This window comes from Chelonia mydas, chromosome 6, assembly GCF_015237465.2.
Source record: "Chelonia mydas isolate rCheMyd1 chromosome 6, rCheMyd1.pri.v2, whole genome shotgun sequence".
Taxonomy (NCBI): Eukaryota; Metazoa; Chordata; order Testudines; family Cheloniidae; genus Chelonia; species Chelonia mydas.
This window is the reverse complement of record NC_051246.2, coordinates 106,167,336-106,239,424: the sequence shown is the minus strand read 5'-3', so window position 1 is coordinate 106,239,424 and position 72,089 is coordinate 106,167,336. Positions and strand designations below refer to the sequence as shown.

Sequence of the window (72,089 nt, the reverse complement as noted above, 5' to 3'; positions counted from 1 at the left end):
ACAAGGGATTAACCAGAGCTAAAACCATGAGCTACTACAGCTTGAGTTAAAGAATCAAGCTTCTACAGTTTTGTGCTGTAGCAATTCATATCCTCTGTAGATTATCACAGACAGGGGCTTATAATACACCTCCGCCAATGAGCTACACATAACCGATATTTTTGCACATACATGACAAATCATGGAGCTTTCTTTATATTATTTTGATACTTTGGAGACTTTCTTTCTTTTTTGGGGTTACAAGTAGTAGGCATTGCTTCCAAAGCGGCAGCATCTTGAGTATGAGTTGGAGGATTGAGAGGCAGAAATACTGCAGGCAAAAAAATCATAAAAACATCAAACCCTTGAGGCTCTAAGTTACTTTAAAACAAAGAAGAGATTGATTAACAGAGAGTAGTTTTATGCCAGAAAAGATTACAGATGGGGCATTTTAAAAAGTTGCCGACATAATTAATGAAAAAATGCACAAGGACGACCTGCATTCTGGGAAAATGAAAGGTTATAATCAAGGTTCCAAAACAGGAGATAAGAACAGCAGAAGGGAAGCCTGGAACAAGGCCAATGGCTAAACAAATCCAAAGCAGAAAAGATGTGGCAAGCAGCATGGCCACGCAAGCTGTTTTGTTCGGGCAAACATGCTGGAAAAGAAACAAGAATCAAAACACCGAACCTGACTTTCCTTTCACGTAGGCTAACTTCACACCATCGGGACTCCACTGTGTTCAACTGAGTTGCTCCAGGGTGAGGGGATAATCAGGCTCAGCTTGTACATTGGACAAAGCTGATCGCTGGGGCCCGATTCTCTAGTGTAATGCCATTGGCTTAAATGGATTTAGACTAGTGTAATCAGGCCCTTGAAATGTAGAGAAACAAGACCATGACAATTCTTAATTGCAGGCATTATGCAGAAAAGGATATTGTTAGAATGGCATGTTAAATTAACTATGAGTTGTCATGAGACATGGGTGCTTAAGTCAACAAGCCAAACGCAGCCCTACTGTTGTTCCACTTCAGTGAAATTACAGCAAGGATGAATTTGGCCCACAAATGGAAATAGGTTCTGCACCTGCCATCTATATCACATGCATAAGGTCATGGTCACAGGAACCTGGCATGCCAGATGCCCATTTGTTATCTCTCATGCACCACTGAATGCATCCGATGAAGTGAGCTGTAGCTCACAAAAGCTTATGCTCAAATAAATTTGTTAGGCTGTAAGGTGCCACAAGTCCTCCTTTTCTTCATGCAGACAAAATATCCCCATTTTCATACATGAGCCTGCCTTTACTAACAGCTGTGATTCAAGGCAGAAAGGAATCATGTGAATTACCCCAAGGGGCACAGGTATTTACTCACTTCACCCGGAGCATCAGGTTCTTAACGCTCCATTGCTGGGTGCGGTCATGCAGCTGTTTCCCCTCTGGTCTGCAGCATCCCTCTTCTGTACAGCCACTTCATGTGGTTTGAGTAGTCTGCTTTCTAGCTAAAGCAAAAGACTTCTCATTACAGAGTAAACAAAAAAAGTCCAGACACAAAATAACACATCTTTGGCCCTCCCTGGTTAACCCCATTCACCCTGTAGACACAGGGCTGACACTAATAGTCATTTACCTTTTCTGGGCTAAACACTTCCTTTGGTCTCCCCAGTCTGAACAGTTCTATAGTCCTTTCCACTAGGGCCCATCCTGGTCTTTTCCCTGTGGAGGCAGGGGACTTAAGCAGCACTTTTTCCTCACCCTTTCTGGTAGCTCTGGCTGGGGGATGCTAGCACTCAATTCCCATCCCTAGCCTTCTATGCGCCCTTTATCCACAGCCTCTTCCTTCACTCACTTCACTCCTCTCCAGTATTCTTCTATAGCTTGTCTTTCTCTAGACTGCTTTCCTACAACCTTCCCCCCTGGATTATTTTCCCAGCCCTCTTGACTAAGAGCCCCACTCCAAGTCTTGCCTCACATCTGATCTCTCCAGACTGAGCAGGTAACTTGCTATAAGAAGTCTTGTCTTTCCCAGCATTCCTTGCTGACCCACATGGCATTGCCCCGAATTCACTTTTCCTGGCAGAACTGGGGCCATGCCTGGCTGGAAGCCACTTTTAAAAGGGCTCAAGGTCCCATTGCACCTAGTCTCACTTTAAAGTTGATTCAGATGGATCAGGAACCTCTTATAAACACTTCAGGAATTGGCCCTCGGTGAGGCAGGATACAAGAGTTTGACAATAGTTTTGTCTGATTCCGAATGTAAGTATCTGAAAATGAATCATTTGGCATCTTCAGTGCAATAGATCTGCAGTATCTTTACAGTGGAAACCTTGCATTTCACTGGCAGTCAAGCAGGGCTGGCCCTAGGGTTGAGTGATCGGAGCGTCCACCCAGGGCACCGTAGTCAGGGGGCGCCGTGGTGCAGAGACAAGGAGCTCAGGCTCCCTCTACTGTCTGCACGGTGTGGCCCAATGTGGCATGAGCGCCCGCCTCCCTGGTCTTGAGCAGAGGCCCCCGATCATCACCCCATCTGGTTTCCCAGTCCAGATCCTAGTTCCGCATCTGCATTCTGCAAGCCTGTGGGCTCTTTCCCCTCACCCTCTGAGACTGTCCAAGCTTGGGCTGTTCCTCCTTCCATTGGTGGCCTGAATGAAAGTGATGCTGCCCACTGGGAGTCAACCTTCCACCATCACCACTCACCCTAGGTACCTCCAGTGCACTGGAGCATTTGCATTTTAACCTTCCCCAATAACACACCTTGGGACTGGGGAGGGGCACTTGAACATTGGTGATGCTCAGTATTGGGGTGTGGGGAGAGATCTGCCCTTCTGGAGCCCCCACATCACCGCCCCCCTTTGCATCCCCACTCCAGTGTGACTCTATCTGCACTCCTCTGGTTCCCTCCCCGCTTTCTGGGGCTCTCAGGTCACCATGCTCCCCTGCCACCACAGCCCTCCGGTGTCCTCCTGTTGCTGCATCTTCCCTTGTGCTGCTGACCCTCTGGGGCTCTGGCAGAGGAGCTGGATGCTGTGCTGAGTGGGAGAGGTTGGTAGGTGGGGGAGAGGTATGACTCTGCCCCAGAGCCCGCTCACCCAGTCAGACTGTGGAAGACTGCCTGCCATATCATCTTGGCTGTCCTGCTCAATGACCAGATGAGGGGGGTCCCTGTAGCATTGGTTGGGGGCGTCAAAGTGACTGCTGTGGGATTTCATATGATGCCCATCATCTTACCATCCAGATGTGAGTCCCTGCAGGTCAGGGTCAGCCCTACAGGTAGGTGCCATGGTCTAGAGGCAGGGAGCGGGAGTGGGCCTGGAGTGCAAGGATATGGAAGGGAGCTCAGGGCAACGGAGGGATGAGTCGGGAGGCAGCGGAGGCCAGTGGCGCTAAAATACAAGTTCTCCCAAGGTGCTATTATCCCTAAGGCCAGCCCTAAGAGAGCAAAGGATACTGATGAAATATATCACCCCACCATTATGTGAGTGGAAAAGTAATGGCCAAAAACATTGGCAGATGGGCCAGTGCTGTTAATTCCAAAGTGGAGCACCTCTCTCTCTCTCTCTTCAAGTTTACATTTGTGATTGCCACTGGAGAACACCACTGAGCATGAGTGACCAAAGGCTATTTAAAAATATGAGCCACTGATCATTGAACAGAAGGCAGGCATGTTAGAGAAGATGTTCTTTTCAACATGCATTAAACCATTCTCCTTGGAGCATATTTAAAACCCCCAGATTTTAGTCCATCTCCAATCCACACTACTTTGCAGGAGTTCTTCAGAGGCTCTCTTTCTAAAAAAAGTTATTGATTCTATAACAGGGCTCTACATACAGCAAGGAGAATGAAACAAATATTGCCCTAAATTAACTGAAAACCCCCTCAGAGAACTTAAACAAATGCACATGTAAAAATAATCAAGCACTGCATGAGACTTGGCATTTCACTAAAGAGTCTTTATTTTGCTCATTCTTGTTTCCAAGATTGCTTTGCAGCCCAGTTCTGCAACTCTTATTCATGCTAAGTAGCACTTATTGGGAACATAAAACGGGAAGGGACCTCCTGGATTATAGAGTCCAGTCCCCTTCTATCACAGGCAATTCAGTCATATAATCCTGTTCATAAGATTGTCAAGATCCATCTTAAAACTAGTCAGGTTGTTTACCCCCATCAATCCTATTAGGAAGCTGTTCGTCACTCCTTTGATGGTTAGAAACCTTCTTCTAGTTTCCAGCCTGAATTTATTCATGATCAGTTTATACTCATTTGTTCTTGTGCCAGAACTGTTCATCTTAAATAGTTCTTTCTCTCTGGTGTTCATCCCCTTTGCCCTCCCCCTCATGTGTCTTGACAGAGCAATCATATCCCCTCTCAGACTTCCTTTTCCTAGGCCAAACAAAGCAACCTTTTTCAGTCTCCTCTTGTGAGATTATTTACACAGATAGTTCCTCTGACTTCATAAGGAGGGCTTCCATGAATGAAGTACTAGTCATCATGGCTGAGGATGGCAGCATCCCTTGTGATTAGGTACTTAAGAGTCCCAGACACTCCAACTGGATTTGATCCTAAGTTTTTCTGAGCCTTTCTTGATCAACTGAAATGAAAATAGTTCTTAAGAAAAAGAAAAGAAAGAAAGAAAGAAAGAAAGAAACCAACCCCCGCAGGAATCACAAGTAGGCAGCTTTATTGGACAGCATCTTCTTTATAAATTGCTACAAATGTTAGATTAGATTAGTCCTGGACCCGTTAAGCATGAAATCAACTTGATCAGCCGTCACTAGTTTAATGCTGTAAAAACTAAAACTGCCATAAGAGTATGACTGTACCAGAGAGCTACAGCCAATAAAGCCCAGTTGCATCATTGTTCTAAGTAGCTTTATCAAGGACCTCAGAGACCTTATTAAAATTGATAGTGAAATATTTTGCAGTGCTTTTCCTCTTGACCAAAGTGTTCACAAAAGGGGAAAAAATGACCGGGGGACCGAACGGTTGTTTTTCTTCAAATAACATTGTGACTCAAGTACAAAATTCAAATAGGTTTGTTATTTATTTGCCAGCAATTCCAAAAGACTGTGGATGCTGATTATAAGCCACATTTTTCATAACTGTGTGTGTATTTTTCTGCCTATGTCTCACTCATGTCCTTACTGCCATTTTTACTGAGCTAGCTAGATTAAAGCTAGCATGGGTACATCCATACCAGCTGCAAATCACACCCCCAGCTGCAGTGCAGATGTGGCTTAAGAGTAGAGTTGCCACCTGTCCAGGTTTTCCCAGGGTCATCCTTTTTTTGAGGTAGCTGTCCTGGGAAATCTGTACGGGTGCTCATCACACTGTGCCAGCTGCCCAGTTTTATGAGCTCCTAGATACCCCCCCCCATTTATTTTTATTTTATTTTTGGTATCTTAGAGGTGGCAATCTTTCCTAGGACACAGATACAGAGAAGACAAACACACCTGGGAAGCCCAAACAGGTGTAAAGAACGTGGAGGGGATTATTTGGTTCTGGTTATTCATTGCATAATTATTAACTCTTGATCCATTTCTTGCAAGCAACACAGAAGAAGCGAGTCTGTAGGAAGGATGTGAATAGTAGGGCCTGCTGAACAGAGATGCAGGAGAGCAGGGAATTTCACACATACAGGGGGCAAAATGGAAGATGACACACAGACAGGATGGGAGAAAGATGACAGGGCCTTAAGGCTGGTGCCACTTGCTGACCAAAGGCATCGGTGGAGGAAATGTAGGAGGATGGGACCTAGATCAGGGTAGTTGGGCTGGACTTTGAAGGCAAATCCAAGACAGTTAGCTGCAGATGTCAAAGTGGATCTAATGGCGTGGTGCCAATGGTGAGGAAGATAATTTTAGCAGCTGTGTTTTAGATGAACTCGACAGGGATGATGTGAGGATCAGGGAAACCGAAGGGGAGGAGGTTGCAGTAATGACAAGAAGTGACTGGGACACGGATGAGTGTTTTAGGTCATCTGCTCCCTTTCTCTATATGAGAGAAGCACTCATCAAAAGGTACCAAAGTGTCTGGAAAGCACAGTAAGTGCATCTAGTGCATTAGTAAAAATGCAGGACACACCAGCCCTGATCAAGCAGAGCAGTTAAGCATTGGTTTAATGAAATCAGTGGGACCGTTCAGATGCTTCGTGTTAAGTATAAATATAAATGTTTTCCTGGATCAGGCCCTATATTGTAAATTCTACCTCCAGTTACAACCATAGAACCTCGTTGACTTCAGTGGAGCTGAGGAATTTGACCCTGTATCTATCCCATCATTGTAATTTCCCCCCTCCCCCCCCAAAAAAAATCTTTCCAAAGGAAAGTTATTTCAATGAATGAATCCATTTATCTTTTGCACAATGTATATACCTTCTCCAAAGCAGCTTTTAAACAGCCTTTGGACATACACTCTATATTCTTCTGCCACTCCTTGGGACATAATGGGTTCTAAAAAGCTGATGCTGCGACCAGGAGTCCATACAGTTTGTTCTATGCAGCTTGAGTGGATCAACACGGAATGTCACGTACTGCACTTTTACATCTGGACTATTTCATTTCTTTGTGAAACATTTATTGTTTGCAGTGACAGATTGACAATAATATTATTAAACTGGACTTGATGGGCAAAGAGAAGCACAGAAGGAAGAAACCATCTGGTCGAAAAAAAATGGCATCTTCTGTCCAGGGGACGAGGACTATAAATAAACACTTACTGATCTGAAAGGATATTTGAAAGTGCTGGTTGGACTCTGTCTTACTGTTAGTCACACATCAGTAAATATTGCACTAATCCCAGCACAGACTGATGGAGGAACAGTCCACATGTTTATTGATTTTTTTTCTTTATTTAGTTTCCCAGGCAGTGGACTCCCAGCACCATGGGTCATTGTTTTCAGGTGCCTTGTAACACTCTGGGAAGGAAGCAAAACACATGTGAGATTCCGTATGGCTTTTTAACTTCTTTGGTTTTGCAGAGATGGGTCAAAGCCAGCACCACATAGCTGAATCCCATCCCCATGAAAATGAGAATTAATGTCAGTGTTCAGATAACATGGGACCTGGATCTAAAACCTCATGATGCTCGTTTTACAAATCCCAAACCACCCCTAGTTGTGTTCATCCTGGACACTAAGGCTTTAAAACTAATCATGGGCACAAGAATTCAAATGAATAGTCATTCTTATTTTATCTTCATCCTTTGTGCTTTGTTACAGGCATACGATGATATGAACATTCCAGGCTGTATATCATGCATACAGGACATAATTCACCCCTGAGCAGAGGGCTAGCACTATGCCTGTTTACCACTGAAGGGGACTGAAGACCTATTACATCCATAGAAAGCCATATTTTATTGATACTTGGAGAAATCAGGACAGTGAGATCCATTGGCCATTGCCTTCTGTGGAATGGAGATGCTAGAGCCCAGAGACTGGGGCAGCAGCTGCAGAGTGGTCCCAAAGCCTTGGTTTCACGGGGTGCTTTACTCACCGCAGATGGCACCACCTTCTGGCTGTTCTGGGGATTAGCTGTCTTCGAGGCCTGACACCTCTTGTAGTCTCTCCCCTGTTATCCTGTCTCACTCTGCAGCAGCTCCTGGACTGAGAGAGGGGCAGCTTCCTTTTTGTGACTCAGCCCTCTGGCCAGGTCACTCTGGGGTTTCCCCTTCTGGAAAAAGAGTCTCACTGGACCTGCTGTCCAGACATTACCGCTCTGTCAGTGACTGGTAAGAAAACCCAGGCCCGCCCACTAGTCTGGTTCCAGACCGGGGGCCGTACAACATGCAGCCAAGGTCTACTCAATCCCCAATCTTGCTGACATTTTGCTTGGGCTGCTTCCTACTCTGCCTCCCACAGGCTTTCTTCCCCCCTCAGGGTACACTCTTCCATCAGGACCAGGACCAGGACCAGGACCTTGGTCTTGGTCTTGGTCTTGGTCTTGGTCTTGGGTGGGTTCCTTCCTTCCCTCCCTCTCTAATGCCGTAGCAACAGACTTCCTCACTGCAGCCATTTCTTCTGCCAGCTTCCTGGCTTTATGCTAGCCCAGGCACCACCTGCTCAGCTGAGCTCCATCTTCCCATCAGGGGTTGCTTCTCCAACCTAAACCCCTCATGTGTGGCCTATTATGCTAACTGGCCTTTTTTTCAGCTTCTTTCACCCTTTCCAGGCTGGTGTAGGGAGAACATCCCATCACACGTGGGCAAGTCATTTAATCTCTCTGGGCCTGAGTTTCCTCATCTGGAAAATTAGGCTAATAAAAGTTACCTACTTCACAGGGGCATTGTGAGGCTTAATTCACTAATGTTTATAAATCCCTGAGTGCTATGGCTGGATGGTGCTAAAGAAATTCAGAGCAGCATTATTACCATACTACATGTCATTAACAGTGACTCAAACGAAACAGATTTTTACTTTCTCCCTAATCTATTTGAGAACTCAACGCCAGTCAGAATTGGATTTTACATAAATCTTGTAATGTACTTGCCATTTGTTCACAGACACAGAGAATGACTCCTGAGTGGCAGAGACAGAGACTTTAACCCATCCTTTTGACAGAAGTCCCATCTTAAACCTTACATATTTTGTTGTAACTTTTAACACAAACCTCACACATTCAGTAGCTTTCAGTCAATTGCTTAGTGGCATACTGGTTTGTTGAACATTTTAAAATTCTTTATAAATAATGGATAATATTTTGTTTATAGCGAGAAAGTTCCAGATGGCTTTGTGGTTAGAATATCTCAAATCAGAGCCAGAAGAGATCTAGGCCAAAGTTTTCTAACATGGGTGACTGAAGTTAGGGCTCCTAAATCCATATTTATGCAACTAAATAATAGCAGCCTGTTTTTCAGCGGTATTGAGCAACCACAGATCCCATTGAAGTTAATGGGATAATACAAGAGTTAAGCACCTACGAAAAATCAGACAAAATTTTTATGTCAGTTCCTAGCTCTGAATTTAGGAGCCAACCTTTGGGCACCCAGGTTTGAAAACTTTGGCCCTAATGTAGATCACTTAGTGCATCATCCTGCCATTTCAGGAGCATTCCCTGCAATACATGGGCCAATGCTGTGTGCAGTGCTCTGAGTTGTTACACAGAAGGTTTTGATTTCATTTCTAGTCCTTGTGCTTGATGATGCATTTTTTGCACACCCAAAATTCCAAGTGAAGGTGTTGAGACTTTTGGATACACAAGAAATGCAGGAACTTGATGACCCCTCACACCCTGAGCCCAAGGAAGATAGGGAGGCAGCATGCTCAGGTGCTGGAGAATTTGAAGGTGGACATGCAACATATCACTCGCCTATGTCCCTGCTGGAGAGACAAGTAGCATGATCATAGAAATGTAGGGCTGGAAGGGACAAGAGATCATCTAATCCACCCTTCTAGATCCTGTGTTGATGCAGGATTAAATATATATGGTCCATCCCTGACAGGTGTTTGTCTAACCCGTTCTCAAAAATCTCCAAGGCCAGGGATTCCACAACCTTCCTAGGCAACCTGTTCTAATACTTAGCCATCCTTATAGTTAGAAAGTGTTTCCTAATATCCAACCAAAATCTCCCTTGCCATAAACTAAGTCAATTATTTCTTGTCCTATGCTCAGTGGATATGGAGAACAATTGCTCACCATCCTCTTCCTAACCGCCTTTTACACATTTGAAGACTTATGTCCCCCCCTCACCCTTCTATTCTCTTGACTAAACACACCCAAATTTTTCCTCAGAGGTCATGTTTTCTATACCTCATCAATTTGTTGCTCTCCTTTGGCATCTCTGTAATTTGTTTACATCTTTCTTAAAGTGTGGTGCCCAAAACTGGACACAGTACTCTAGTTGAGGACTCACCAGTGCTGAGTAGAGCAGAACAATTACCTCCATGTGTTGTATATGACACTTCTATTAATGCAACCCATTGGTATTTGCCTTTTTCACAACAGCATCACACTCATATTCAGTGTGTGATCTACGATAACCCTTAAATCTTTTTCTGCAGTACTGCTGTCTAGCCAGTTATTCCCCATTTAGTAGTTGTGTATTTGATTTATCCTTTCTAATTGTAGAACTTTGATAATGTCTTTATCTAATTTCATCTTGTTAATTGGAGAATTGGTCTGAAATCTATCAAGATCATTTTGAATTTTAATCCTGTCATCCAAAGTGTTTGCAGCCTCTCCCAAGTTGGTGTCATCTGCAAATTTTAAAAGCATACTCTCCAGAATCATCCAATTCATTAATGAAAATATTGACTAGCCCAGGGCCCAGGACAGAGCCTTGTGACATGCCACTTGATAGGTCCTCCAAGTCTGCCAGCGCACCACTGATAACTATTCTTTGAAAATGATCTTTCAAATGTTCCCACCTTATAGGAATTTCAGCAAGACCACATTTCCCTAGTTTGTTTATGAGAATGTCAGGGGACTGTCTCAAAAGCCTATACAACACTTCTACTGCTTCCCCCCGCCTCCATCCACCAGGCCAGCTACCCTATCAAAGAAGGAAATTTGATTGGTTTGGCATGATTTTTTTTTTTGACAAATCCATGTTGGCTATTATTATCATCTAAACTCGAACAAATCAATTATTTAATAATTTGTTCCCGGATCTTTCCAGCTATCAAAGTTAGGCTGCGTGATCTTTAATTCCCTTGGTATATAGGCACTAAGTTTGCCTTTCTCCAGTCCTCAGGGGCTTCACCCATCCTCTCTGAGTTCTCAAAGATACTCACTAAGGGTTCTGAGATTCCTTCAGATAGTTCCTTAAGTACCCTACAGTGAATTTTATCAGGCACTGCCACCATTTTTGGTGTAGAAATGTCATATCAGTTTGCAGAAAGCTGGGATGTTAATCTACCCCACACTACCTTGCCGCGGACGAACTATCCATGTGGACCCTGCTAATGCACATTAACCATTCTGAAGGAACTCAAATATGAAATTGCAGGACTACTAACTATGGTATGTAATCCATCGCTTAAAATCAGCCCCTGTACTAGAGGACTGGAGGATAGCTAATGTAATGCCAATTTTTAAAAAAGGCTACAGAAGCAATCCTGGCAATTACAGGCCATTAAGCTTAACTTCAGTACCATACAAATTGGTTGAAACTATAGTAAAGAACAGAATTTTCAGACACGGATGAACACAATATGTTGGGGAAGAGTCAACATGGCTTTTATAAAAGGAAATCATACCTCCTCACCAATCAATTAGAATTCTTTGAAGATGTCAACAAGCATATGGACCAGGATGATTCAGTGAATATAGTGAACTTGGTCGTTCAGAAATCTTTGACAAGGTCCCTCTCCAAAGGCTCTTAAGCAAACTAAACAGTCATGGAATAAGAACAGAGGCAATGCATGGGGAGGACATGCAGGGTCATGTGCCTTTCTGGCCCCCCACCCCCCGATTTCTGCCAGGATTTTATTGATTGATTGCAGGGAGTGGGTTCAAAATACGTGGCCTCTCCTCTTCCACTATCAACAGTTACATGTCACCTCTGCATAAGAGGGAAGGTCCTCTCATGGATAAGTAACCAGTTAAAAGATAAGAAACAAAAGGTAGGAATAAATGGTCGGTTTTCACAGTGGAGAGAGGTAAATTGCAGGGTCCCCCAATGTTTTCTACTGGGACCAGTGCTGTTCCACATATTCAGAAATGACCTGGAAAAAGGGGTAAACACTGAGGTGCCAAAATTTGCAGATGATACAAAGTTCAGTCAGCTTTGGACTTAACTGAGTAAGAGTTAGAGGGATCTCACAAAACTGGGTGACTGGACAACAAAATGGCAGCTGAAATTCAATGTTGATAAATGCAAAGTAATGCACACTGGAAAACATAATCCCAACTAGACATACAAATGATGGGGTTTAAATTAGCTGTTACCATTCAAGACAGAGATCTTTTAGTCATGGTAGATAGTTCTCTAAAACCATCTGCTCCATGTGCTGTGGCAGTCAAAAAAGGTAACAGAATGTTAGGAACCATTATGAAGGGGACAGATAATAAGACAGAAAATACCATAATGCCCCACTACATAAATCCATAGTAAATCCACATCTTGAATACTGTGCACAGTTCTGGTTGCTCCATCTCAAAAAAGATATATTAGAATTGGAAAAAGTACAGAGAAGGGCAACAAAAATGATGAGGGGTATGGAACAGCTTCCCTATGAGGAGAGATTAAAAAGACTGGAACTGTTCAGTTTAGAAAAGAGATGACTAAGGGGGGATCCGATAGAATGTCTGTAAAATCAAGAATGGTGTGGAGAAAATGAATAGGGAAGTGTTATTTACCCCTTCACATAACACAGGAACCAGGGGTCCCCCAATGAAATTAATAGGCAGCAGGTTTAAAACAAACATAAGGATGTACTTCTCCACCCAGCACACAGTCGATCTGTGTAACTCACTGGCAGGGAATGCTGGGAAGGCCAAAATTATAACATGGTTCAAAACAGAATTAGGGGTAGATCCATCAATGGCTATTGGCCAAGTTGGTCAGGGATGCAACAGCATGCTGTGGGTGTCCCTACACCTCTGACTGCCAGAATCTGGGACTGGATGATAGTGGATGGATCACCTGATAACTACCCAGTTCTGTTCACTCCCTCTGAAGCACCTGGCACCGGCCCCTGACAGAAGACAGGCTACTGGGCTATATGGGTCACTGGTCTGACCCATTATGGCTATTATGGTCTAATAGTTCATTAATGTGCTTTGATCTAGACCTCTTTGAAATGGGACTAATCAAAAGTGTATTAAACTATTAATTCACATGCACAGGGACAGTTAGTCCATGGCAGGTTAGTGTGGGATGGATTCATCCCCAGCTTGCCGTGAACTAAATGTTCATGTAGACAAGCTCTTAAATATATCTAATTTATCTAAATAGTCTTTAACCTGTTCTTCCCCCATTTTGTTAATATTAATTGTGTTAAGCATTTGGTCACAGATAATCTTTTTAGCAAAGACTGAAGCAAAAAAGGTACTAAAACCTTCAGTCTTCTCCATGTCATCTGGTCCAGAGTATATTTTTTCAGACCATCTGAACTGAAGGAATGATAGTTGTCATGGCTCATCAGATCAACAGTTAAAAAAAAATATATTTGAGGGAACTTGAATTTGTATTGGGTACATTTTAACAAGTCTCAGTGTTGAATAAGGCTATTTTACCATTTATATAATATATATACACACACACACTACACAGAGTTTTTTTAGATTCCTTTATATACTATTTTAAATCCTGACAATCAAAGACGCGATAAGTTTTCTCTTTGAAATGACATATCCCAGACAGCCTTGAAAACTGAGAGTTCTGCTACAAATGGATGATAGATAAGCGCCATGGAAACCTATGACAGTCACAGACAGATGCCTTTCCTCAGAGGCTCACAATGCTGATATCAAGACTTTCAAAACAGTGGCTATAATGGCCTTGATCCTCCTAGGCCTGGCTCCTTGTCCTCATCGTTTACACTAGAGCAAAGCAAGTATAGAATGCAACTCAGCCAGTAGGGTACAACTGTACACTGTTTAACTATAGATGGCACAAGGTGCTATGCAGTGGAAAATCCGGGCCAGGGAATGGCTCCTGGTTTGGTGATGGCTGCTCGTACATAGATTGAATTAAAGTGTATCTCTGTCGATTGGTTAAATACTCCTCTCAGTAATTGTGAGAGCCGAATAGTCATTTCTCAAAGAAATATCCATCGTCTCTATTTTGATTCTCATTGCCGATGGCTTGCACCACCACAGCATCTGAGCAACCCCATAATGTTTAAATATAGAAATAACCAGAGTGGGGCTGGCTGTAGGCCACTAATAAATGGAGGCAGCATAGCACCCACACACAAGACAGCCAGGGCCACAGGGAAATGTAAGGTGAGTATGAGAGAAGTATTGAGTGTATGAGAGAGAGAAATAAACAGATGGTTTTGGCTCCTAGAGCATGGGCTACCTAAGAGGCTGACCTGGCTTAGCCATTTCACTCCCAGGGCCGGCTCTAGGTTTTTTGCCGCCCCAAGCTCCGAGAGCGCAACTGCCCAAGCAAAAAAAACAAAACAAACCCAGGGGGGTAGCTGGAATGCTGCCCAAGCAAAAAACACACGAACAAACAAAAAGGATGGCTGGAATGCTGCCCCTGCAATTGTGCCACCCCAAGCACATGCTTGCTTTGCTGGTGCCTAGAGCCAGTCCTGCTAGCTCCAGAAGGGGTTAGGGGAGGACCCTGAGTGGAAGGAGGTGCTGCTCTTTGGCAACAGATCAGAAAATTTAGCCCCATTCCTCAGCATTTCACTGCTGGATAACTTAAGTGGCTCCCTGCTCAGCTTGCTGATTTCAGAGGTGTCGCTCTCCCCAGGCATTGTGTGGGGATCCTGGGCACCTAGCTCAAGTCTGAAGATTCCACTGGGCAGTCGCTCCATGGAGCTCAGTGCTGCACCACTGAAAGGAGCAATGCTTACATACTTTTAAGGATATAGGCCTAGGAGCCTTCCCCTGTGCACCCTCTCCCCTCTGCACAAGGATCTGGGCCTAGGAGCCTCCCCCTGGTGCACCCTCTGCACAAGGATAGGTATGTTTTGCAGAATCAGGCCCATATATTGGATTGATCCCAGTAAATTATTTTTGCAGATGTTAATTTATTTTAAAATGCCAAGTTGTAAAGTGAACAAGGCCAGAGAGTCTCCATGCCTTCCACCTGGAATGATTATTTCAGTGCACAATGATCTGGAACAGGGAGGCAGTGAGCTAGAAGTTAGCTACTGGATTCCCTGTCCATATTTAATTCTCTCTCATTCTCAAGTAAAGATTGAAAAGCAAAAATACTGATCAACCTTTATAAAAGGTTGAGAGAGGTATTATTGTACAATAATGTTCCCAAATACCACGGCCAGAGTTCTACACTCACCATCATCTAGCTGGAGTCACTCCACTGACTTTGGTGGAGTTACACCAGATTTACACCTTTCCATCAGTATAATATCAATGGTGACACTGCAGGTTCAGGGTGATGGATCTCACGTACCTACACATTTCCTTTCTGCAAGTATCAAGGTACCTGTCACAAGGAGTCTTTACCCTGCTCTGCTGTAGGAAGGTGGATGGAGCCATCCATCACTGCCAGAGCAGGGAAGACACACCCCTCTGAAAAGCCTGACAGTTGAATTCAGCTTCCGACAAACAACGTAGAGTGTAAACCCGTAAGCCTTTCATACCCAGACCTCCTATCAAAGGCGATTGGAGATGTCCAGCAGGATCAGGCCCCTATTTTGTATTTAGGGGCAATGTGGCTTTCATCTAAATAGGTAATCATTTTTGCATAATCTAATATACTGTGTGATGGTGGGAGTTGGGTGTGGGAGTTTCTCCTCTGGAGCTTTCTTGTGGATATTCATAATAGGAGATTACGTATGCGCTGGACAAAGGCTTTGTGACGTGGGCACTCTATTCACCTCTGGATGGCATCTTCTCCTGGCAGTGCTGGGGGTTAGCTCTGCAAGGCTGATGTCCCTTCCTGCTGTTGTACTCACTCTGTGGCCCGTCTCTCGCTCCAGGAGCTGCAGGCTCCAGCTTCCTCTGTGTGACTCAGCCCTCTGGCCAGCTCACTCAGTGGTTTCCCCCAGCCAGGGTGGTCTTTCAGAGTCTCTCTCCACAAGCAACGTCAGGCAGTCCTCACACCTGCAGCCCTAACTATGTCACTCCAGCAGTCTTCATATCCACTGCCCTTAGCAATACCATGCTGCAGTGGTTGATAGGGGAAGCCAGGTCCATCTTCTACTCTGGGTCCAGTCCAGGGCCCTGTAGTGAACAGTTAAGGTCTGCATCTACACCCTCTTACTGCATCTACACCCTCTTACCTTGGACTCCTTCCTACCAGGCTTCTTCTCCTCTTCCTTCTCCATTACCTCAGAAGGGGGACTGCAGGCTCCCACCCTGCTGTTCCCCCTTTGCTATTTCCAGCCTCTTGGCTTTATAAAAGCCTAGGCCTGTTCCCTCACAACTGAGCTTCTTTCTAATCAAGGCTCTTCACACCGCCTAAATCTCCCTCATTTGCCACTTAACTGGCTGATTGGGCCCACCAGCCTAATTCAGCTCTCTCGGAGCTGGTGTGTGAAGTACACTGCATCACGGGCTTATCCTTGTTTAAATGCAACAAAAAATATAAGTGGCATTAATTAGTTAATACTGCTACAGCATCCTGCAAAGTGTAACATGTAACAATAACTAGAAAGATGGCAAAACAGCAGGAGTGATTCAGAATGTGGGCCCACATAAGGAATGCAAATCTATTAAGAGATAGTTATTTAATATGTCCTAATTCTTAAATTAATGCAAGTAGTTTAGTCTCTTATGCATGTGTTGATGGGAATTTGAAAATAAATGAAAATAATATTGAATCAAAGAACCTTTTGCACCGTAGAATTTCTTTTGCCCCACATGGTTTCTTTAGGCACTAGGAATTATGGCATCCAAATATTTTAAAATATTGCTAAAAGTGTGAACTGATGTGAAAAATATGTTGAATATAAATTTTGCTGCTTGCGCCAAGAGCAAATAAGCTATTGATAATATTACCGTCATTCTTTTCACAGAGAACCCACCACCAGCATTTCAGTATTGAAGTGCTCTATTGCAGATGTGAGTGAGAGACCTTCAAAGCTAAAACAGAACTGGCCTTTGGGAAAAAAGAGGCAACACAATGAAAACTGAAAATGCATACGGGAAATTATAATACACATATTAAAAGTGACAAAGCCACCAATATTAAAAAATATGTGTTCTATTAAGATTGCAAGAACTATAGATATCAAGTCACACCTAGGCTTCAGTGTAGCAGGGTTGGCCAGGGATGGCTCTGAGGTACTCAGTCTCAATTTCCAACCTCAGGTAACCCCAGGACTCTGGGCAAGCTTATCCTTTAGGCCATCAATGTGGTTTATTACCAGAACAGAGTTCAAAACCAGAGACACCTGGTACCTCCCGAGAGTGTGGGGCAGGGCGGGGGAAGAGTGAAGGCAGCTGACTTCAGCAGTGTTACTGAGCATGCTCAGTCTGTGTGAGCATGCTCAGTAGAAGGCAAGCAGCAAACCTGGGGGCGCATGTGACCCTGCATGCCCCCCCCACATGTCAAATCTGTTCAAAACAGTCCATCTATCACCCCAATGCAAGTAGTCTTTGAAATCCCAAGATATCTCACCACTAGATGCCCCACATATCGCACACTGGTCCCTTTCACCAAACCCAGACTCTGTCAGTCCTCTTCTATCCCCCGCTGCCATGACAGCCACCCTAGCCCCTCCAACTGGAGACCAACCCTGCTCTCCCCAGCAGAAACTCCCACAGCCTCTTTGTTGGGGTCATCCTTGCCAGTGGAGCATCCCCCACTCCCTCTGGCCCTCTCACTGTTCCTCTGGGTCCAGCTGTCCAGCATGGAGTAGTCAGCAGGTAAGCTCCTCTGCTGCCCCCGTGCCTTCAGCTCTCTCTGGCCCATGGGAGCCACGAGAAGGGGAGAGAGTTCTGTGAAAGAAGCTGAGATACCATCCATGTGCAAGGTGGGACCTCCATGCACTGAGGGGATGCGCTGTATATGGTCTGGCTCCAATCTTTTACAGAAGTTATCATTAAGGGCAGGCAATTAGGGCCTGAGCCACAGCCCACTGAACTCAGTGGGCGTCTCAGTGATTTCAGTACGCTTTAGATCTGGCCTTGCGTTACCCTTTCTGTCTAGACATTCACTCTCCTTATAAAATAGATTTCTCCTCTGATCAGTATGTACATGTAACTCCCATTAGTGTAAATGGGAGCACACATGAATCTATCAAGAAGAATATGCCTAATTTTGCAAACCTGCAGAATTTCTACTGAAAATAGTTGTTTCTTCCTTCTTTGAAAGTTTTCCTCCCACCTACTCCCCAGGTGGAGGGGGCAAAAAACTAAAGGTAATAGCTGTTACTTACCTTTTCAAAGCATATTTATTGTAACTTATTTGTTTGAGCCACTGTTTCCCTATGTTTCCCTATTTATTTCAAACCTTCTGCACTTCCCACCATCCATGGGACCAGGCAAGGCTGCCAGCAACATGCCCCAGACTGTAGTAAGGGGAATATCAATTTCATGTAACATCCACCTCACATGAAAACCTGCAGAAAGCCATTTCATACTCAAAGAACATGAAAATCAAAGAGATGCAGGGGACCTATAAGGACATAATAGATCCCGTCATGTGCAAAGGCATACAGTGTTGGTTTTCAGCTAATATTAAGACGTTGTAGGCTTCAAAAATCACTGTACACCGGTTAATTTTCTTCCATCCTGATAAATGCAAAACTGAAGGCTCTTGTCATTGATGTGATGCTGCTTAACCAACAGTCAGACATAAGACTGTTATCCATCAAGTACCAGGTTCTACTTGGTAGGTAAACCATTCAACGTATAATTACCATTTTCCTGGCCAAAGGTGGATATACTGCACATTTCTTCGAGTTAGAGGTTTTAGTCTTGAATTTTTGAGTATTCGTCAACATTCTGTGCTATAAATGTTATCTAGTGAAATGCTGCATAAGGCTGCAGAAATAAAGCATATTATAGCTATATTTTTAAGATGAGATTTTCTAAGGCAATCAATGTTTGCCCAACTCTTTTTCCATTAACATCAATGGTAAAATGCTCGTTGACTTCATTGGGGCCAAAGTTAGTCCCACTCTGAGTGCTTTTGAACAGGCCACCCTTCCTGTTTACAATCCCAGTTAGGGCTTTTACAAACAAATAAGTTAAGCACAATACTGGATTTTCCCATACTGAGGGGCACCCAAATTTTGCTCCACTGAGATCCATCTTGGGAACTTGCTAATTTACGTAAGCAACTCTCTTCTTTAATAAGGAAGTGTGGTATGCAGAAACTACCGCTCCCAATATGCAGTGCTCCATCTTTATCTGTATGAATGAAGGGGCGTGAGCTGCATTTGAACACCCTGCTAGATATTAATATACTGTTATATAATCAAAGTATTGTCTGTTACACAGTAATCCAGAGCCTTTCAGTTATATCCCCATACTTATACTGTGTGCTGATAGGGGCTGAAACACATTCTGTTGCTTAAATAAATCATTAAACCCTGATTCTGACTTGGTTACTTCTGCAAACAAACATTCTTGCAAACTTTTGCTCATGTCGATGTTCGTGAAAGCAAACAACTTCAAAACAAATTCATGTTTTTTATTTGAAAGATGTAATGAATCTATTTCAGCAGCATCTCCCCAGTTCTAAAAATATTCTATCTGCTAACAAAACCCAATAAATTGAAAATATTAAGGAATATATGGGAAATAAGTGTTCATTAAAATTTTTACGTGCTGGGATGAAGTGTTCTTCCTAGCTTGATGTGGGACTAGATCATTAAAACACTATGGCAAGATGTACAACATACAGCCATGGGATTTGTGTATGGACATTGCAGATAGACGGCTGGCCATACTATATATGTTATACCTATAAGACTAATACTACATTAACAAATCAAAGCTAATATTCAACAAGTTGAAAATGATTACTATTTGTCTTAATGGATCTACTACCAGTGACAAATGTGACATTGACAACACTAGATACTGAAATCTTCTGTTAACTCAAAAAATAAGTTCAGCACAGACATTAGCAGCGTAAGCTTCCCCACACTGGCCCACTTCCAGGGAGGAAGAGTGCAGAATAGTTGAAGTTTCCATGGCTTTTTTCATCCTTGGGTTCTGCTGAGGTTGGCAAAGGTAGTTTCATTTGGGCAGTTGTTGATGTCTCCTTATGATGTGCACGCTTGTCTGGTGTCCCCAAGGAGCATATGTGCAACTAACAGCTAGCTAGTCTGATACTTGGATAGTTTTCTATGCTGTAGTAGAATACAGATATTGCATTTGGAGCATAAATAACAATGGTGTAAGCAGAACACCTTGCACTTCTATAGCACCCCCATCCAAGGTCTCCATAGCGCTTTACAAACATTTACTTGTTAGCCTCGGAACACCCCGTGAGAAGGATAAACATTATTATCTGAAGTAGAGAGAGGTTAAGTGCTTTGCTAGGGATACAGCGGAAGTATGAATCAGAGCCAGAGCTACACCCCACTCTCTTGATTCTCAGTCCTACACTTATACCACAAGACCATCCTTCCTCTCTTAGGGCCTGCTTCTGCTGCCGTTGAAATGGATGGTAAACTCCCACTGACTTGAATGGGGGCTGCCGCAGGCCCTTAACTTGGAGTATTTGTGAAACAAACTCATCTTCCCCATTCACAAAGGCTGGAAAATATCACCTTTTCATGTCATCTCCATTGCTATTCTAATGTCTAAAATTAGTTTCCTGGAATTGCTCTATGGGGTAGGCAATATTAAATGTTGTAATGCTGAGCCAGCGAAGACTGAACGATCAGCAAGACCTGGGAGCAACCCTTAAGGAGATAACAAAAGGGTATTGCTATGGTAAACAGGGCCATTGCTTGTAGATAGTCATCCAAGCCATGTTAAGTAGACTAGCATCTTTAACATGTTTTCCTCTATTGTTAGAAGAAAAGGAGTACTTGTGGCATCTTAGAGACTAACAAATTTATTTGAGCATAAGCTTTCGAAAGCTTATGCTCAAATAAATTTGTTAGTCTCTAAGATGCCACAAGTACTCCTTTTCTTTTTGCAGATAGAGACTAACACCGCTGCTACTCTGAAACCTGTACTGTTAGAGAATCAAGAGTAGATACTGTGTATTTGTCTGCGTTTAGCTATATCTTGTTAGACGTATAACAATGTAACAAGATTAGTTTGTAGATGCTATCTCCCTTTCATATCTTAATGGCCTTATATTATGCATGTGGATGGTTCAGTTAACCTTAAGATCAAAGACGTAAGATACTGCAGGAAACAAATATTATTATTTGCATTGTCTTCAGCTTAATTATCTATGTTTTAATGAACTGCCGGCTAATTGCCTTATGTGAATGAATGCAACTAGTTTACCTGTGTGTGCAGAGATGATAGAAACATTAGCTTCAAAGCAACAATCTGCGCAGCCTATTCTTCATCGGGGGGAGGTCTTGTTGTGACAGGTGCTGTGAGGAGGTTTATCAGCTTGCTAGAGGATTATAAAAGAAGGCCCCAGGCCTGATCCTGCCATCTCAGGTCCGCTTAAACTTTAACAGGGAAGGTTTAAAACAATCTGAATTACCCTGAGATTCTCATGGAAGACCTTGAACAGACTCTACACCTGAACTGCCTATTGGACTATGACCTTTTAAAATTATTCCAGAAAGACTTTTACAAATCAGGAGCATCACCATCTCTGCTATAAAACTGACGTAAGGACTTTACATACATTTGTATGTATATTGATCTTTCGACCTTTTGCAACTCTTTTCTTTCTTTTCCTGTTATGACTAAAACCTTTCCTTTTAATTACTAAAGTATTAGCAGCAGCCTGATTATTGGGTCAGATCGGAGACTCATGTTGACCTAGGGATCAGTGCCTGGTCTTTTGGGACTGGTGAACCTCACATATGGTGAATCAGATTTTCAGTAACCATTCACTATATTAGACTTGGCTATCTGGATGGAAGTCAAGGGCTGGAATGCTTAAAGGGGACTGTATTCCGATTCTTGGTGACCAGTGTGGTATTACAGACACTGTTTTGTCATTGTCTTGGTGAATCTAATTATAGAACAAACTACAAGTTTGGGGGGTTGTCTGCCCTATTCCTTGCAGTTTGCCCTGAGTATAGTATTCTCAGTGTGGCCCATCCAGGCAACCGGTCACAAGTGTATTCTACAGTGTCATCAATTCTCATTATTTTATTGTGGGGCTTATGATATTTGGTGGTTTTCTTAAAGCCCCAGCCCCTGGGGTCTTGTGATTACAAAATCATCTTGCCTTTCCTTAAAAAAAAAAAAAAGTAAGTGTCTAGCCCTCTTGATTGTAAACGTGAACCCTAACAGCTCAAAACCCAGATGGCAAATAAAAAGAACCCCAAATGTATTAATTTTTACAACATTTTCATGGGTTTTAAACCAATCTCAAGATTTGCTAGGTCCTGTCTCATGTTGTTTGCACATTTAGGGTTGGCACGACTGATTCTATCTTACTAAATCTCCAAGAAGTAGGTTCTGCAAGTTCTTAGCTTTTGATTTAAGATAAGCAATCAGTATTTAAATACTGCTGGTTCAGATTAGAGGCTCCTTTCTTTTGGGGCTGGCCCTCGGTTTGAGATGCCCTGTGTCAAATAAGATGTGTAAGCACCTCAGACTTTCAGAATCATCCCGGTACATTTTGGGGAGGCACTGGGGAAGGGGTTCAATGCTGCCATATAGAAGATAGGTGTGCTTGTCACTGATGGGAGCATCCCAACATGGGAAAGGGGGCAAACAGATTTCATGGTGGGTAACACAGCCGTGGGAGTTTATGCATGCGTTTTGGGATGGCAGTGCCAATGGAGCAGGGATATGCTGACACATAGCGAAATCAATGGCAGTTTTTGCCTGAGTAAGGACTGCAGGGCTGGGGCCGATATTGTTTATTCATTGGCTTTTGATTCAGAACAAAGAAAGAATGCCCATACATACTCTCTGAGCACCTTACCCATTCTTCAAAATGACAAAACCAGGATGCAGTACCAGCTCGATCCAGGTGATATCAAGCTGACAATAAACACATTAATAATACTTTTTTGCATTCCCAAAGATCAGCTGTTATCAAAACACTTTACAAGCATGGATGAATTATGCCTTATACTTCCCTAATTACGTAAGCCCCCTTCCTAGTCTGTCCTATTTCTATTCAGACCTCCGCTCATGTGTTCACTCTTTCAAGGCTTCATTGGCCTGTCACTTTATCATTATCACACAATTCTCTCTGCCCTTTCAAATTGTGTTGGCTTTCATTTAATTTTGTTCGCTGACCTTTTCCTTCTTCCTAATATGTTTGTCAGTTAATGCCTGACTTCACAAGATAGCGAGTACATCCCTTCCGGGAGGTATTGCTGAGTGCCTTCTGGGGCCAGGCCCTTCTGGTGCAGGGTAAAGTTCTGCCTTCTTAAGGTCAGATCGTGCATCATGAAATCAATGGCAGTTTTGTCATTTATTTCAGTGGAGCAGGATCTAGAATTAGGGTCCTAATCCAAAGTCCACTGATGTCAGTGGGAGCCTTTCCATTGACTATGGATGGCTTTGGTCTACACCCTAGATGAGCTCACATAACTCCCATTGATTTAAATGTGGGTTCCACATGTGTCTCTGACAACTCAATTTGGTCCATTATTTAGTAAGAAATTTTCTGTCCAACCAATTATGGGTCCAATTACATCCTCAGACAGACATGTATGCTGAAGTCAATGGGTGTGGTCCCTGGCTATCTGAGGATAGAAGTGGGATGTAATTTTTAATGACTCAGAGATTCATAAATATTACAGTCAGAAGAGAATGTTATGGTCATCTAGTCTGATCTCCTGCAAACCATAGGCCATAGACTTCCACCCAGTGATTCCAGCATCAAGCCCACAACTTCTGGTTAAGTTAAAGCATGTTTTAAAGAAAGATATAAAGATGTACACCTTCTTTCTAGTCTGAATTTGTCTAGCTTCAGCTTCCAGCTACTGGATCTCGTTATGCCTGTCCGCTTAATTAAAGATCTCTCCACTCTCAAATCTTCTCCCTATGTAGGTACTTATCTAATGGGACGGGGTTTAAAGAACCATATATTTGATGAGTTTTCGAATGTCATGTGAGATACCCTAATATCCTTTTCATTTGCCATTGTACTATAAATAGAGCAATGTCCCTGCAACCAGTCTATAAAGGTCACCTTATAATGTTTTCCCATCTCCTGTATTAAAGAGCAATGCTTTTCAGCTGACATTCCAACTTCAAGTCAAGCATGATGTGAGTTTGTTCCAGACTACAATGAAATGGCTGCAAACAAGATTGGTATATAATTGCTGAAGAGCATCCCATCCATAGTCAACAAAGGGCACTTCATCAAACAGAACCAGGCTGCATGAATACCAGAGTGTCTCCAAATATTTGGTTCATGCTAAAAATATAGCACATTTATTAAAAATATATATTTATAAACATTGGTATGAACAGACACAAATGTCAAGCAAATGAGAAAGAAAAAATAATCGTCACTTATTTCCCCCAACATTTTGTTGTTTTTAGGCAGATCTTGCTCAACAGAATTGTTTTCCCATGATTGCACCATATGTTCATTCTAAATAAAAAGCCTGTCAGTTTCAATGTAAATAAAATTGAAAAGTCAAGGAGAAAAAAAAATTGACCTAATGGACCCCAAATCGGTGCTATGTAGCTATCTTTAAGAGTATACGGTATACATTAGTAATTCTAAATAGTGTACAGTCTCTTTCTATTGTGTTTGTATCCAAGATTGAGTTCTTCAAAGCTGCTACTTACATAATTGCAGTCATTCCCCCAAAGCCAAACCCAAATAAAAAGGGAAAGGAGCAGGACAGAAGAGTTTAGCTTGTTACTGCGTGAAAAGGTCTTGTTAAATGAATTGTGCTTCAGCTTTCGTTGCCTGCAGGCAGAGCTTTTACGATGTGGTAATATAGTACAGAATCAATTCTGATTAAGCAACATGTCAATAGCCTACAATGTTTGTTGTCGCCGTTAGAGGCCGTTTCATCGGTTCTTGTCGTGTGCCTTCTGGCTCACAATGTTGTGTAAATGTACACAAAAATGATCACAATGAGGTTCAGAATTGTTCCAATAATCCCAAGCATTGCCAGGATGGTTTCTTCTTTGCTCTCCTTTTCTTGATTGCCTTTATCATCTTCATTCCCACTAGTGATTACCATCTTGGTGGCCAGTTTCTTTATCCTTCTCCTCAGGCTAACCTAGAATTAGAAAGTGAATTGTTAGTTACAATGACTTGTTTCTAATATTGGAGCCAGTCCTTACCCCCATCATATTTTATAATAAGGGTACATTTTAAAATAGTTTATAAAGGGGCTCACAAATGACTAACAGATGTTTTAATAAATGCTTAATCAAATGCTATAGTCCAACACTCAGAAGGTTAGTTATAACTGCCTATAACGGTTTCTACTCATGTGCTTATGACCATAACATACTACTCATGTCTGTAACATGATTATAATGTGTATTAACTTTGTAAACTGTTTATAAATGTACCTTTCATATAAAGTGTGTCTTCTGACTCAGACAAACTCCCACTGAAGTCCGTGGGAGCTTTGTCTGCATAAGAACAGCAAGGTACAGCCCATGAAGTGGTGGGGAAAGTTGGTTTATACTATAGGACTATGCAGCAAATGGGTAAGAGAAGTAAAACTGAGCAGACCTTGTTTCTTTTAAAAGGAAACACAACAACACAAAAACATTTTGTTTCCTGACGACAAGGAAGACAACAGTGACTGCAATAAATAATTCAGAACAAAAGCAGAGACAAAATAACACCCCATCTTCACTTTTTTCCTTATTCTTAATATAAGATAAAAAGTTACTTGCAGTGCAGTCAGCCGAAAAGTATCAGACCCTCCAGTGTGAAGGATTCAGACATTTTCTAAGGAGCAGCCTCAGATCCTGTGAGGCTCCTACAGAGGGGAATCTTCAGTTTGTGCCAGTTCCAGCTTTCCAGCTGATGGCTCTGGGTCTGTTGTGTAAGCCCCGAAGTCCCACAAACCTGGAAAGGGCCATTTTGTTTCCCAACACAAAATGACCCACCAAGATCTGGGTTCAGGTTACATGCTACCTGAGCTCCGAGGCTGCACTCTGCAATTCCTCCCCTGGGGGGGGGTCACAAAATGTGGTGAAAATGCCCAATCAGCATATTTTATGGGTGGGCTTTACACAGAACAGAAGGGAGAACATGCACTGTAGATCAACTGTTCCATGTCTCCTCCCCACAGCCACCCACTTAGGGTACACATCTACACTGCAATTAAACACCTGTGGCTGGCCCGTGTCAGCTGGCTTGGGCTCACGTGGATTGGCCTATGGGGCTGTTTAATTGGAGTGTAGGGCTCTGGGACCTTCAGGTGCTCCAGCCTGAGCCCAGACATCTACACTGCAATTAAACAGCTTCGTAGCCTGAGCCTGAGCCAGCTGACACGGGCCAGTCGCAGGTGTTTGATTGCCGTGTAGACGTACCCTTACCCTGATCTCAGTGAGTCTGGTGAATCACACTGAGATAATGCTGGAGTGTATACAGAGGAGGGGCGAAGGACGAACACCCAGTTAACCACCTGTTGTGGTTTTCACACAGCTCTTCCCTCCATGCAGCACAGGAGGGGAAGCATAAAGGTCACACCTTGCAAGCTGAGTGCAGCCTTGAATGACAGGAAGATCTGAGCCTGGGTGGGAGAAAAAGGTAGAAAAGATATGGTATCGAGGGGGCCTTTAAGGAACTGAGGAAGCTGGGCTGCCAAGAGAGAGAGAGAGATTGGCTAGAGAGGATGAGTCTCTACGCTTTGTGATTTCTGTGTATTTTCCATACTGTAACTACAGAGTCCATTCTTAATGAATGCCTAGAACAATATTTCAGGTTCAATGCTGGCAGGGCCGTGTGAAAGGGGGTAAGCAGTGCCAGTTCCACACACAATTACTTGGCTCTGCACACGAACTAGCATTAGCAGACACACATGATAACACAATGGGGCTTAGCATCCCCACATGGTTTGGTGGAAGATGAGAACGACTGGATCAAAATCTGGTGGGCATCTGCAGCAAGCACAAGACAGTAGCACCGTGCACCTGGACAGAGCAGCGATAGACAATGTTCCACAGTGCTGTGACCCACCTCTGCTTCTGGTAACCTGCCCTAGGGCAGCAGAGATCCCACTTAGTACCTTTTGTGAGTAACTGCTGCTATCCACACTGTGCTGGCTTAACCAGGACTTGGCCCTGAAAGTTCTCAGTAGAATCTTTACAAAAAGCTTTTAAGATAAGTTCACCTCAGAACGAATTCATATCCTCCCATCGTTGTATCATCCCAAACACGTGTCAGTCTGACACCACATCACAAACCTACACACCAGGCCATCACGTAAATATATCATCACACCTCCAAACCCATGAATCAGTTGGGTTGCCCATCTGCTCAAACACTTTGGTAGCCATGATGCTTTCCCTATAATAAAGTGATGAAATTGGTCCCAGACATAAAATCCATTGCAGGATTTGAGTCTCTGCTCAAGAAAAAAGCTCCAAACCAAATCAAATAAAAATCCCAGGCCTGGAACAAAGGGATGTTGCAAATCAATATTGGGGGATGTCAAGTTGTGTGACAAAGCCTTATACAGTAGCTACCTATAGTGGGTTCAATTCTATGAGATACTGAGCACCTCCCCCATGGTGTTGAGCACTCTCCATTCCCATTGAGTGCAATCAGTACCTTGCAGGTTCACGCCCATTCTGTCTAGGGCTAGCCAGTGCTGTCCACCCCTCATTTTTAGCAGCACTAAATGCACTAACTTTGAAACAAAAATAATCATAGAGGGTAGTGGTCTTGATCCTGCAGGCTGCAAAGCACTGCTGGCAAAATGACAGAGATCTAGAGTTTCAGAGTAGCAGCTGTGTTAGTCTGTATCTGTAAAAAGAAAAGGAGGACTTGTGGCACCTTAGAGACTAACAAATTTATTTGAGCATAAGCTTTTGTGAGCTACAGCTCATTTCATCGGATGCATGCAGTGGAAAATACAGTGGGGAGATTTATATACATAGAGAACATGAAACAACGGGTGTTACCGTACACACTGTAACCAGAGTGATCAGGTAAGGTGAGCTATTACCAGCAGGAGAGAAAAAAAACAAATCTCCCCACTGTATTTTCCACTGCATGCATCTGATGAAGTGAGCTGTAGCTCACAAAAGCTTATGCTCAAATAAATTTGTTCGTCTCTAAGGTGCCACAAGTCCTCCTCTTTTTTTTTTTAAGAGATCTAGAGTGCCATGTTTGCTCAATACGGCCCTGATTTCTGCAATGAGCTAATCATGTGCTACATGGTGTTGAGCGCCTTCAGATCCCTTCGATGTCAATGAGGTTGTCCCAGTGGTATTCAGCACTTTAATCAGGCCTCACCTGAGTGGAGTAGTTCAGCACAACGTGGAGAAATAAATATGCCACATTCAGCAACAGGAGCTGGGCACTGGGGGGGAAATGTGTGCGCAGAGAAAGGATGTGGTCAGGGCATAGGTATTTACATGTAATCCAGTGCACAGGTCTGTCAGTTACTCTTGCTGCCAGCCAGGAGCTGTTGCTCACTGGAGAGAGCTTATGAGCGGCACTTAGAAGAAAGCGAGAGCAATGGAAGTTTCAATGCTACCGTATCTCTAACAGCCAATAGCAAAACGCCCGCATTATCTGCTGCCCTCATCTTCCTTCGTTTGATTGACTCATGAGTAACAAGCACCCTGTGGCTCAGCACTGCTCTCGCACAACCTTCATGCACTCTGCAGGCTCAACCCCGGGGACTCTGAACTACACACAGTGCTCAATGGGCTTAGTATGGGGAGTGCTGAGCATTGCCAGCTCTCACTACTCTTGAAAGAAACAGAGAGTCTGAGCACCTAACAGGATTGGGTCCTAAATATGACCTTATTAGTACCTGACTTGGCCCAGTCTAGCACTATTGCAGTCAATGGAAGTTTGAACATTGATGTCAATGAGAGCTGAATCAAAATTACTTTTACAAATGTAGGGACTGATCGTGCGAGAGGCTGAGCATTCTCATCTCCCCATGTTGTCAATGGCAGTTGAGATCATTCAATATGTGGCAAGATCAGCCCCTTAATCTTCACCCCTCTAGTAGGCAGAGGTATATTTTGCTACTGCAAAACTATCTGCCCACAGTTTTAGTATAATTTGCCTCATTCCAGACAAGTCTCTCCCTCTGGCTTGCTGTGCTCCTCTTTCTTCTGTCCAACTCTTGGCAGCTTCTATAGTTCCTTTGGTGCTGTGATCTCTTTTATACCATGCTGTATTGTATTTTTGAGAGCCTTACACCACTTCATTCCCTTCAAACATTTTTTTAAAGCTGATAAGTCTTCGCTCTCATTGACCTCACAGCATTGACCAAAGAGGATTTAGAGAATAACTGACAAGGTAGACCAGGAAAGCAGAAAATTCAGACTGAAGATCAGCACGGAGAAGACAAAAATGATGGCAATTGGAAGGCAAGAGGAAGAGGTAAAGGTCAAATTTGGAGACAAAGAATTAGAACAAGTGGAAAAATGTGTGTACCTTGAAGGACTGGTATTGAAGGGTGACAATTGTGAAGATTAGCCTCCTTTGTGCAGCTACGCATTAGCCACTACTGTATTAGGAAAACTCTGTAGAAGCTGGAAGACTAAAGAAATTTAGGTAAAAACAAATATCAGCATATATGAGACAACTCTCATGCTGATACTGCTGTATGGGTCAGCAAGTTGGAATATGAGGAATGCCAAAAAATGATAGATATTGACTGCAGAAATCAACGGGTTGCGGGGAATGCTGAGTTTCAAGATGACAAAAAGAAAAAATGAAGTGATAAGAAAATGGCTAAGGCAAGAAATAATGCGGTTACAGATGATCCAAGAAAGATGGCTGCGGTGGTTTGAATGTGTGTTAAGAATGGACCCGGAAAGGATACCACAAATGGGAATACATACCAGAGCGCAAGGAACTAGAAATGAGGATGTATTGGCTAGACATGGGGAAAAATTAAAGAGGTCAAAAAGGTTTAAAGATTAACAAAGCCGTGAAGCTGGTACAAGACAGAAAACGTTGGAAAGTCTTCATTTGGCTCCATCATTGCTGCTGAACTGACGGGCGGCAACCAAAGAAGAAACCTTTACTCAAATAACAATACTGTTTCCCTATCCAAGAATTCATCTGTTGACATAGCATTCCATTGCATGTACAATAACAACTTGATTATTACATAACAGCCCGGTCATGCAAGTATTACCTCACTCAGAATTAATCTGCTCCCTGCTTCAATTTGTGAGATCCATTATCATTTTAATGTAATCTCTGGGAAAGTGTAATATTCTCTTTACTCTACTGTGAGCAGGGGAGGAAGGACGAGCCAGTGGTTAGGGCCTTAGTCTGGCACACAGGAGCCCATGGCTCAGTTCTCTGCCCTGCCACAGCTGTCCTGTGTGTTCTTAAGCAAGTCACTTTGCCTCTCTGGGTCTCAGTTTCCCATCCATAGACTAGAATAGCAGCACTTCCCCACAAGGATGTTGTGAAGATAAATATGGTGAATGCTCAGATACTACAGTAATGGGAGCCCTCAGAGTACCTAAAATGGATAGGTTACCATAGGCAGAGTCCAAATCCAGTAGTATTGTAACATGGCCGCTAGCACATCTATAGGACTTCCTGGCCACTGGGAACTTCACCGTGGCAATGAGGGTGGAGGGGGGGACACTTAGATCCTCCGATAGCACAGACCAGTCACAACTGAAGTAAAACTGCTCTGTTAACAGTAGTGATTCTATGACACAGAGTCATTAAGATTCTGAACAAGAGCAGCAGCAAGTACACGCAACCCAACTTACTGCAGTAGGTTTGCCACATCTAAGATCTGGCACACATCCCTAAAGAACTGCCTGCACTAATATGTTTGATGGACTTTGTACATGCTGGCACTTTGATTTGCTCTTGAAAAAGTTTTGGAAGTGAAATGACTCATGAGTACAAGTCATTATTTATAAGGTCCTCAATTGGATTAAAGGCTTATTCTGAGTGCCCTGAACTCCGATGGGCTCCGGCAGAGCTAAGCGTGATCGGTGACTTGTGGGAGATGCTTTGCATGCTGCTGGATCATCCCCATGCTATCATGTATTATCTGAACAACATTTTGAAAAGCCCCCTGGGCCAGATCCTCAGGTGGTATAACTGAGCAGAGCTCCACTGACTTCTATGGAGCTACATCAGTTAACACCCTCTGAGGATCTGGCCCATTATGTTCAATCTAGCTTGAAGATCAGATGCTATAAATTCTGCATGCTTAATCCATAATCACAGACAATCACCAGCAAAATTGTTTTGATATTTAAACTTGCTTACAGTCCCCAGGCTATTAGTTGTGATGACACATTAACAGATATGAGAGCTTTCATTTTCTGAAGACAGTTTCACCCTCCAGGGATGAGAAATACACAGCAAAACTGGTTTTGATTAGTAAACTGAAGAGGACACTGAAATCATGCAAAGAGTTCATAAGCTGTTGAAGTGTGACACCTTCCTTATCTCACAAAGGAGGGAAGCTCTAGCCGTGCTCAAATTACAAAGCAGGGGAAGAGAGGATTCTAGAGAGTGTAACCCACTTGAACATCAGGAGTTTGAAAAGTCAGATGGAAGTGATTTTTCTAAAGTTCTTTTAATCACATTGTCCCTTTAAGGATGAAGTTGGGAGGGAAAGTTGAGTGCCGTGCTCAGCACCAGCCAGTCATTCCCAGTAGCATTAAGAGATACTGTGCTGCCGGAGGTGCTGTTTTTGGAATGAGATGTCAAACAACATCCTTAGCTCCTGGGTTTTGCTAAAGATCCACTGGCAGTTTTTGAACAAGTTGCTATGGCAAAGTTCCCACATTCTACCTGCATAGAATCCCTATGCCATTCCCATGGACAGGATATTCTTCACTTTCTGGCCTAAACTGCTGAGTAGTGCCTTGTGTGCTCTTAAACAGTAGTCATGTTCCTCCCCAGAAGCATTTCAGCGGTGGGTGCAGAGACTCCTGCCTTTGTTCATAAAGATCCTACGGATGCTTTGGGATGAAGAGCATCGTATAAACGTGAGGCATCATTAAGACAAAGAGAAAGAAAAGAGGGGAAACACAGTGTCAGTTTATGATGGGCTTGAACCAAAATCCCATGCATTTAGGAATGTTTGGATTTGAATTTCAGGGCTCAGTCCAAATGCCAGTGAAATTGTGGGTCACCTCACAATGTTTCTGTGCCGAGATATTAGCCTCCTTTGGGCAGCTCTGGATCTTTTATGCAGTGCTAGAATGGAATGGAATTCACATCTTCTGAGATTCATAGTCCAGTGTTTCAATCACAAACTCATCCTTCCTGAGAAATAAAAACAAAGAATCTCTGCAGCAACAACAACTGGATGCTGGAAGATATAGATGTGTACCGTCCTTGTAATATAAGATGTTATCTTATAAATCAATAAACAGGAACCACAATTTATTTATCTTTGAATAATATTCCTCACTGGCATCCAAAACCATTTGGAAAAACACAAAAATAAAAAACCTTCAACATTTGTATTTTTATACTCCAGTGTGATATAGTGTTAACCAAAATACTTGAAGGAATTTGATTAGGAAAGGGGGATATGCTAAAGCAACTGCTTCCAGGTCCTCAGATCTCAGCTCATCAAACTCATTCTCTAAGGTCTTTCTGGAGTTATCTTTTACAAATAACAGACCACGAGGACTTATAAAAAAAAATGGAATCGCTGTGTCTCAGTGAGAGACAGCCCTTCAATTACCAGCAAAGAGTCACATAACCTTTGTCATAGGCAGTCTGAAGAATTGTCCTAATGTCACTATAAATTGTATTTCATACTAACCTGCCATAGAAAGACATTTTAAAAAATATTCATAGAAGAACATTTTTGTTTCTATAGAAAGAGCTAAGAAATAATATAAATTTGGAATCCAGTTCTTGACTGGTATAACTCCCCTGACTTCAAGTTACACCAGGAAACAATTTGGCCCTTAGCGTGACAAACTATTTTTAAATGAAGAAGCACTTTCCAATGGAATTATGAAGTGAGTCTTCCTTTAACAAGCATACTATAATCTGCTTTGTACAAATAGGAAGAATTGTCATCAAAATACCTAGCAACATAACACAACACTTTATAATGCAACTTCTATCTTAGGTACATAGCAATCATCTATTTAGCCTGAAGACTCAGCTTTCAGTTCCACCAGTATCTTTGCTCTGAAAACTAACTACAGCCATGGCTGGTAACACCTCATGTTATTCAGGTTGACCAACAGTTCCCATTATTAGACCCTGTTTTCAGTTGCTTAAAACTTTGCCAGATTTTAACAGTTTGGGGTGAACTTTTTCATGCAAGGTGTCTGCCTCAGGCTGATTTTTTTAAAAAAAATTTCAGCCAAAACAATTCAGCTATTTCTAAGAATGAGGCTAGGGGAACATATATTCTGCCCAGGTTAAAAAATTCTTGAGACCTCTTTGAAAAAATCTAATGCCCTCATGCTTTGGAGCAGGGACAAACTCCCCTGAAATTTGGCTGGGGAGATTGCCTTTTTCTGTCCCTGTCAAAATTTGCCCACATTTGGCCAAGTTGAAAAAAATTACAGTTTGCACATGCTCAGTGGAGACTTTGATTTTAGCAGCTAAAATCTCCAAAGATGCTATCTCCTGACTGAGCACGCTCAGGCCCCTCACAGCTTCTAGTACTGACTACACTGTACATGTGGCATCCTCAGAAAGCAACTGAGCATGCTTTACCTCCTCACAGCTCCTGACTACGCACACGCCGTCACCACAGAGTGACTGAGCATGCTGGAACAAGATAGCTAGGGAGGTTGTGAAATCTGCATCATTGGAGGTTTTTAAGAACAGGTTAGACAAATGCCCGTCAGAGATAATATTTAGTCCTGCCACAGTGCAGGGAACTGGACTAAATGACCTATGGAGGGCCCCCTCCATTCCTATATTTCTATGATTCTATGCTCCATCCCAAGGCTGTGGGGTGAAGCCAGACTTACCCTCTAATTGCTGATCCCAGCTGCTATGGGTCAGGCATTGAAAATGATAGCATTTCTCCTGTGCTTTCAGTTAGTCCCCCAGCTGGCACCCAGGCAGTGTCGGGGAGGAAGCTATGTGATTTGTATGAAAAGGAGACAAAAGCAGGACCAGGGAGGACTGGGCGCTGGGAGGACACCAAAACAAAACACGCCGCTGCACAAGCTTCTCCACCTGGGAGAGGGAGAGTGAACAAGCAATACCTGACAGACATATAGTTACGTCATTTTAATGCACTACTGGAAGGCACTCAGATACTACAGCCATGAGCATAAAGTATACATCCTTAGCTATATAGAAAAGAATAGCTGATTAAGAAAATGAACCGGGATTGGGAGCCAGTTGGTTGGGGATGGGGAAACACTGAGACTGGATGAGGAACTGACAGACTGGGACTAGGAACCAGGAGGGAATGGCAGTGAAGGGAGACATAGCTGACAAGGTCTTGGGGGCGTACTGGTACTAACTAGGCAAAGAGTCTGGAAGAAGTAGCCAGTAACAGGGGAGAAGTATACATTGTATAGGGAGCTTAGGCACCTAATTCAGGTCTATGGATTCCTCTAGGTGGCAGGCACCTAAATGTTATGCATTGCAATGTTGAGTCTAAGTCTCCTTTGTAGATCTAACCGGCAGAGCAAAGCCCTTTCATATTTGTCTATGGTCCACTATCCGTCCCTTTGCAAATATACAGTTTGTCTAGAGATTTACTAGATTATTTGCAGATGGCTTCCAATATTATACAGTATACATAATGACCTGTACCATTTTTCTGTCTGCAGTGGCTAGTGTACTATATAAAGAACATATTTTGATGTTTAATGTAATGCAACATATATATCATATTGCCTCAAGGACATAGTAGGTTGTATCAGTTTATCTGATGCATCCTGACATACTCTAATGTAGTGTCAGTAATTTAAAACAATGCTCATATAAAATGGGAATAAAAGCAAGAATTTACCCATAAAACTAAAAGTATTTTCTTGCTACCTTGCACTAAAGGCACTCTTTTAAGGATTTAGACAGAAAAATGAAAGTTAAGTTACATTTTCATTTATGGACATTGAGCCAAATTCTGCTGTCAGTTACACTTGGATAAATCTGAAGTAACGCCATAGCTTCTAGCAAAATTACTCTGGATTTACATCAGTGTAACCAAGAGCCCCAAATTTGATCCCTGATCTATTACACAGATCTTTCAATAACATATAATAGATTGCTTTTAAAATTTTATAGGTAAGAAAAGGGCACTTATCAATTAGGACTTAAAATAGTCAAATTATTTGGGTGACATAAAAATTCAGAGAGGCACAGATACTTCTCTACCCCCATCTTTGGTTAGAGTTTATTGGATGTTAATAGCTACCAGAAATCCCTAGTGTGTAGGAAGAGCACAGGATCATGGAAAATTGGTGTGGTGAATAGTTTGTAGATAGGAACATTTGCAAAATATATTTTTTTAATTATTTGCAACAACTCTTAGCACTTATTTTTCAAAACTGAAAATGTAATGCAGCTAAAAGTAAATTTATACACCTAAGAACAAAGAATGTAGGCCATACTTATAGGATGGGGGACATAATCCTGGGGAACAGTGACTCTGAAAAAGATTTGGGGGGCATGGTGGATAAACAACTGAACATGAGCGCCCACAGTGTGATGTTGTCACCAAAAGGGCTAATGCCATCCTTGGATGCATACACAGGGGAATCTTGAGTAGTAGAGAGGATATTTTGCTTCCATATTTGGCACTGATGTGACAACCACTGGAATACTGTGTCCAGTTCCAGTGTCCACATTCAAAAAGGATGTTCATAAATTGGAGAGGGTTCAGAGAAGAACCCGAGAATGATTAAAAGATTAGAAAACCTGCCTAATAGTGATAGACTCAAGGAGCTCAATCTATTTAGCTTAACAAAGAGAAGGTTAAGGGGTGATGTGATTACAGTCTATAAGTACCTATATGAGGAACAAATATTTAATAATTGGCTCTTCAATCTAGCAGAGAAATGTATACCATCCAATGGCTGGAAGTTGAAGCTAGAGTAATTCAGAAGGAAAATAAGGCATACATTTTTAATGGTGAGAGCATTTTTAATGGTGAGACTGCTGCAGGCTGCCTTGATTCAAGATGCACTCCATCAAAATGGCCATCATCTCCCATTATTTGTAATAGGAATAAAGTAAATCTGCTCTCAAGGAAGATGGGAAATCCCTATGCTCTAAGGAGGTGAATAGAAACAGTGTGAGCAGCCAGTGAATGGGCTCAAAGGCTATCTGGGCAAAAGGCAGCTTGTGGCCTCAGTCAGTCCAATGGAGAATAATAGGAGATGGTAGCCATTTCAAAAGAGGGCAGTTCCTCATGGAATGCTCTGTTGTATAACATTATTCTGCAATTTCTGCTGAAGGAGAAACTGAGCTATGAAGAAGAATGGGGGGAAATTACCTGTAATCATAGAATAATTCTTCATATATTGCCTATTCACAAGATTTTATGAGTTTTAATTATATGGAAGTTTGAAATGTCTGCTTTAGTCCATTATTAACATCATTTGGGACAAAAAGGGTTTGCAATTGAAGATGAAACTTCTTGCAAATTCTCAGAAAAATCATTCATCCTCAGATGAAGTGTTGTTATTTTGGAGAGGATTTGCTGATTCTTCCTGCATAAAAGAGGTTGAATCCCTGCTTTAAGTTTGAGCTCATCCTTAACCATATAACTACAACTGGTGCCTCCTTAATATGCAGAGAGCCCTAGAACCTGAGAAGGGAGAAGGAAAAATACTGCAGTGATGATAGATACTATGGTGCCTGGAGCTATGACACAATGTAAGCTAAAGAGACAGTTGTACTGATTAATGTAAGAAAGTGGGGTAATTATACTTTGCTTTTTTCAGTCATAGATCTTACAGTATTTTACAAAGTAGGTAATTATCGTTATCGCCACAAGTGCATGCAGAAACTGAGACCTATGGCAGGAAAGTGACTTACCCAAGATCACACCGCTTGTCAGTAGCCAGGAATGCAACCCAGTTTTTCTGGCTTCCAGTTCAGTGTCCTATCCACTGGACTAGATCTTCAGTTGCTGTAAACTGACCTAGCTCTATTAAAAACAATGGAGCTTCACCAGCTTACACCAGCTGAGGATCTGGCAGATATGTTTTTAACAAGTCAATCTGCTGCATCCGTACTTTAATCCAGTGTCCAATGGCAATGCAGGAACATAGGTGGAGAACATGATTTATATTTTTGTTGGCCTCAGTGAAATCTGTACAACAACAGTAGCGTAGATGGAAAACTCATAACATACACCGATGTGGATGAAAACCATGGTTGTGTGTCTAACATAGCACACTGAAGAAATTATTCAAGAACAGTTCATCCTACTGAAAATATTTCTCCCATAAAACTGCCAAGGTCAGTGTCATCTTGGATTATCTGCTACATAAGTGCCAGCCACACAAGTTAGACCCACCCAGGGGCTGTACAGTCTCGGGCAGAAGGTCACTAAACACTCGCAGTTGATCTATGGCTCCTGAGACTTGAAGGAGGAGAACAACTACAAGTATAATGTGCAGGGTTTTTTTTTGCTAGCTGAAGTGTATATTATTTTGGTACACAAATAAGTGAATAAAACATATAGAAGTGGATTAGAAACTGTGGGCTACCTGAAACTACCTGCCTTATCGGATGCAAAGTCTATTTGCTGCAAAAATGCCAGCCGCAGAATATAGCCTAGTCATAGGTGGAACTAACTGGTCATGAATAACTAAGCATTTTTAGTTCATCTGAGCCATTTACACTGTTAATTGCCTCCTGGGCATCTCCCACTCTTTGTGGGCCTGATCCAAAGTCCAATGACATCAACAGAAAGATTTCCGCTGACTTTGCTTTGGATCAGGCTCTATATGGACCACTCTGGTGCTTAGCAGTAGATTAGGAACCAGCATCGGAAAGCATCATTTTCATGCACTGCACACAGGAGAAACAAAGTAGTGAAAATGTAGCAGGTGTTGCAATGTCTTTCCACTTTACAGACATAGGTACTCAGCAGTGGGCCTCTGGCTAGTCAGGAGCACAGGGGTTGTCTCCAAGCCATAGGTAATATCATCTTTCTTCAGGTATGACTGAGAGGTGCCCCCATCAGGCCCAGGACCCTTTGAATGATTCTTTCACTTAAAAGTACTTTGTTTTACTGTCTGGCCTCACCTCAGAAAATGCGTGCACATCCAGGGCATTTTAGGCATGGAATACCTCCAGGAATACATCCAACCAAAACTGGCAACCCTAAAGCTAAGCTGCATGGGGAATTTACACAGTGAGTTATTTTTAACCCCTGACATCAAGAGACATAACTTCTCTGTGCCAGAAACCACAGACTGCAGGAGCTAAGCGGTTAAAAGTCTTTATTTGTATAACAACTATATTCACTTCTTGTATTTTAAAAACCTAAGCTAGAGGGGCTTAACACACCTGATTTTACTTTTTAAATAAAATCTGAGTGCTTCACTCAGCAAACTCCAATTTAAAATCACAGCAGGAATGACACTGGGTTGAGACAGAAAGCACTTTTTCCTGATACAAGCCTGTCGATTGATTTTAACAATGGACATTTTCTTTCCATGGATCCAGTATTTATATTCATTTTGTCATTTGGAAACCTGTCTAGGGAAACATAACATCCCCCTGCACTGTAATTACCATTGCCTGCGTTTCATGTGCATGTGTGAAATCATTCTGGGAGCTATGGAGGTAGCTAGCAGCACTGTCCGGAAGGGGACAGTCTATTCTGTGGAGGGGCTCCTGGAGTTCCAATAACGCTAGAACGGTCTGTGCAAAAAGCAGCCCTGGCACGGGCTCCCAGGATGGATTCAGATCATTCCTTTCTCCCAATCTTCAGCCACACTGGTAGCAAACAGCTCTGATTTACAGAAGGTAAGGTTGTGCCCCTGATATGCTTGACTATGGCTCTATGAAAGAGATGCCTGCTAATGAGGGCACCAAAAAGCGTATCTTCCAAAGCTCAAGGCTTCTTTTTCTTCCCATCCCCCTAATTCCTTACTCACTTCTTTGCTCAGTTCTTCTTTTATGTACTTACCTTTTTTCCAAGAGCAGCTCCAAACTAGGTAGAGGCATTTGCCCACAGTGCTGCTCAGCTTGGGGTTGGGGACAACGTCTGCTCTCATGGCTCATTGGGCTATGGGAACAAAAGGAAGAGAAGCCTGGGATGGTGGGTTTCTGCCTGAACCTACAGTGACTTGCTTCTACTTCCAAAAGCAACTTTCCTTGGCTGATCCTGTAGGCACTTACACATCCCTTAACCAGGACCTCATACCAAAAATACTCCACAAAATCCAAGAAAAGGCTTTGGGATGTTCAATTCTCAGAGATCTTCAGTACAATTCAAACCCACACAGGAATGAACCAAGAACCACCCCTTTGAGTAAGGCACACTGGCAAAATTTGCTTCAAACAACCTAGACTACAAGTGTCAGAAATTTATTTCCAGTGATGTGCTGCTGGTGAGGACCCCTGCATGATCCTTCTTAAATTTCTTCCATTGAAGTTAGGTGACATCCCTCCCGCTGATGAAGTCATCCGCTTTCTGGAAATGGCTTAACTAGCCTTACAATCCCTGGGGCTCAAGAAAATATTGCTGAAAAGCATATGTGTTTACCTTTAGTGTGCACATGGATGGTCTTGTGGCTAACGCACAAGGTTAGGAGTCACCAGAGATGGCATCTAGTGCCATCTCTATCATGGACTTCTCTGTCAGGTGTTGAGGCTCATTAATGTTTGTGAAACTGATTGAGACTCTTTGATCTATGTCAGCATGGAAGTGCAAAATATTATGGTTCTGAGAAAGCACTGAGATCTACTGATGAAAAGTGCTATATACAAGCTAGGTATTATATTAATTATTCATTATTATTTCTTTTTAAATGAATTCCCCCAATTACAAATACTCCTCTCCACAGAGTATGCACTGCTGGAGAGATCCTGTGCACAAGTGTCAGACATTTTATTCCAGTACCTGATTTTCATCATAGCCAGGTACAATACATGCTCCTTCTCCCTCACTCCTATTAGGTGGCAATTAGTACCAAGAAGATTTGCAGAATAAGTGCTCTACAAACACCTCTTTGTAAAAGGCATATTGCCATCTGTCAAAAGCCATGCCCCCCTCACCCTCTCCAACTATATCTCTGTGCTACCTTCATTCTGTTTTCTGTCCTGACTTGTAATTGTTAATTTTTGCTTTTCTGTTTTTTTTAACTGTCAAAACCACCAAATTAGAATCCCACTGGCTGCATCATCCTCCAGCTAAGGAAGATTTACAGCTGGTTTTTTTAGCATTGAACAATATAGTAAATAATGCAAGTGAAACTTACAAAATATGTTGGCTGACCCAATCTGCAGTTGTTTATAATTGACACAGATGTAGAAATATGGTCATTTTATGGCGGAGAATGAGAAATGCCTCTTTATCAATTCCCCCCACCCACCCCACAATTGTGGAATGGTCCCTAAAGGAGATGCGTGACTGGGAGCAGGCCTTGTGAGTGGGGAAAGAAAAGAGAAGCATATGGACTATCACCATATACACTTATGGACTGGCCTAGCATTCCTTGATTACTCACTATCAGTGGGAATTCTTATCTATACACAAGAAATGCCTAATCAGGTCCTTGATACACTGAAGTACGTCTGACACCTGAATCTTTACTAAGGTCCTCAGTGTATAACACATAAATCTCCGAAAAATTCAGGAACAGGGAGGGAGTTTCAGGCAAAGAAATAAGTTGTAAAGCCACATTCCACAGATATTCTTTTTAGCTATTTTTATGCAGCCCCACCAGCCTAGTGCTGTTTGCTTGTATATGAAACCTACCAGAAGCCTGATCCAGTTGTTGTTGAAACTAGAGGCAAAGTTCCCATTGACTCCAATGGGAATTGGCTCAGGCCCTACAAGCAGAAGTCACTGAGATCAGAGATTACACCAAAAACAAGAAATGACTTATTTTTAAATTTAAAAAATATCCACCAAAATTTTCAGCTTAAATTTGTTAGTCCTGTGGAAAAGGCCCTAACATTGAATCACTTTGTATGATAGCACAGAGGAGAGTGTCGTGTGACAATAGTAAAAGTCATAGAAAGAGTCCGTTTCTTCTAAAACTAAACAAATAACTTCATAAGTATAAAGAAAACAGTAATATCTCGAAAGTTACAATCTCTCCCTCTCTGATTCAGCATACAGCTTCTGCTTAGAGCCTTTCCCCAGCTCCATCCCTCCACCTACGTTCCTGATTACAGATTATAGAACCGCTACACCTATTCTTGCAGAGACAACAGTGAACATCGTCACAAAAAAGCAGGAAACACATGCCAAGAGAAGCATCACAGAGAATGAATGAGACAAACATTTTCACCAAAAAGAAAAAAATCAATATGTAATTCATGCTAAGGATAATGACTGGACATGATATTTATTAAGTGTCACACAGCCAGTGAATCCTGCTGTTGCTTGTCTTGTTGCCCGCCTTTTTAAAAACCTGGTTATTAATTTGCTTAGTTGGATCTAGTATTTTTTACGGAGGTGGCATTTATTTAGACAGTAAGCTAGCTCTTCAGGGCAGGGGGTTTTCTTACTGTGTGTTTGTACAGTGCCTACCCTGGTGGGGCTCCAATCTCAGTTGGTGCTAGTGTTATAGAAATAACTCCGATGAAGTGAGCTGTAGCTCACGAAAGCTCATGCTCAAATAAATTGGTTAGTCTCTAAGGTGCCACAAGTCCTCCTTTTCTTTTTGCGAATACAGACTAACACGGCTGTTACTCTGTAACTAATAATAATAATTGTGGTTCAGTGTGCTGAGCACAAGACGAGAAGCAACCTGAGATTTTAATCACAGATCTACCACTGAGTCAAGGGTTATACTTGGGCCAGTCACTCAGTGAAACTCCCACTGAAGTCCAACACGGCAGTTTTAAATCCCTGCATATAGAGCCTGAAGAGGGAATAGCTGGTATCCTAGTCCACAGGCTTCCTGCCCACAGACAGAGAGAAGGTGGGAGATTGAATTCCTTCCCTCAACCTACTTTGTTCTCCACATGAAGCTCAATGGCATGAGTCAGCTAGAGACTCATGCTAACTAGTGAAAATCAAAGGCATTATGATTAAAACCTACTTAGAAAGTTCCTTCACACTGGGAACATCATGGCTTGATACGTTACTTTAAACCTGAAGCATTGCAGTGAGTATCAAGTTGTACAGAGTGATTAACTTTTGAGGCAAACCTTTTTGTATAGACAAAAACAGTTATTTGTAGGGACAAGCTGTTTTGACAACATTCTTCTCTAGCAGAAAATAGCAGGCTTCCTCTTATAGCACAGACTAACTCTAACATAAATCTACATGCAGTTTTTATTATATACTATGTGAAAGAAATAGCATCGTTGCTTATTTGCACTGCATCTGCTATAGATAAACTAAGGAGTTAGGGCCAGATCCTCAGCTGGTGTAAGATGGCATAACTCCACTGAAGCCAACAAAGCTATGTCAGTAAACAACATGCAACGTCTTGTCCCCTACTGGAGAAAGAGCCATCAAGTGATGCAGGGCCTGACCCTTTATCATGATACTTAGCATTTTTTACAAGCATTAACCGACTAAGCCTCAGTTTGGGACATGTCAATAAGATTTATTAGCCCCATTTTACAGATGAGGAAACTGACTCACATAGAGATTGGTAGCCTGACATAAGAACATAAGAATAGCCATACTGGGTCAGACCAAAAGTCCATCCAGCCCAGTATCCCATCTATCGACAGTGGCCAATGCCATGTGACCCAGAGGAAGTGAACCTAACAGGTAATGATCAAGTGATCTCTCTCCTGCCATCCACCTCCACCCTCTGACAAACAGAGGCTAGGGACACCATTCCTTACCCATCCTGGCTAATAGCCATTAATGGACTTAACCTCCATGAATGTATCCAGTTCTCTTTTAAACCCTGTTATAGTCCTAGCCTTCACAACCTCCTCAAGCAAGGAGTTCCACAGGTTGACTGACTTTCAGAAATGCTTAGCACCTCAGCTCCTATAAAATTAACATAAGCAGAGGAGGGAATGGAATTCATCCTGCTACCTCCAGGCCATGGGAAAGAAAACTATGTGGTAGAATTGCAGTTGCAGAACTGCCAAGATCTCTATTCAGTGAATCTGGGACACTGGGACTACAAAAGTGCAGATCCTATGGGCTCTACCCAGTCTATCCTAACTGTGCCAATCAGAGTAGTGTGGAAACCACCAACATGGCACACAGGGCATGGAAGCCTTCACATGCAGGATGGTCTGCCTACCACACATGTAACCCCCTTCCCCCTCCCGCACAATCCCACAATAGGGCTTAAGTGACAGGGGCTTTGCATAGTTTCACTGTACCTGGATGAATTTCACTCTGACTGAATCAATCAGATACAGGCGTTCAAAACATCTCTGCTCATTTCACTGCTCCACTTCTATATTTTCATCGTTAAAACGAATAGCCATCATCTTACACGAAATATACTGGCCTAAATGCTGTTCTCTGTGCACAGGTGCAACGCCACTGAAGTCAATGAGGACTTTAATTAGTCCACTGAATCAAAAAATGCATTACAGAATTAATCACAGGAGGGAAAATTCCCTTTGGGAAAGGAAACCAGCTAATAATACAATGCATAGCCAGATGCAGGATTTTTGGTACCTCATAAGTAGGATCAGATGGGACTGACCAAGTCTACTTCCATAAGCTCAACTGCACTAAGTCACTCACACCATTCATCTTACGGGGTGTTTCCAGTGACAAGATATCCTGTAGTTATAACACATGTCAAAGATGCGGTTAACAATTTCATATTATGTATTGAAGTAACAATACTTTATAATGACAGGTGTCAGAGTAGTAGCCGTGTTAGTCTGTATCCGCAAAAAGAACAGGAGTACTAGTGGCACCTTAGAGACTAACAAATATATTTGAGCATAAGCTTTTGTGAGCTACAGCTCACTTCATCGGATGCATGCAGTGGAAAATACAGTGGGGAGATTTTATATACACAGAGAACATGAAACAATGGGTGTTACCATACACACTGTAACGAGAGTGATCAGTTAAGGTGAGCTATTACCAGCAGGAGAGAAAAAAACCTTTTGTAGTGATAATCAAGGTGGGCCATTTCCAGCAGTTGACAAGAACGTGTGAGGAACAGTAGGGAGAAAAAATAAACATGGGGAAATAGTTTTACTTTGTGTAATGACACATAATAGTCCAAAGGAGCAGTTACAGTGTACACTGTCAAATGTTTCAGTGTTTAAAGAATGCATCCATCTGTACCAAGCCATATTGCACTTTGATGCAATGCCCACCCTTTAATATGGCATGTCCTAGCCTTGGAAACATCGGTGCATGGAAACAAAATAGAAAGGACAGCAGTGGAATGGATGACCTTTTGGCTACTGTTTTGATCTTCAATATAACAGGATAGGGAACAGGATGTGTTTATTTTTAGCATCCTGGAAGCAACAATATAATAAAGTTCAAGCTGGGTATTCCGTTAAAAGCCATTATTTTTTGTATGTTTTAAGAAATGCTCTCAAAATCTGCTCCTGCAGGGAATTTAACTATGTTTGGCTTTGCATCCCGGGGCTACTCTGAAAATTTGAACAAAATCCATTAAGTATTTTTTAATTTAGGTACACATGAAAAAAATACATGAATCAGACTTTAAGATACACTGTCTTAACATTTGCATTCCACAAACTTAAATGTGGTTTTGTTTTCAAGCATCAAACTTGGTCCTGATACAATTTTTCATCAGGGACAGTTTCTGATACTTTTCCTCTGGGTTAGTAGCACTTTACTCCACAAACAGTCCCACTGATTTTTATGGGATGACTTGTGAAATAAGGTACTATTGAATGTGATTAAAAGTGTCAGAAGTATTAAGAATGCACAATACATCATTTTCTTTACTGACTTAGGCATGCATCAAGTTATAGAGGCATGATTTACATTTACAAAGGTCATGCTGGTGTGGCCCCCTCTCATATCCGACTTATCTATGTGCTTTGTCTTTAAGGAGTAATCCTGGGACAGGTATTTCTCCATCCTGCTCTGTGGTAAAGATTAATTATTTAACTTCTCTGCAACCTTTTATTATCTTTAAAACCTAGTGGTCCACCAACTTTTCTACAGGCCTCCTAACTTCTGATCTTCTTAAATAAGATCTTATTATTTGTCTCGATTGTCTGGTTGTTCTTCAGATTTCTTTTTCTTATCCCACTTAACATCCACCTTGTACCTCAACTGCTCAAGTTTGGTCCTATTTCCATCAACTGGGCTGAATGTTAATACTTAGTACTTTTACAGAACCTTATATCCAAGGACTTCTGAATATTTGACAAAATTTAACCGGATAGGTCTTTCATAACTCCTGTTAGGATAATTATGGTAAGTAATATTATCTCCATTTTACAGATGGGGAAACTGAGGCAATATTAAGTGACTGGCCCAAAGTGACATGGCATGGCACTATTCAAGGTGAGACCAGAATACCAGTATCCTTATTTTCAGCCCTGAGCTCCATGCATTAAACACAGAGAATAATATTTTGGATCATATATCTCTGCTCTGCTATATAATCAGACTCTTAAAAGGAGCATTCTGGATTCAGACATTCCTTTATATTCTCTTCCACAGTAAACTAATTAGGAATGGCAAAAGAGTGTGATTGTCCTGTCAGTGCATGTTTCCATACCTCTACTTAACACTTCTCAGGAACAAAATACTCACATACATTCAATGCGTGTGATTTCCAGCTAGAAAGTTAGTTTTAATTAACTTGCCCTCTCCTAATTCATTCATGTCTAGTTAATGTGGATAAGAATAACATTCTCCATCTTCTGTAGCTGAGTCACACATGGAGCTGTATCCCCATTCACTCCGGTAGGCACATGCCTTTATGCTTCAAGGGATATATGGCTGTGGAATTATTTCCAAAGCTCTGACATATTTACAGAGAACTTTTCCCACCACATAAAATATTTTTATTGCATGGTATTAAGACAACAAAGTGGTTCTTCTTCAGTCTCTGATGTATTTTTGCCATCACGTTGTTTTTAGTCTCACCATTTATTTTTTTCCTTTTGATAAAGGAAAAAAAATCTGAAAGATTACCTTGGATAGAGGAGTATCACTGGGGTTATTACGTTTTTATCTCTTATTTGCCATATTATCTGTGCCACCATTTTGTGCACAAATACTGTATTAATAATATCCTGTACAAATTCCTGATAATAAATGGGCAGTCTTTTAATTTCACAACTGGATGTTTCTCCTCTCTCTCACCCCCCATAGTCCCTGCCGCCCCCCCCCCCATGCTTGTAAAGCCCACATAGGATTTTTCTATTTGCAAATTCTCCACTGAATCTAGGACCTAACTCCCATATATAGTAAATCAATTACAGAACTAGTGTTTATATTTAAAAGGAATGCTTTAGGAGAGATCTAAAATAACTGGGAGATATTTATTCCAAGACTAAAAGTATATATCAGCAAATCCCTTTCATATCTGCTACCTAAAAAAAAAACACTGCAATTATTAATCTAAAAGTCTGAATGCAAATCGTTGAGAGGAAAATTAATGAAAGAAGGGATGGTCTTGTGGTGATACTTCCTTTCTCTCACCCTTTGTCTGTCTTGTCTATTTAAGACTGTAAATTCTTTGCTGTAGGGACTGTTTCTTACTGTGTGTTTGTAGAGCTCCTAGCATGATGGGATCCTACACTTGATTGGAGACTCTAGGCACTACTATAATAAAAATAATTAATGGTAACAATAATGTCTGTCTCCCACAGACCTAAAATAGATATTGACTGCTACTCAGTATCGTTAATATTTCTTTAATGCAGATGAGGTACTCGGTGGTGCACAGTGCAAAAAACTAAAGATAGTCCTTCTCTGCAAAGAACTCTTTGTTCTGATTTGGGACAAACACATGTCAAAATATCATAATTTATGGTGGGATGAAAATTACAGTTTTCTAATCCAGAGGTTGGGATAACTTTGCATGCATCTTTTTTCCTGGTCATACAAAAGTAAGTCATAGCCTCATTATTTTTTGTCAGCTTTGTGAAGGGACTTGATTGAGGACTGTGGGGGTGACCTGGTCTGGGAAAGGCATTCCATACATAGAAGTCGTATATTTGTTGTATTATTAAGAATAGACCTCTTGAATATAACAGACGCAGTAAGTACACAAAATAGTTCCAACTAGGGTGACCAGACAGCAAGTGTGAAAAATCGGGACGGGGGCAGGGGATAATAGGAGCCTATATAAGAAAAAGACCCAAAAATTGGGACTGTCCCTATAAAATCAGGGCATCTGGTCACCCTAGTTCTAACATATGGGATCATCTCATTAATGCAGGGTCCAGTTCTGCAAGCTTACGTCCAATGAGTAGCCCATGGAATCTGTTACATGCATAGTTAACTGAAGTTGTCTTTGCAGAATCAGACCCATATTGTTTAAGATTCTAGATTTCATCAACTTTAGAATACATAGTGAGATGGTAAGCTAAATACAGCCCCTGTGCAATTACCTTACAGTAAATGGATGAAATGGCACGGTAGACAGTGTGTTCTAAATCTCAGTAACAAACACAAACTGATATCAGAACTTCAGAAAAAATGACAACAAAGATTTTGGTATTATGTACAAAAGCTTCTGAGTCAAAGTAGTGCATGTCCTTACAACTACAAATACAATATGATCAAACCTAGCCTTGTTAATTATATGTATTATCGTTATTTTAGGAATAAAAAAAATAGTCCTGCTAAAGTGTTGACATTTGGTATATAATACATTTTAAAGGTTGATTTCCGCATATAGTCTAACATTTGATTTTGCCCCCAAATGTTTACAGCATAACTGAATACCAACTTTTTATTGTACTCTTTGTATTCTGGAAATGTCCCACTCTGTCCTAGTTAGAACCAAGTAATAATTGTTTGTTTTATAATAATTATACTAGCAGTACATATTGCTGTAAGCATGTAAAATGATTATGTTTTAAACAATCATGTTTTAAATGATTTCTTAGTTATGACCCCTATCCACTTAATTGTATGTGTATATTTGGGGCCCAAGCCTTGATTCTGCAATCAGTGTAAGTTCTCTTGAGTACTGTCAGACTTCAGGAATGTGCTCTGATGATCTGGGCTACCTCCAGTTGTGAATATTTGAATGAGTGATAGTTGCAGGGTCTCTCTGAAACACACCTTGTAAAATTCTTCATCATAAAAGAGTGAGGTGTGTTAAGATCTGCCTTAAAATTTGATCCCAAATGAAGAAGGGAGAACTTCCTCTGTACTGGTGAGACTTGGCAAATCTGTCAGATTTTTAAGTCTTCAGCCTTGTTCATAACTATCCTGGCATCACTTGGCCTAGGGTCCAATCTGACCTGGCCTGGCTCTTTGGAGCCTTTCTGACTTTTAGAGCTGTTGCTAGGAAACCATCATCCTCCATTGCAGTTTATATAGTTGAATCACATGAAATCTGCCAAGCACATCCACTAATGGTCCGATCCTACTTGTTTTTTTTGCCATTGATTTAAATGAGAGCAGCATGAGATCCTTTTTACAGTTCACTTCTCAAGATGTGGCCACTCCGTCTTTCCCAAACCTCAGCGGCCAACCAGTGTGGAGAAGGACTGAGCATGTTCCCTACTCACACAACATCCTTCAGGGAAATAACATGCCCCTGAGTACTTTCACCTCTTAATCTTGTCCTGATTTTCAGAACGAAGATCCAAGGGAATTGTGTTTTGTGAAGAACTGAACTGTACTTCCCTTCCCAGGGATTGTGATTTCTGCTCTGTTTGGAGATTTCCTGACTGTAGCATTATTAGCAAGTCAAATACCTGATTACTAGCACCACCATACAGTCCTCTAACACCTTCCACCTAAGGATCTCAAAGCACTTTACAATTGTAGATGAACAAAGTCTCATAACAGCCTCATAAGAAGCAATGTTCCCATTTGCAATCACCTTGGACAATCTCATTAACACATGACAAAAATAATTTCCTATGAAACAATTTGCACATAGAGCTTTTCTATTAATTAATTTTTCAACAGTAATTTTATAGGATGAGTCAAACAGCTTATTTCTAACCTTCTGAAATGTGTAAAAGCACAGCATTTCCACACACCCCATATGTTAATCCCAGCATCTGTGTATGCACAATTGTGCACTTTACATTTCTTTGCCCACAGGGAACAAAATGAGGAGAATCTATCATCTCTACAATCTTGCATTTAAAAAATGGCATTTGTTTCAAAACCCTGCTATAGCTTTTACTTACTTAACTAATACTTGTTAGAAACTGGTCATATGGTTGTTGGGGTTTTTTTTCTTTTAACCTTCTGTTTTTGTCTTCTAGCTGTCAGTACTGTATGGTCAAACAGCTCAAGTACTGGAAAGATATGGCCTATTTCACCCTACACAAACACCCCTACACCTCTGGAAAAATGTCAAGAAAGACTCTTAAACGGCAACTTTAGTCTGCAAATTTTTACAAACAAACACATTTCTTGAAACCCATCTCAATGCACAATTGACAACACACACACACTTGGATGTAAGAAAGAAAATATCAGTGAGAACTGCAGTAGTGATCAGGATCCCTAGTCCTGAAAACAACCAGGTTATAAAACATTCTTTTGATTGTTTTTTTTTCCCCTTTTGTTTTTAACTCTCAGCATACCAAGAATGTTATTGGTAAGGAAGGAAAAGGCCTTACCATGCAGTGCATCAGGAGGAGAAGAGAAGCAGAGAGCATGCTGCAGAGATTAAGCTCAGCATGGCATACAGATATCTTTTGGAATTGAAGAAGATTGTCCAACCCATTCTTCTTAATAAAGCGGACAAGTTTTCTCTAGGCTTGAATTTTTCACCAGAAGTCAGATCCTTAAAGTGCATTATATTTTCTTCTTCGGGAGATGTATTTCCTCCAGTTAAGTTTCAGTGCAGCAATGCCATTTCCAATCAGCTCTCAGAAGTTCTTCATTCCCAGATACATGGTGTCAGAGCGACTCCAAAGAAAATCAAAGAAAGAAAGGGGAAGGGGGAGGGAAAGAAAGAAAACACCTTACTGAGGCCCTGAAATTACTATGCGAAGAAAAAATAATGTATTCTCCCTCTCTCTACATATGTTCACAGTAAACAATATGATCTATTTGATCTAATCATGTAGGGAGAGCGGGTTACTATATAATAAACCAAACCAATCAAAATCAAACTTTCCTAATTCCCACATGGTGCATATTCATTATTGCTGCACTACCAAACAACCTTTGTAATCTTAAGGAATCTTTGAAACCATCTTACCAAGACATCAGCCATCCGTTTTCTTTCCCAACTATTGTGGGCGTTAGAAATTCTACATTAGCTTTGGAGAACCCTTGGCAAAAATAAGTAAGTAAATAAAAGAATACATTAAGTATAAAAGCGAAGCCCCTAAAGAAGAGGAGAGTTTAAGAGATATCGTGTCTGAAGTTCCATGGATATGCATACACTAAATCACTATAGGGAGTAGGGTGACCAGATAGCAAGTGTAAAAAATCGGGACAGGGGTGGGGAGTAATAGCTGCCTATATAAGAAAAAGCCCCCAAAATCGGGACTGTCCCTATAAAATCAGGACATCTGGTCACCCTAGTAGGGAAAGGAGAACGGATAAAGGACAATGGCTAAGGGAAGATGGGTGGGGTGGGGGGGAGTTGAGTGGGATCCTGAACCATCCTGAGCCTCCCACCTTCTCCTTGGCAGCAGCTTGGGCTTCCCCTGTACCTTCTGCAAAGCATATTAATTGATTCTAGTTGCTGAGCAACTAACTCTTGGGAGTCACACTGACACCTTCACCACAGCCTCAGCAGTAGCAGCACTGAGAAGAGGAAGATCCAGAGGGCATGGTTTCTGTCTCCCTCCTACCTCCACCTCTCCGCAATTGTATGTTCAGTTTCCCTGCAGGAAACCTTGGCAAATTTTTGCACTGGAAAGCAAAAAGTCCACATTAATGCAGAGGGGAGGGGATGTGGGTTGCCCTCCTCCCTCTCATGCTGCACTGACAGGACTCAGCTGAATAGCCCTGCTTCATGCTGACAATGCTGCTGCTGCTGCTGTAAAAGGGAATTCCTCTGGCTCTGCAATCCCAAGAGGGGCTGCAGTGGACTGGGGCACTCTAGGTCAGGAGGGCTGGCGTGGCAAAGGAAAACCGATCCATGCACCGGCAGAAATGGATGAACTGGGGTGCAAGGGACAAAGGAGTAGCTAAATTACAGCACTCCACTGAAAAGCGAAGCTGAATTAATCCTCTGGCTCCATATGCATGTTGCAAAACATGTAGTTAATGCAATGAGCAACTTTTGTAATTATAGTTGCATGCAGGTTTGAAATACACTATACTAATGACCATCCACCAAGCAGTGACTGCTGAAGCCATCCTCTTGCAATCACATTCATTGGACAGTATTGTAATGTCCAATCACAGCTACTGTATGGTACATTTACACCACTCTTTCCAAACACAGAGACAGACACAGTCTCTGACCAGAAGAGCTTGTAAATTAAGATAGAGTTTGCAGTTCTCTGGATGTATTTCCAATAATATGCATTTCAGAGCTATACAACTTAATTCCATCACTAGTTTATTCGATCTTCTGGTTAATTTGATCAAAATTTCATGAGCTAACTCACTTGTAGTTTTTAAAACAGCACAAATGCTTTCCCAATAATTTTTGCGCATTAAGTCAGCAATACTGGATAATTCAATGATGAGCTATAGAAAGTTGCCATTTAGAGGTCATTCCGGCAGCTGCTCCTTTGGACGAATTACCATTGTTTTCAATGTGGCTGCAGGATTGGGTCCTTAATAAGGAAGGCCAAAATTTGGCATGAGACTGAAGAGTATGAGATAGAAGGCACAGCAATACTAGGGTGACAAATACTATACAAATAATCAGAGGCAACTAGGCAGAGCCTGATTAGAGCCCATTGAAATCATGAGAGTCTTTCCATTGACTTCAATGACCTTTAGATTAGGGCCACATAGACCAATGAAGAACCATGCAATGATTTAAAAAATGGCTACAAACAAATGTGTTGAACAGTCACATTGGATAAAGTCTGAGGTCCTTACTCATGCCTCACTTAGGTAAACTTCCACTGTCTGAGTAAGGACTGAGAAAAAGTGAAATGGCCTCATGACTCAGCCCACTCTTACAGGCATTATAAGCCCCATCAAATCCTAAACCAGATGTGTTACATGTGATGGTTATCAAAGATATAAACTAGATCAACTATTTCAGTTCAAGTGCCACCATTAGGAAGAGCAGGGTCTTAAGTACTGTGTGAACATGCAGCCACATAAATGGACACATAAAACTCCCTTTTGAAAAGCTACCACATATATCCTGTTTTGTGCTGCATAAAGCGCTGACTATTTGGTGGAGGAGGGTACAAGGCCACACTATGAATAACAGTGAGGTTTGTGCTAGTGGACTGGGGGAGGTGGATCCTCCGTTATGCTGGGCCTTGATGTATTACTTTGGGAGTTTTTCCATGCCTCCTAGCATTCTCTCTGCTTCTCCCTGAACACCCTCTGCTTCAGCTTTTGAAATGGGGATAATCAGAACTGAACACAGTGTTCCACCTAAGGGCCACTGATTTATATAATCAATTCCACGTTATTCATTTGTCACGGCACCTCTTCTTTTGGCATCTCAATTTCTGATAGTACCTCATCTTTATTACCAGATAAGAGTAAGTCTGACAGCATAGATATTCTGTGGTGGTGACTGATGCAAATAATTCATTAACTTTTTCTGAAACTTCTATATATTCTTAAATTGCTCCCTGGCCTTTACCCCCTGGATATATATACTCACATCAATGAAAGTGCTACAGTGCTATAGGGCAGGGGTTTTCCATGTACTGCCCAAGGTTCTCTTTCTGGTAATCCAAAAGTTCATAAGAACATACAGGAAGTGTAGTGGGAAAGGAAGTAGGGTTGGTAGCATGTGCATATAGGGGTGCATGTGTATGCATTGAGAGGTGAAAGGAAGTTTCATGAGATAATACCTCTCCTACAAAATGATCCACAGAATGGAAGAGCATGAGAACCAGGGAAAACCACTAGACCCATTGCAAGACAGGGATGCTATCGTGCTGATCCTGCTTAGCATGCCACTTGCTTTTCTGAAAGAAACCGAAAGTTTATACAGAAGGAGGAGAGGAGACAATGGAGAAGTGATGGCAGAGCGTGAGAGAAAAAAGGAAACTGATCTTTATTGTGAGCTTGTATAATGATTTATAAAGTTCCATAGAAAACCTCATGCTAAAGTCTCAAAACTACAGATTGGGCAAATAGTACATTGTCAGGTTAAAAAAATATAGAAATGTATAAGGAGGAGGAGAAAACATGTGCCCAGGGGTCTGGGAAATTTTAAAGATTTCAACCCAGGGAACAGACACAGCTGGGGAGGTCTCTCTGACTATTCTGTGCACATAAATCATTGAGCTTGCATGAAAGTAACTCAATATATACAGAGTATATAATAATTCTTGGCAATAGCTATTAGTTATCAGTCGTGATTTTTCTATTATCATTTCATCACATATTTGTTACCCAGTTACACTGTGTATTTATCTGTTTTTATTGCAGGCAGCGAGCCCTTTGGGAAGAATGGCAATATGCTGCTGGTATTTCAGTAGATCTTACATTGTATTTTATTTCTACATCGTGAAATCCATTCTTTTAATAGGAAGCTGGATTCAAATGGAATGTATGCTACCTCTCTGCACAGAGGCAAATTTCATCAAAAGTGCCAAGGAAGGGCAGCAGAAGAACAAAGCAATACAATGAAACAACTATAAAAGTAAACAAGGCAACAACTGGTGATTCCAACTGGGCACACAAGAATCAGGAGACTTCAAATTATTAGAAAAAACCTCAGTGAGAAAAGACAAGAGGTGTTAATGTCTGTATAATATTTAGAAAATGCAAAGCACTACAGATAAAATTTAACCCCATGCAAGGGGCCAGCACAACCATCTAAGTTCCATTTCAGCCCTCAAAAAGGTGCTGCATAGGTCTTGAATGTCACTGGATATAATGCTATGTATTATTATGCACTGAGAAGCTCTGGTAAAGTATATGCTTCACTTCCTGTTCCACTTTCTTCTAGTTTATCTTTCCCCGCACTTTCTATCCTTTCAATATCATCATTACTACTCCCTAACTTTTGTTCTAACCGTTATCATTACTGGGTCCCCATCCACAGAGAGGTACAATTTCACTCCAGATTTCCTCCAAACAGCATGCCAGTGGCATTCATGCATAATATGATTCAAGTGGCAGGAGAAAGCTGAGCATAGTAACCCCTAGCCACTCCTCCAATTTCATCCACTTCCCTGCCACATTCTTGCTTGACCCTACCAGCAGTTCCTAGAATACCAAAAGATCAAACTTCATTCTAACTATTATCATATTTAAATACATTAAAGAGACCATTCCATGGCCACTTGTAAATTACAGTCTTGCCAAAATAGTTGTCATTTTTCACTCCCTGAATTTCCTGTTTAAAAACAATCTCATTTGTAGAATATTTGAAAAGATGTGTTGTGTGCATGGAAATCATTAGGTATTAAATAATATGTGCAATTTACAATACATGCTGAATTTTAATGAAGAGTATGTGAAATAAGTAATCCATACATCAGAAGAAGTTGTCTGGAAATGTTTCTAACTCTGACCTTTCAATGATCCCATTTCTCTATTAATATTCTGTCTATTGCAGTAAAACCAACCAAGTTGATTTTTTGCCTTTTTAGTTTAAATACTGTTTAAGATATTTGAGTTTCAGGGATTTCATCTCCACATCGCAATCAGCAATTAACAGGACAATCTCTAACCATGTGAAAAAGTACAGTTAAGTTTTTTTTTTAAATCTTCAGAATATATTGAAAAAATAGACATGCATAATCATATTTACCTGGGTAATACACTGTTTTCACAACAATCTAAAGAATAACTGACTTTCTTTGGAATATATGTTCAATAAAATATTACATTATACCTTTAAATTTAACAAAAAAGATTTTTACAAAGCAAGTACTATTACAAATAAATGAGCACATTATTATTGTATTCTTTTTATCTGTATCTGCATTCCATATGGTAACAGGTGAGATTCTTCTCTCACTTATGCCAGTGCACAACAAGATTAATGTAGTTACATCAGGGAAAAACTGGTGCAAGTCAGAGGAGAATCAGGCTGGTAGAATGCAAAGCATCATGAATTGGTTGTAGCTTCCGTGTCTACTTTTAGATCCATGCTCTTGTTTCCTTTAAGTAAATGCTATTGCACTGGAACTTGAAAAGTAACTTGTATAATAAAAGACTTAAAAAAAAAGGTCTCCAGCTCATGACTGTAAATTGATGGATTTACTTTTACCTTTGTCACTTTAATCTAAAATATAGTTGTAATGGGTCTGATTCTAATCTTACTTACATTGACTTTACACTGGTGTAATTCCATTGACTTTGGTGAACTCATTCTGGATTTACACTGGAGTAACTGGAAGCAGAACCAGGCTTCTTGGGCCACATTCTACTCTCACTTAAACCAGTATAAAACCGCAATTTTCCCATTGCTTTAATGAAGTTACTCCAGATTTGCACTGGTGCGACAGAGAGCACAATTTAGCGTATTATACAGTAACTGTATCCCAGCACATAGATATCAGAATATCTAACTAGTGTTACAGGCACATTGCATGCAGTAAATACATAGAATAAATGTTTTCTTTTTTGAAAAGAAAATCCTTGTTTCAAAAACACTTCCAAACCACATCAGTGGAATACTGCTAACACCTCAATTTCAATTCCAGCAGATTTAAAAGTGACATATTGTGCTACAATGCAATTTATTATAACAAGAGAAAGACGAATTTTATCTTTCTAGGTCAGCAGCGCCGAATCAAACTTCTGAATCAAAAGGAGGAGTCTGACACTGCTTTCATTGAAGTCAGCAGCAAAACTCCATTTGACTTCTAGATTTGGCCCTCTTTTGTTATTAGTTATATTCTTTTTCATACCAAAGTGGTTGGCATGTTACACCAAATGAAGAAAGAGCGAGTAATGCATTTCATGTTGCTTACATAAAATGGTCCAATTTTTATGTTAAAACACAATAGGAGTTTAAGATACCATTCTTTGAATGGCCTAAGAAATGCAATGATGTATTTGCGCATTCTCTGTTTATAGCTGAAGCTCATCAGAAAAAAAAAACTTCTGTACAGCTGTGTAATAAGACAGGACATGCAATGCATGAATTCACTGAATCTCAAGGGTACTCCTCTGCCTGAAATCCTTTTCTACAGAAGCATATTCACAGTAGGCAAAGAAAAGCTCTCAAGTAAGCTAAGCAGAGCAACAGTTACTGCTGCTGAGTGCACATTATTTCTGAATTGGCAATATACCTATTGAGCAAAAAACATTACAGTATGTTAAAGGAGGATTAGACAGGCATCAGCTAAATTAGTCCTATTAAAGTTTAGTTACGCTCTCTCGTGTGTATTAAATGATATTACTGCTTAATAACATAAGCATAAAAGACAAGCAAAAAGTGTTTCTTTTTCATATTTATTTATAAGCAATAGCAGTCTTTTGAAAAAAAAGGGGAAATTTCCTTCACTGGGGTATCCCCCAAGTATTGGGATAAGTAAAAGAAAATTATATATTCATATTATTCACTCAAGTGGAATTTTCATTGATAAACTGGGACCTCAATACTAGTACTTTTGGTTACTGCTTTATAAATTCTTTGCGGGGCTGAATACCTCATGTTAGCCAAGGTACTCCCTAAAGATTATTAAACACTTTGAATAAAGGGGTAAGTGCATTGCAGGAAAATGTTACTAGAAAAAAAGTGCACTTTGAGAGATTTGGTATAAGATAATTTTTTAAAGTATCTGTTCTCATCATTGCTATTAAAAGTACTATTCCTTTCCAGAATTCCCTTTTCAAGACCAAAAAAACCCCCAAACCCTCCACAGCTCTAGTCTATTTCTTTTGCTTCATAAAAGCAAGCCTCATCAAGCAATTAGTTAATGCCTGCAGAATTGTTTTCTGCCAAGAGTGAAGGCACCCTTATGAGCATTCCTCTGCTGAAAGACATCAGAACAAATTCTCCATCACTAAACTTTATATCAAATACACTTGAGTTGTTGTGAAAATTGACTTGAGTCCTTTGTTTGTCTCTTCTGAGACCATGCTGTTTATCAGTCCACTGATGAATATTTGCAAAGATTTACAAATGAATAATGAGCAGGGATTCACAGTGGCCCACTCAGAGTCAACAAACAAACAAAAATCACTCCCATGACACTTAACGTTTTCCTTTCTCCTTTAAAAGGACAAGAAAGAAGAAAAAAATACACACCTATTTTCTGAATATTCTCTTTTGCCTCCTTCTTTTCAATCTGAGTCCTTTAGTGTCTCTCTATCTTTAATTATTTAACCACAGTGTATGCACATCTTAAATCCTTTCTGTTTTAATATCTCAATCCCTTTCATGGATTAATCTGCAGTTGAGATTTTAATGAGAGCTATTTCTCATGCTCTTATGTTAAATTATTATACAGGGGAGAAAGTGATAATAATCCTGTCTTCTGTCAATTATACATCTAATTATTCATAGATTTTTATGTATAATTGTTCTCTGCCAGCATGCTTGGTTTTAATTATCATAGGCAAATTGGAAAACACAGTTTAAATTAATTGCTTTCTGCAAACAAGCATAATTTCTGCATTCTAAAAAGTATGAATATTAATAATGCAACCCAATACTGCCTTGTTTAGTAGACACTCCTGCAAAAAGAAATCCATCTTTAGACATTCCCCATTAATAAAAATAATTGCTTTTAAAGCTAGCAAATATTCTCAGATGAAAGTGAAACCATGTTAATTAAGAGAAAACTTGCCAAGCAATTGATTTACAGTCAAAAAGATATATATTTTAAACATAACATACCTTTTCTGTTGAAAGCCAAGAAACTATACGTCCCACCTTTAGAAGAGCTTCAGTGACAATATTTAAAGAGAAGAGCTGACCTTTCAAGGGGAAGAAGAAAAAAGAATTAGCTTTCTTGGTTACATTCCCAATAAAGGGCTAGGAAACCCTTTGCTTACTACAATATTTCTGCAAGCTGAAACATAATACAAGACGCAGAACTTCTGTCAAATTTAAAGTGACAAAGTTCAGTTTAGAAAACAGTTTACTCAGAAGAGCTATTCAATCAAAAGCAACTGAAGAGAAGTTTAACAGAAAGCCACATCTACATAGGTTATTAATTCTATCAAATGTATTAACATTGTTTTAATCAGAGTAACAAACCGTGTGGTAAACAGCTAGGAAGGGCCAATCTACAAGCAGAAATATGATGAAAAAAGATTTAGGCACAGGTTCTTCACTACCTAACACTACTTCAAGTACAACTATTCATTACAATATACAAAAGCACACAGGTCTTTAATACCTTTATTAATTAGGAGTTTCTTTTAATATTCTTGAATATGGAAGACAATAATATAGCAAAATAAATTTTACAACCTATAGGGGGTGGATTTATAACCTGACCAACAGAAGATGACAACATGTAAAGTACTGCTGCATATTTAAGCATTCAAATAATACACAGGCTGCGTCCGTATCAGACACATTTTTCCACTCAAATTCACACACTAAAACAGAAGCCTCTAAAACATACCTATTTGTCTTATATGAGATTAAAACATTTCAGACAGCAAAGTTTTCAGGGCTTTCCCTCTCATGGCAGTCAGCTACTGGAATTTAGCTTACATGGAAATAATTACATTCTTCCATCTCTTATCTTCTTCTGTAGATGAGAGCTGTTGATGATGCCTGCAGCCTTGTTAGAATACTATTGTAATCCATTCAAGCTTCTGGAGATTGCTCAGGTAACCAAGACAAAATACGTACATCGTCATCAGGCTCAGGAGCAGCTTGGCATTTTCCTTGCAGTTTGTCTCTTCTTTTTTCAATACTTTATTTTAAAAATACTTCAAAACTGGATGTAGTACAGGCGTTGCTATTTATACAGCACTCTGCACTGCTTGACTTGAACAGAAAGAAGAGAGTAAATGAAAGTGAATAGTACAGAAATGAAAATGCTTTTACATATTTAGCCTTTCCCAAATGACAGGGTTATCATTTTAGGAGCAGAAGGCAGATTAAAAAGATGATTCAAATGGCTAGAGAAGCAGGAAGGAATGAAGAAGATACAAGTAGCAGCCCAGGAAGCAGCAGGCAAGGATGGTGTCTTGTGATTGCTTTGAGTTAATACTCCTCAGGGGGAGATGAAAAAAAAGTACAAATACAGCAAAATCTGTTTTACAAAGTAAAAATCTGTTGGATCTGCCAGGCTCTTCTGGCAAAGTACAGTATCTGTACTTACTCAGTTAATTCTAGCATTATAGCCAGTGTGCAGAGAACTCTATTAAATTATCAGCTTTGCTCTTGTTGCAAATACCATAGGTAGAAAAAAAGAGAAGGAAAATTCAGGCTTTATATAACATACTGGGCTTGATCCTGCTCCCATCAAAGTCAATGAGAGTTTGGTCACCACCTTGCAATATAAAGGGGATTATGGCATTTTGTCAGACTATTGAATAGAAAGGTTTGAATGGATCTAAATTACACATGCCTGATTTCCTATAACATCAGCAGTATATGGGCCAGGTGGAGCGAGGTGCTGCGCACTCTCAACTGCCACCAAAGGCAATGAGAGTGCAGGGAGCACTGCATCTCAGAGGTTTGAATCCTTAATTTGCCCTCCTGTTAACATACATTCCTAAATCTAGTTATAGTGCCAAAATAAAGCTATGGCTGAGGAAAACTTTTTCCTGTGAGCACCTGTTATCAGGTGCTTATAACGATCAGAAAAAAAATTATCTTTGGGGCCGAAATGTCCCATGGTTGTTCTCACCCTAAAGACAAGGTGTTCATTTTTTTTTCTAAAGTTTGGTAAAATTCCACTTGGCTAATTGTAAGTCATCCAAACAGGACAAAAAGACTTTTTCATGCTTTAAAAAATTGTTCAGGTGCCTATTTCAACCACGGATAACCCCACAAACCTGACTGCCATATCACCCTTTTAGTGTTGTTTCCCCAAATCTGCCTGTCAAGGTTCCTTACCCACTCGGAACTCTAGGGTACAGATGTGGGGACCTGCATGAAAAAACCCCTAAGCTTATTTTTACCAGCTTAGGTTAAAACTTCCCCAAAGTACAAACAATTTTACCTTTTGCCCTTGGACTTTATTGCTGCCACCACCAAGCATCTAACAGATATATAACAGGAAAAGAGCCTGCTTGGAAACGTCTTTCCCCCCAAAATCCGCCCAAGCCCTACACCCCCTTTCCTAGGGAAGGCTTGATAAAAATCCTCACCAATTTGCATAGGTGAACACAGATCCAAACCCTTGGATCTTAAGAACAAGGAAAAAGCAATCAGGTTCTTAAAAGAAGAATTTTAATTCTTAGGAAAAAAGTAAAAGAATCACCTCTGTAAAATCAGGATGGTAAATACCTTACAGGGTAATCAGATTCAAAACATAGAGAATCCCTCTAGGCAAAACCTTAAGTTACAAAAAGACACAAAAACAGGAATATACATTCCATTCAGCACAACTTATTTTGTCAGCCATTTAAACAAAACAGAATCTAATGCATATCTAACTAGATTGCTTATTAACCCTTTACAGGAGTTCTGACCTGCACTCCTGCTCTGATCCCGGCAAAAGCAACACACAGACAGAGAGAACCTTTGTTTCTCCCCCCCTTCAGTTTTGAAAGTATCTTGTCTCCTCATTGGTTATTTTGGTCAGGTGCCAGCAAGGTTATCCTAGCTTCTTACCCCTTAACAGGTGAAAGGGTTTTTCCTCAGGCCAGGAGGGATTTAAAGGTGTTTACCCTTCCCTTTATATTTATGACACTGCCGAATGGAGTGTTGTGGAGCTAATCATCCCTCGCCCGTCATAAAACATTCTGTGGGTTCCACAAGTTTAGTGGGGACAAGACTGGGTGGGGCAACGCTAAGGGACAGATGCTGTATCCAGCAGCATCTCTGGTGAAGTAGCAGAAAATTGCTCACCAAGTCGGCTTTAACATGCACACTGGATGTTGCTGAGTTCTTTTGAAAATGTGGCCATAAGGGTCTGTAGCGAGGGGGTGTGGCCTCCCTCCGAGATTGACAGTGAGGAACCACCACCCGCCCCCCGATGGATGGGGCCAGAAAGGCCATGCCCACCCCACTTGAAGTGTTCGGACAGGACAGGAAGTACAAAAGGCGGGCCCTGCAGCACAGTTGGGCTAGAGCTGCGGAGGGAGACAGATGCTTCTCCCCTGCTGCTGGAGCAAGAGGCCAAGGAGGACTGCTGCTGCCTGGAGTACTCACCCAAGATTCCAGAGCTGCTCGGACTACCACTGGCGGTGTACCCTGGTGTAACAGAGGACGTCCTGGGATCCAGGTACACTCCAAGGGGAGGATAGGAAGTTGCCCAGGGACAGCTGATTCTAGTCCATCTGCATTGCTGCCTGAATCCAGGTGAGTGTGTTGCAGCTGGATTCCCTGCTGACCCAGGGGTGGAACACTCTGCCACTGTTAGATCCCTGGGCTGGGACCCGGTGGAGTAGGTTGGGTCCGGGGTTCCCCTACCCTCCTGCTGCCAACCCCACCCCTGGGGCAGCAGCCTCCACACCTAAGGCTAGGAGGCCTGTGTTGGTCTACTGTCTGCCAGGGCTAGGACATTACACCCTAGACTAGTTTCTGCTCTGCCCTGCTTGAGAGCCAGAATCCCTTAGACTGTTTGGTGATCTGCCCTGTGTGAGGGCCTGGGCCCCTAGACAACTACCACTTGGCCCTGCCTGAGGGCCAGAGCCTCCTAGACTGTTTGGTGCCCCGCCCTGCTTGAGGGCCTTAGCTCCTAGACTGGTTGGGGCTCCATCATAGAATATCATAGAATATCAGTGTTGGAAGGGACCTCAGGAGGTCATCTAGTCTAACCCCCTGCTCAAAGCAGGACCAATCCCCAATTAAATCATCCCAGCCAGGGCTTTGTCAAGCCTGACCTTAAAAACTTCTAAGGAAGGAGATTCCACCACCTCCCTAGGTAATGCATTCCAGTGTTTCACCACCCTCCTAGTGAAAAAGTTTTTCCTAATATCCAACCTAAACCTCCCCCACTGGAACTTGAGACCATTACTCCTTGTTCTGTCATCTGCTACCACTGAGAACAGTCTAGATCCATCCTCTTTGGAACCCCCTTTCAGGTAGTTGAAAGCAGCTATCAAATCCCCCCTCATTCTTCTCTTCCGCAGACTAAACAATCCCAGTTCCTTCAGCCTCTCCTCATAACTCATGTGTTCCAGTCCCCTAATCATTTTAGTTGCCCTCCGCTGGACGCTTTCCAATTTTTCCACATCCTTCTTGTAGTGTGGGGCCCAAAACTGGACACAGTACACCAATGTCGAATAGAGGCGAACGATCACGTCCCTTGATCTGCAGGCAATGCCCCTACTTATACATCCCAAAATGCCATTGGCCTTCTTGGCAACAAGGGCACACTGTTGACTCATATCGAACTTCTCGTCCACTGTAACCCCTAGGTCCTTTTCTGCAGAACTGCTGCCGAGCCATTTGGTCCCTAGTCTGTAGCGGTGCATGGGATTCTTCCGTCCTAAGTGCAGGACTCTTCACTTATCCTTGTTGAACCACATCAGATTTCTTTTGGCCCAATCTTCTAATTTTTCTAGATCCCTCTGTATCTTATCCCTACCCTCCAGCGTATCTACCTCTCCTCCCAGTTTAGTGTCATCTGCAAACTTGCTGAGGGTGCAATTCACACCACCCTCCAGATCATTTATGAAGATATTGAACAAAACCGTCCCGAGGACCGACCCTTGGGGCACTCCACTTGATACCGGCTGCCAACTAGACATGGAGCCATTAATCACTACCCGTTGAGCCCGACAATCTAGCCAGCTTTCTATCCACCTTATAGTCCATTCATCCAGCCCGTACTACTTTAACTTACTGGCAAGAATACTGTGGGAGACCGTGTCAAAAGCTTTGCTAAAGTCAAGGAACAACACTTCCACTGCTTTCCCCTCATCCACAGAGCCAGTTATCTCAACATAGAAGGCATACTTGCCCTTGGTGAATCCATGCTGACTGTTCCTGATCACTTTCCTCTCGTGTAAGTGCTTCAGGATTGATTCCTTGAGGACCTGCTCCATGATTTTTCCAGGGACTGAGGTGAGGCTGACTGGCCTGTAGTTCCCAGGATCCTCCTTCTTCCTTTTTTAAAGATGAGCACTACATGAGCCTTTTTCCAGTCGTCCGGGACCTCCCCCGATCGCCATGAGTTTTCAAAGATAATGGCCAATGGCTCTGCAATCACATCCACCAACTCCTTTAGCACTCTCGGATGCAGCGCATCCGGCCCCATGGACTTGTGCTCGTCCAGCTTTTCTAAATAGTCCCGAACCACTTCTTTCTCCACAGAGGGCTGGTCACCTCCTCCCCATGCTGTGCTGCCCAGTGCAGCAGTCTGGGAGCTGACCTTGTTCATGAAGACAGAGGCAAAAAAAGCATTGAGTACATTAGCTTTTTCCACATCCTCTATCACTAGGTTGCCTCCCTCATTCAGTAAGGGGCCCACACTTTCCTTGACTTTCTTCTTGTTGCTAACATACCTGAAGAAACCCTTCTTGTTACTCTTAACATCTTCTTGCTAGCTGCACCTCCAGGTGTGATTTGGCCTTCCTGATTTCACTCCTGCATGCCCGAGCAATATTTTTATACTCTTCCCTGGTCATTTGTCCAATCCTCCACTTCTTGTAAGCTTCTTTTTTGTGTTCAAGATCAGCAAGGATTTCACTGTTAAGCCAAGCTGGATAATGATGGCACAGACAATAGTTATCCCCTGGCTACACCCCACAAAACATGCAGAGCTGCATCCATGTAGACTTCACTACTTAGGTTCATCTCCCCTCCCCAGAGATTTTTGGCCATGTACCAGGTTTCCTGCTCTTTTCATTCCTCTCCATGCCTAACAAAATGGAAGGGATGGCCTACCCTTATATTATAATATGAATAAATATCACAAGATTAGGTGCTAAGTTCTGTCTTTGCATACACGCACATGAGTCCCACTGACGTCAATGGCAGCTGTACATGCTTGTCCGAAGGCAGGATTTGGACCATTTTAACTCCATTATTTGGAAGGTGCAGGATCAATGTAAAGAACATTTAGCACAAGAAGCAAATGGTAACATGGTTTACGTGTACACCGGATTTTTCGTGTACTATCGTTTATGAAAGGTAAAAAGATTTTGATCGCTAGCCAGTCAGATATGTTATTGGGAATGGGAAGGACCCTGCACCTGATCTGTATAAGCAGTTAGCTCTGAAATTAAATACAAATTATTGTACATTATAGAAAGAGAACCTTTTAAATCAACTTCCTGAGCAAGGTTACTGAGGGGAAAAAAAACAAACAAACCCTGTAGTGTTGCAATGTAAAGTGATCAATATAGTTCCATTCTTAACACACATTTTGATGCTTAAATATGTTTGTGATGGCCTCTGTTTTTCAACAAGACTAGTGATTTTGGGTGCTTCCATTTTTGGGTGTCCAACTTGAGAACTCTTAAAGAGGTCTGATTTTCAGAGGGCCAGCATTCAGTGTTTTTTTTGAAAGTCAGGCCCCTTTAAGTTGTCTCAGGTTGGGCAGTGGAAAAAGATGACACCCCAAATCACTAGCTCTAGGAATTGTCACCATGACTTAACCATCAACCACTCGATGTTTCCACACTACAAAATGGACATCATCGCCAGTTGGTCCACTGATTCCTAAATAGAAGCGCTTACCTTGTATTTCACAACTTGAAGAAATGCCATCTAGTATATGGGACAAAATGCCTCAGGGTTTATATGTACACATTCTCCCAGTTCAAATCTACAGAGTATATGTCCCAAAGGTAGAGTATTAATAACCCTACGTGACCTAGAGCCTTCCACAAGACTATGCGTCATTTCAAATATTGACTTTATAAAATGGAATTTGTTCCAAGTGTTGTTTTCACATTGGAAAGTGAAACTCCCCATATGAAATACTCTTGGGTACTTTAGGGTCTGATCCTGTAAAGTGCTTAGAACCTCATGAGAAGTGCTAAGCATCCTCAACTCCCACTGAAATCAATGGGAGTGGGAAGCATCCAGCGCCTTGCAAAACTGGCCTCTTAGCACACAGTTTGATGGACTACTATGTCGTTTAGATTTTCACACATATTAGTCTAGCATGAAAATGGCTTTGACAGGCAAGGATCAATTCATTTTAGGCATTACATTCATCTCCCTGGGCACCAGTGACTTTCAAATATATATTTTTTTCCTGGTGTCATTCTGAAAGGATAACAGCCAAGCCAAATTTTTTCATCTGTCTTGGTTAGTTGCTTATGCTAAATAATTAATTTAGTAGCCAATTTCCTTGGCAAAATTTACTGAAATGGCAAAATAGTTCTGTGTTCCGAAACGAAATGCTTAAAAACAAAGACTATTGACCGATACCACTGTCCAGTGTGTAAAATGTAATGTGAAGAGACAATAAACAAGGAACATTACTAAGGAGTGAAAACAGCTGTCTATAATGATTGTTACCATTATTTTTAACACTGAATATAAACCCAGATGCAATATGGCCGTTTCTAATCCAGATTAAATTGGGTGATTTAATTCCTTGTGCCTAAATAAGATCTTCTACTGAAGAATGACTGTATTTCAGATTTAAAAAATGGCTGCTACCATTTGACTATCTGGAGATGCAAGCATACTTATTTATCCTTTTCGCCCACCCCCGCCCCCCGGCCCTTAAGGTCAAGATGTTTCCTATAAATCAGTAAATAAAATGTGTCTAGAGCAGATGCATGCCCCCTACCTTGTTAGTTGTAGTCTAGCTAAACTAGAGCTATTTAATTCTTTTAGGGTCTGATCAAAGACTACTGTAGACAATGGACGTCTTTCCATTTACAGAATGGGATTTGGATCAGGTCCTTAATCTTTTCTTAGAAGTATAAAGCCTGCTCATCACTTTTTGCTCTCACGCCCCTCAGATTTTTTTTAGTCTTTCATGTAATGAGATGCTCCGAAATGAATGCACTACTCCAAGTCCCAAACAGTCTGTCCCTCTATATATCTGACTGATCCAGCTGTACCTGGCATATAGGAGACTGAAGACACTGACTTTTAAGGAAGGATTAAAAGGGCTAAGTATAACTATTGTGCCCAGAATACCCAACCAAGATCAGGAGAGTGGATGATCCAGAACCTGCTATTTTTTTATAGTCAACCAACAAACAAAAGTAACTCCATCAAAATGCTATGCCTGCATTCCTTCAGTAGCTTTCAAACAGTGCTTCAACCAATCGCTTGCTAGAAATTAGGCTTGTGATGAATGGAAAATACTATAATAGGCTCATCTAGCAAGATTTTTAAATTTGATGCTGATCTCATTTATGAACTCTGACTTTTTGTGAACTATACATGCTTCAAACATGTCTCATACCCAGAACTGAGCTGCATCTCCTCTCCAAAGATCAATCGGATCAAAGACGGGTGGATAAAAAAAGGAAGAGATATCGGAAGGGAAGGGTAAAGGAGGAGGAGGAAAGGAGATGATCAAAGATAGGTCACCAGGCAAAGAGAAGTAGCTGAGGAAAGGTAGAAGGAGAAGCAGAAGTGTCAGAAGAGAATGAAAAGCCAAAAGAGGGAAGATAGAATAGAAAAGATAGACAAGGGGAGAGGCAGAGCATAAAGAGTGTAACCTAGAATGAAATTACATTATATGGGGAAAGACAGAGATGAAACTACAGCCCCTAGCACAATAGGGTGGTCCATGACTAGGGCCCCATTCACATTTATAATAATAAATGTGAATGAAGGAGACAATATAAGGAGAAAACAAAAAGGAAAAGAAGATGTGGGCCATGGTAAAGCACATGAAAGGAGTGAGGATGAGTAGATGATGGGGAAGAGTGACAGTAATGGGGTAGTGACAGTAATCTTAGTTAACCCTCTGTCTAAATTTATGAAAATGTCATAAACCTCAGAGGGTTTATTGGTGATTATTCTATATGGCTGGACTTCCCCACAAAATAATCTCTTAGAAAGCAAGGTCTGTTTAATGTTTCCCATATTTGTGTTTTGTTGTCCCTCCTATGTTTGTTTATATTTGTAAAAGTCAGTCTTACAGAGATCACTCTTTTCTTATTATAGTAATCCAGGCCTACTCCTTGTAATACTGAAAATCCAGTGATTACCATTTTGCAATAAGAGGATTTGCCAAGTGGGGGAAAAAAGGATGTATATGCTTAGAGCTGGTTTTGCCAAGTACACACAGCTCTGCCAGCCAGTTTCTGAGTCTCCCACTCCCAGCTCCCATTGATGTAGATAGGGGATGTTTGTTAGGGTTTGAAGACAGTGTCAACGGCACACAGTGCACAGAGATCCCAGACTGTGTCACAGGCCCTAGGGGGCTGCTAACAGCTGGCTCAACTTAGAGCAACCTTGAAGCTGCTATAAATTATGTCAGAAACCAGGACCAGTGAGGCAGAAAGGTAGAGTAATGCCACCACTGCCCTCTTTTCTTGGGTCCTGAGCTACATACACCTTGACTGGGCCAAAGCACTTGTCCAATTCTCTTTTGTAAAAAATCAACATGTTTCAAGATTAAAAATATTGAAATATTGAATTTCTCCCACATACAAAATGTTTGGAAATATCTTTGTCAGTTTCTTTGGCTTCAGGTTCCTCATAATTATGTTCTAATGATTATTACAGTCACAATGAAAAACACGAGCTGCAAGGAATCATTCTGAGCTTTGTTCCCGCAACTAGTACAGAATATAATCTGGTTCAATATATCAATTCAGTGACCCAGCCAAATTTCAGTTTGGATAATTATATCCTTCTTACCTGACCCTCCTCTTGGGGTTTCAGTTGGACATGGTATTTTTCTTCACTTCTGGCCATCACCTATTGGACCAGATTCTATTCTGATTTACTACTCTGGAAGTTGATGCGAAGCACAGGATATAATTCAAGGGAGAAATTGGCCCTTACCCCTTCCCTTTAAAAGAAAGTCCTATTAAGGATGCTGAAGGATGCAAACTTGCTTGTAGGTTCCATCTGAAAGGCAGCTCCTTCAGCAGCATGCTGGGGCCTCAGTTCAGTGGTGACTCGGAAGCAAGAATGCTGTTTACTGAATCACCGACTTCGCTTTCTACACCACTCTGGGTTTTCCTTGCCGGTCTCCCATCCAACTACTAACCAGGCTCAACCCTGCTTCAATTATAAAATCTGAAGAGATCACATCCCAGGGTGGCACAGCAGAAAGCACAACATAGAAACAGTCTGGTTTTTTTTTTAAATATACATTTCTGCATACTTGCCAAAAGTCTCCAGGCTTTCTGTCAAACACAAGCTTATAGGAGTAGGCTTTGCTCTATGCGTAGAAACCACACAAATATTTTAAAGAGATGTAATAGTTTTTTGGTTTTCTTCTCTTTGAAATTTTCTCTAATTTCATACTGTAAAGAAAATGCCTGAATATTATGAATATATAATAATTCTCACCTTATGTTAGTTTGTAAGCTTAATAAACTATAAATATTTTGTTACTTGCTGTTCTGATGCATACAGTGGATGGCAATGACTTCTGTGCATTTGTGTGAAAAATGGCACAGAAAAACCTTTAGTCAGTGGTCCGCATACCCCCAACCACATCTCAACACACACATTTCAAAGACAGCACAGTCAAAATAGGTCATATTTCTGCCTACTGGGACTCCACTGCTCTCATGAATGAACCCAACCCATCATGCATCAGTCAAGGTATATATAAAGAAGAAGGAATAGAATATTGCAATGAGTTAGTACTTCTGTTTCTAATTGGTGATGGCTAAACTTATCCAGCTAAGTCTGGGTAAGCATTCTCTTATGACTATCAAATGGAATAATAAGTCACATTGGAAAAATGAAATGCAGTCCAGAAACACTACTTGTTTTCCTCTTTTCATCTCCCCTACTTTGGTCCAACTTCAGTTTGTAGTTTTTGACTGGAGCTCCAGTACAGCGCTTAGTGATAATATTACCTCTGTTTTCATTTCCCCTTATGTAAAATGGATATAATATTTACTTACTATGGATGTGAAGCTTCACATTAACTTGTGTAAAGTGCTTTGAGATCCATAGGTGGAAAATTATATATAAATCAGAGTTATTATTATTTTATTATATTATTAATGAAGATAAGGAAGCTTTACAGCCTGCTTACAATCCATACTCATAATCACATCATCATAATGTGTTACTGTCTGTTATTTCTGGAGTAGCCTTCTTTATTAATATGACCTCTCACTATTCAGTCATTAAATTTGTACCCACACCTGCCTGCTTTAGAAACAAACTAAGTGTAATGGAATTGAGCCCCACCAGATTTATGAAGGCATTAGAAAACAAATGTTCAATTTCCTAAACCACTAGCATCACTCAAATAACCAATTATCCTTGTCCAATCTTAATTGTTCATTCAGTTACTATTGCTTCCAGTGGAGGAACAACACTGCGTGATTTTAGTCTACAGAGCTTCTTGTTAATGAATCTTTTGTTTGAGGACGGACCCACAAAATACAGGAATGTTATCTATGTGGAACTCTTGCTTAAATCAGTACTGTTGCCATAGTGTCCGGGGACACTGTGCTATGGGACAGACTGATTTTTGTACAAGACATAAAAATAAGGGTCTTGATCTCTTGTGCTCATTAAAGAGCCTATGGCACTTCCCACAAGTTTAGGGTAATAACTGCAGTGCTCTGGCCAAACTCCATCTTGGGAAATTACCTTATAACTATCTGAAATTACTTCTGTAGTTTTATTTTTCTTCACTCCCTGTGTTGATCTCTTATGTGGAGTTGCTCTGCAATGTTAAACAGCTGCTTCCCTTCACTCCGCAGTTCTTTGCACTTGAGACGCTGTTTTATACAGTTTCATTATGGGGATTTTTTGAGTTGAAAGGAACTATAGAAATGTAAGCTGTTCTACTTTCCATTTTAAATTAAAAATTACTTTTGTGTGTAGCAACATTTTGTTAAACTCGTCATCCAACTATTCCACTGGTAAGTTTAATGCAGTGACTAATAATTTCTTCTTAGAGTACTCCAGAGAATGTGTTTTTAGGAGATTACCACAAACCTATGCTGTGTTGAGGACTTTGGCCAGAGGCTGAATGCTTTCAGCCTCTTGAAAAGTGTAAATAAAGCCTCCAAAATGTGCTCCTTAATATTTTATTGCTGTTATGAACTTAAGTTTATGTGGAAAATTAGGGAAATACCCTGTAGATACCCTGGTTGAGGATTTTGAACAAACAGCACAACACCACTAGTGAAAAGCAAATTTTAGGCCTGATGTTTCACAGCCATCTCATAATTATACATTGTCTGCCTCTCTACATCAGCAACACCTAGAAGGTGACCACTTCTGACTAGACACCTATTCATAGACAGCTCCTTTCCAGTAGCTTGAACCGGGTGAGGGTTATTGTTAATGAAGTAGCATTTTTGTCGTCTTCCTGGGTGTACTAAGAATGTCACACTAAATCACTTTTAATGGGTTTGTTCTACAGACAACTGCTACATCCACTGGAAATCTAAAATATTCAGCTTAAATGTATGTTCTGTTTTTCTTCTGAAAGACTTGTGCTGGTTTCATAAATATTGGATGACTTTTCATACTGGAAGGTGTGCATTAAAAAAGTTAAAGCCAGTTAAAATGAGATCCTGTGTCCTTTACTTTTAACTTCTGGATTTTCCTGACACTCATAATATTTCAAAACCTTAAAGATTTAGTATTGGGTGCTAAGCTCTGGAAATTCCATTATGATAAATATTATCTGCTGTGAAGATATACTCATTAGCAGATACTTTTGAACATGGCAGCCTCATTTGCCTCTGTCTGCATACATTTTTACTTGTATTTATACTTGAGATAGTAATATTGTTCTCTTCTAAAGAACGATTTAAAAGTACGCTAGATTGTATTATTTGATAAATAGTATGTAATCACTCATTTAAAGACTGCATCATAATTAGTGCTGGTCAAAATTTCAGACAAATTTTTAATTTTTTTAACTTTTTCCATTTTACAGAGACTTGTCTTTTAGATTATCCCCTGTTTTTCCCCCTTCCCCATTTCAATGGCAAAATTGGAAAAAAAATAACTAAAAGGGAGGAGTGGGAAACAGAAGACAAAATACGAGGGGAAATGCATAAAAACCAATTTTTAATAAAAAAACATTTTTGGTACTGAAACTCAGTTCTTTTCAAAAGCGTTTTTTAACATTTCAGTTTCCCCCATTTTCTGACCTATTCCAACCATAATACACATGCCTGAAGCAGTGTTAAGCTTGTGGGTGCATGCATTGCTTAATCACACACAACTTGTGTAGTTTTAAAAATGGAATTATATGGCATTTATTTATTTTTGGGACAGAGGGGCTGTCTGTGGGGAAGGTGGTGTTTAAGATAGGAAACATATTCTTCACCTGAAGTCTCAAAGCCCATGCACCAGCCCAAGCCTAAATATCTACAACACAAATAAACAGCCCCATAGCTTGAGCCCCATGACCCTTTGTCAGCTGACATGGGCCAGCTGATGGCGTTTAATTGCCGTGTAGACCTGCCCAAAGACTGCATACGCACAAAGAGGCCAAATGAAGGTTGCATAGGCAAACTTAATTCTCACATTTCCTAACTTCAGAGTGCTTGAATTTTTAACCTTAATATTCTTTTAATGTATTTTTTGTGTGTGTAAATCACACACACACACTTGCAGACACAAATAGACGAGAAGAACAACACAGCCAGTCAGCAAGATTTTCACACAAGCACATTTCATTTTGTAGACTACAGAATTACTTAACAGGTACTCCTACCTGCCAGGAGTAATTCCCTAGCTGCGTAATATATTTAATCTATTACACATTTCTCTTAACAGCCTACTGTAGGAATATAGGACTAAATTTTGTACTAACATCCCCTGTGAATCCACATAGAATACAACAGAATTGCCTGATGAACTC

At 41.2% G+C, this 72,089-nt stretch overlaps 1 long non-coding RNA gene across 1 annotated transcript; it reads right to left on the bottom strand.

The window, feature by feature from the left end:
- Positions 1–24,021: 24,021 nt before the first annotated feature.
- Positions 24,022–59,332, bottom strand: LOC122466393. The gene is made up of 4 exons (XR_006291832.1): positions 58,641–59,332; positions 57,905–57,984; positions 49,614–49,905; positions 24,022–24,867 (listed from the first exon to the last, which is right to left on the bottom strand). It is a non-coding gene; the product is annotated as an uncharacterized LOC122466393 (long non-coding RNA).
- Positions 59,333–72,089: the final 12,757 nt, after the last annotated feature.